General features: G+C 43.3%; 2 protein-coding genes and 1 pseudogene across 2 annotated transcripts; 2 read left to right on the top strand and 1 right to left on the bottom strand.

The window, feature by feature from the left end:
- The first annotated feature begins 12,175 nt into the window (after positions 1-12,175).
- LOC135509018 (transmembrane protein 263-like) lies at positions 12,176-56,297 on the top strand. Its single transcript, XM_064929306.1, has 3 exons — positions 12,176-12,405; positions 13,149-13,260; positions 52,373-56,297. Exons 1-3 carry the CDS (start codon positions 12,400-12,402, stop codon positions 52,651-52,653), a joined length of 399 nt encoding a protein of 132 aa, XP_064785378.1. The 5' UTR covers positions 12,176-12,399; the 3' UTR covers positions 52,654-56,297.
- On the top strand, positions 22,729-24,447 carry LOC135509746 (glyoxalase domain-containing protein 4-like; annotated as a pseudogene).
- A 9,854-nt stretch (positions 56,298-66,151) lies between the features above and the next one.
- On the bottom strand, positions 66,152-69,024 carry LOC135508637 (carbohydrate sulfotransferase 1-like). Its single transcript, XM_064928878.1, has 2 exons — positions 68,702-69,024; positions 66,152-67,477 (listed from the first exon to the last, which is right to left on the bottom strand). Exon 2 carries the CDS (start codon positions 67,442-67,444, stop codon positions 66,152-66,154), a length of 1,293 nt encoding a protein of 430 aa, XP_064784950.1. The 5' UTR covers positions 67,445-67,477; positions 68,702-69,024.
- Positions 69,025-72,089: the final 3,065 nt, after the last annotated feature.

Consider the following 72,089-nt stretch of genomic DNA (forward strand, 5'->3'; position numbering starts at 1 on the left):
TGTAGTGTGATTGTCACTAGCCTATATCAAATACCTTGTTATGGTTTCTGTAGTGTGATCGTCACTAGCTTATATCAAATACCTTGTTATGGCTTCTGAAGTGTGATTGTCACTAGCCTATATAGAATACCTTGAAATGGTTTCTGTAGTGTGATTGTCACTAGCCTATATCAAATACCTTGTAATGGCTTCTGAAGTGTGATTGTCACTAGCCTATATCAAATACCTTGTTATGGTTTCTGTAGTGTGATTGTCACTAGCCTATATCAAATACCTTGTTATGGCTTCTGAAGTGTGATTGTCACTAGCCTATATCAAATACCTTGTAATGGTTTCTGTAGTGTGATTGTCACTAGCCTATATCAAATACCTTGTTATGGTTTCTGAAGTGTGATTGTTACTAGCCTATATCAAATACCTTGTTATGGCTTCTGAAGTGTGATGATTATCAATAGCCTATATCGAATACCTTGTAATGGCTTCTGAAGTGTGATTGTTACTAGCCTATATCGAATACCTTGTTATGGCTTCTGAAGTGTGATTGTTACTAGCCTATATCGAATACCTTGTAATGGTTTCTGTAGTGTGATTGTCACTAGCCTATATCAAATACCTTGTTATGGTTTCTGAAGTGTGATTGTTACTAGCCTATATCAAATACCTTGTTATGGCTTCTGAAGTGTGATGATTATCAATAGCCTATATCGAATACCTTGTAATGGCTTCTGAAGTGTGATTGTTACTAGCCTATATCGAATACCTTGTTATGGCTTCTGAAGTGTGATTGTTACTAGCCTATATCGAATACCTTGTAATGGTTTCTGTAGTGTGATTGTCACTAGCCTATATCAAATACCTTGTAATGGCTTCTGAAGGGTGATTGTCACTAGCCTATATCAAATACCTTGTTATGGTTTCTGAAGTGTGATTGTCACTAGCCTATATCAAATACCTTGTTATGGTTTCTGTAGTGTGATTGTCACTAGCCTATATAGAATACCTTGTTATGGTTTCTGTAGTGTCATTGTCACTAGCCTATATCGAATACCTTGTTATGGTTTCTGTAGTGTGATTGTCACTAGCCTATATCGAATACCTTGTAATGGCTTCTGTAGTGTGATTGTCACTAGCCTATATTAAACACCTTTCTATGGTTTCTGTAATGTGATTGTCACTAGCCTATATAGAATACCTTGTTATGGTTTCTGTAGTGTGATTGTCACTAGCCTATATCGAATACCTTGTTATGGTTTCTGTAGTGTGATTGTCACTAGCCTATATCGAATACCTTGTAATGGCTTCTGTAGTGTGATTGTCACTAGCCTATATCAAACACCTTTCTATGGTTTCTGTAGTGTGATTGTCACTAGCCTATATAGAATACCTTGTTATGGTTTCTGTAGTGTGATTGTCACTAGCCTATATCAAATACCTTGTAATGGCTTCTGAAGTGTGATTGTCACTAGCCTATATCAAATACCTTGTTATGGTTTCTGAAGTGTGATTGTTACTAGCCTATATCGAATACCTTGTAATGGTTTCTGTAGTGTGATTGTCACTAGCCTATATCAAATACCTTGTAATGGCTTCTGAAGTGTGATTGTCACTAGCCTATATCAAATACCTTGTTATGGTTTCTGAAGTGTGATTGTCACTAGCCTATATCAAATACCTTGTTATGGTTTCTGTAGTGTGATTGTCACTAGCCTATATCAAATACCTTGTTATGGTTTCTGAAGTGTGATTGTCACTAGCCTATATCAAATACATTGTAATGGTTTCTGTAGTGTGATTGTCACTAACCTATATCAAATACCTTGTAATGGCTTCTGAAGTGTGATTGTCACTAACCTATATCAAATACCTTGTAATGGCTTCTGAAGTGTGATTGTCACTAGCCTATATCGAATACCTTGTAATGGTTTCTGTAGTGTGATTGTCACTAGCCTATATCAAATACCTTGTAATGGCTTCTGAAGTGTGATTGTCACTAGCCTATATCGAATACCTTGTTATGGCTTCTGTAGTGTGATTGTCACTAGCCTATATCAAATACCTTGTTATGGTTTCTGTAGTGTGATTGTCACTAGCTTATATCAAATACCTTGTTATGGCTTCTGAAGTGTGATTGTCACTAGCCTATATAGAATACCTTGAAATGGTTTCTGTAGTGTGATTGTCACTAGCCTATATCAAATACCTTGTAATGGCTTCTGAAGTGTGATTGTCACTAGCCTATATCAAATACCTTGTTATGGTTTCTGAAGTGTGATTGTTACTAGCCTATATCGAATACCTTGTAATGGTTTCTGTAGTGTGATTGTCACTAGCCTATATCAAATACCTTGTAATGGCTTCTGAAGTGTGATTGTCACTAGCCTATATCAAATACCTTGTTATGGTTTCTGAAGTGTGATTGTCACTAGCCTATATCAAATACCTTGTTATGGTTTCTGTAGTGTGATTGTCACTAGCCTATATCAAATACCTTGTTATGGTTTCTGAAGTGTGATTGTCACTAGCATATATCAAATACCTTGTAATGGTTTCTGTAGTGTGATTGTCACTAACCTATATCAAATACCTTGTAATGGCTTCTGAAGTGTGATTGTCACTAACCTATATCAAATACCTTGTAATGGCTTCTGAAGTGTGATTGTCACTAGCCTATATTAAATACCTTGTAATGGTTTCTGTAGTGTGATTGTCACTAGCCTATATCAAATACCTTGTAATGGCTTCTGAAGTGTGATTGTCACTAGCCTATATCGAATACCTTGTTATGGCTTCTGTAGTGTGATTGTCACTAGGCTATATCAAATACCTTGTTATGGTTTCTGTAGTGTGATTGTCACTAGCTTATATCAAATACCTTGTTATGGCTTCTGAAGTGTGATTGTCACTAGCCTATATAGAATACCTTGAAATGGTTTCTGTAGTGTGATTGTCACTAGCCTATATCAAATACCTTGTAATGGCTTCTGAAGTGTGATTGTCACTAGCCTATATCAAATACCTTGTTATGGTTTCTGTAGTGTGATTGTCACTAGCCTATATCAAATACCTTGTTATGGTTTCTGAAGTGTGATTGTCACTAGCCTATATCAAACACCTTTCTATGGTTTCTGTAGTGTGATTGTCACTAGCCTATATAGAATACCTTGTTATGGTTTCTGTAGTGTGATTGTCACTAGCCTATATCGAATACCTTGTTATGGTTTCTGTAGTGTGATTGTCACTAGCCTATATCGAATACCTTGTAATGGCTTCTGTAGTGTGATTGTCACTAGCCTATATCAAACACCTTTCTATGGTTTCTGTAGTGTGATTGTCACTAGCCTATATAGAATACCTTGTTATGGTTTCTGTAGTGTGATTGTCACTAGCCTATATCGAATACCTTGTTATGGTTTCTGTAGTGTGATTGTCACTAGCCTATATCGAATACCTTGTTATTGTTTCTGTAGTGTGATTGTCACTAACCTATATCAAATACCTTGTTATGGTTTCTGAAGCTTGATTGTTACTAGCCTATATCAAATACCTTGTTATGGTTTATGCCAGGTCAGGGTTGGTCCTTTTGGGATGTCCGACCCCAACTCTCGACAACCCAAGGCGGCCTACAGGTTCCCCCTCTTGGGTTCTCAGCTGATTGTAAGGACCACAGACAGCTCCATGTGAACTAAATCAAATCAAATAAAATTGTATTAGTGTGACGACCCTCCCACTCCGTCTGCTGTATTCTGTTTGTTCTTGTTTCCTTATTAGGATGCCGGTGGGCGGAGTTGGGGAGGGTCGTCAGCTACATGGGAAACACCTGGGCCAGGTGTGTCCCAGGATAAATAGACCTCCTCTACATTCATGGAGGAGACTCTCTCCATGCAGACACCATTGTAGATTGTGTTGTGGTTCTTGGTGGTCTTTTGTTTATTTGCTTTGGCACCTTTCAACAACCTGCATTATCACATTCATGCATGCAAAACACTCACTTACACTGCTGATTACTGATTACACACACCATTGTATATTATACTTAGTTACTTATTTAATAAATATATATATATTGCTACTCCTTATCTCCACGTTGTCTCCCTTTGTTACGGGCTTTGAGCCGGTTCGTGACAAGTGGGGGCTCATCCGGGATCTTTTGAACTATTGGTTTGGGAGGCCGTGGAGGTACGTGTTTGGTTTGCATATTTTGTTTGCGTGTGATAGGCCCAGTATTGGTTGCCTTTGTTATTTTGTTTGCGTGCTGTGTTGGAGAGAGTATAATGGTTAGTTTCCAGGCCCTGCTTAGCCTGAACTCTTGTTCTACTTTCTGTTGGGACGTCAGTCTGAGGTGAGTAATCGGCTGTGTACCTCAGTGGGAGATTTGGGTAGGGTAGTGGAACTTGCTACCTGGAGCTATAGCCTTTTTCCCCTGATAGGTTTAGCGACGTGTTTCATTTTTTGGAATATGTTGGGCATGGTTAATGTTTGTTATTTTTGTGTGGTGTCTGTGGACTGAGCAGTTGTCTCGGGGCACATCCGTGGCTTGGTGGAATTTACCAGCATGCTGGGGAGTTTTTCCTTGCCAGCGGGCTACAGTGCGTAAATTCCCACCGCAAATCTGCACGAAGACTAGGGTTGAGTTATTGTAGGTTTTGGGGAAGCTCCATATCTCATCTCTCTTCTGTGGTGCTCAGGGTGATTGTCAATTCTCGGGTTGTAGTCTGGTTTGCTCAGCAGAAGGGAAGAGCGTCATGGCGTCTTATGTAGATGAGTTCATTCGCTCTCCATCGGAGGGATTGTTAGATTTAGGTACTAAAGAACAGCTGTTGAAGGTCGCGGAACACTACAAGGTTGAGATTAGTGATAAACGTCTAAAAAATTCTATTAGGTTGATATTGAAGGCCAATCTGATGGAGAGTGGTATTCTTGAAGTTACCACTGGGCCAGCCTCTGCTGAGGATTGGTCGTCTCCCAGTAATGTTACAATGGCCATTCCATCGGTTAGTCCTAGTAGCCTTCTTTTTGAACAGCAGAAAGAACTGCTTCTGTTACAGCTGGAGCATGATCGTGAGAAGAGAGAGCATGATCGGCAGCATGATCGTGAGAAGCTAGAGCATGATCGTATAAAATATGAAAAGGAATTGGCATTTAAACAAGATATGGAGCGTGCAAAGCTCAAGTTGCAACAAGAACGTATAGAGTTGGTTAGGGAAGGAAAGATCTCAGGGGAGAGTTTGTTTTGGGAAGGTGACCCAGATTTACCTAGGGGTAGTTCCGTTTTTGGTCGTGCCCCAGAGACATTTGATATTGTTGGGAACTTACGGTTATTGCCTCAGTTTAATGAAAGGGACCCCGAGACATTCTTTTCGTTGTTTGAGCGGGTTGCTGACGCTAGGAGTTGGCCTGATTCTGACCGCACTTTAATGTTGCAGTGTGTGCTGACTGGTAAGGCGCAGGAAGCATATTCAGCTCTTAGTGTACATGACAGTGCCAGTTATGATAAAGTTAAAACAGCTGTGTTACAGATTTATGAATTGGTCCCTGAGGCTTACCGCCAACGATTTAGGACTTTAAAAAGGGATGATAAGCAGACTCATGTTGAGTTTGCGCGACAATTATCTTTACAGTTTAATCGCTGGTGTTCCGACTCTGCAGTTGTGACTTTCCAAGGGCTGTGTGATCTGATTATGTTAGAGCAATTTAAAGACACAATTCCTGATCGTATTGCCACGTATATTAACGAACAGAAAGTAAAGAATGTTGCTGAAGCTGCGGTTTTGGCGGACGAGTATGTGTTGACTCACAAAAGTGTCTTTGCAGAGCCCGGTATTCGGAAAGAGTGGGGGCGTTCGGATAGATTTGGGCTTCGCTCACCAAGATACTTTGGTTCACGGGCAGAGTTCTATCCAACTCGGGTTGAGCCTGACTCCCATGGTAAAGCTGACTTTGGGCAGGAGTGTCACTACTGTCAAGGTTCAGGTCATTGGAAAAACGAATGTCCACTTCTCAAGGCAAAGGGTGCTTACGCTAAATCTAAGCCTACCGCGTTAGCTGCACCTGTTCCACATCAGTTCACCCATGACTCATTTCCTCAGGCCCAAGAGAATGTGAAAGTCCATATTGATCCAGACTATTTACCTTTCATTACGGAAGGTTTTGTGTCTATGTTAGGAAGTAAAGACCTAGTGGCAGTGAAGATCCTGAGAGACACAGGAGCCTCTGAATCATTTGTGTTGGAGTCTGTGTTACCCTTTTCTGCTGAGACTGATTCAGGGAATAGTGTTCTAATTAGGGGAATAGGTTTGAACACTCTGTCAGTTCCATTGCATAAACTGATGTTGGATTGTGGGCTGGTGAAGGGTGAAGTTGTTATGGGGGTGCGTCCTTCGTTGCCTATTGAGGGTATCGACGTGATCCTTGGGAATAACTTGGCTGGTGAGCGTGTATGGCCTGTCGTGTTTCCATCTCTAGTGGTTTCCACTAAGCCGTCATTTGTTGGGATTCCTGATGAGAGTGTACAGAGTTTCCCAGAGGTGTTCTCTGCGTGTGCAGTGACACGTTCTATGGGTCGTGGCGAACTGGTCACTGCTCCGACTAATGATAATAATACAAAGTATGTCACTGTTTTCCCTGTTATCCCGTTATCTGTAACCCGCTCAGATCTAATCAATGCACAACGGAATGACCCCACGTTAGAAGAGTTGCGTGACCAAATTGTGCCTGTGGAACAGTTGGGAGATGTCGCCCATGGCTATTTTCTCCAAGAGGATGTCCTGATGAGAAAGTGGGTGTCTCATGATAGTAGTTTTCTAGGGGAGGCAATTAGTCAGGTTGTTGTACCAGTTAAGCTTCGTGAGTTGGTGTTGGAAACTTCTCACAGCGACGTTGCTGGACATATGGGGGTGAGGAAAACCTACAAACGCATATTAAGACATTTCTTTTGGCCTAGATTAAAGAGGGATGTTTCTGATTTTATCAAAACTTGTCACACCTGTCAATTAACTGGTAAGCCTAATCAAGCTATTAAACCAGTTCCATTGTTTCCTATTCCTGTACTTAGCCAACCTTTTGAGTATCTGATTATTGACTGTGTGGGTCCTCTGCCTCGTTCTAAAAAGGGTAGCAGTTACCTGTTCACTGTGATGTGTCAGACCACTAGGTTTCCTGCTGCCTATCCTCTTCGATCTATCACGACTAAATCTGTGTTAAAAGCTTTAACTCAGTTTCTCTCATTGTTTGGAATCCCTAAGGTCATTCAGAGTGATCAAGGCTCTAATTTCACCTCTAATCTGTTTAGTCAGGTTCTTCAACAGCTCCATATTAAACACAATTTGTCTAGCGCCTATCACGCGCAAAGTCAAGGAGCACTGGAACGTTTCCATCAAACTCTTAAGTCTTTGTTGAGAGCTTATTGTACTGAGATGGATAAGGATTGGGAGGAGGGGTTGCCTTGGTTACTGTTAGCTGCTAGGGAAGTTTCACAGGAGAGCACAGGTTTCAGTCCAAATGACCTTGTGTTTGGACATAGGGTGCGTGGACTTTTATCCGTTCTCCAGGATGACTGGAAGTCTCCCGAGCCTCCTCAGTCCCTATTATCGTATGTGTGTGATTTCCGGCGACGGCTGTACGCCGCTGGTGAAATGGCTAAAGAGAAGTTATCATCTGCACAGGAGAGGATGAAGGGCATATTTGATCGCCGAACTGAGCCTCGTCACTTTAGTCCAGGTGACCAGGTTCTTGCTCTGCTGCCAATTGTTGGTTCTCCTTTACAAGCTAAGTTTCAAGGTCCATATACAGTGGTGCGCCAGTACACTGAGCAAAATTATCTAGTTGCCACTCCAGAACGGAGGAAAGCACACCAGCTGTGCCATGTAAATCTGTTAAAACCCTATTATGCACGTTCCTCTGAGACTGAACAGTGGGATTCTACAGAGCACGGTAAACCTGTTCTTTTGGCTGATACAGTTGTTTCCTTGGGTTCTTGTCGTGCTAGATCTGGGCATGAGGAGGAAGATGTTCCTGGCCCTGACGATTGTATATTGCAGGGTAGATTAAAAAATTCAGAAACACTGGATATTTTAGACAGTCTTCTCACTCACCTACCTGATGATGGGCGTGAAGAGATGGTTGGTCTGATTCAGAGCTTTCCAGGTTTATTTTCAGATACACCTACACGTACAAACTTAATAGAACATGATATTGACATTGGAGGTGCTGACCCCATTCGTCAGCGGTTCTATAGAGTTTCTTCAGAGAAACTACGTTGTCTGGATGCTGAGGTCAAGTACATGCTGGAGAGTAAGATAGCAGAGCCTTCTTTCTCCAGTTGGGCTTCTCCCTGTATCTTGGTCAGTAAACCGGATGGAACAAACCGATTTTGTACGGACTACCGTAAGGTAAATAGTGTCACAAAGCCAGATTCATTTCCTCTTCCTCGAATGGAGGACTGTGTTGATCAAGTCGGTGCAGCTAAGTTTGTGAGCAAATTTGACCTGTTAAAAGGCTATTGGCAGGTGCCACTGACGAGTAGGGCACGTGAAATCTCTGCCTTTATTACACCCTTTGGTCTGTACTCGTATTCGGTTATGAGTTTCGGTTTGCGCAATGCACCTGCCACTTTTCAGCGACTTATGAACAGGGTTGTCGCCGGTCTGACCGGGTGCGCTGTTTATTTGGACGATGTAGTGATATATGCAGATACTTGGGAAGAACATCTGTCCCGTATTCAAGCCTTGTTCGAACGTCTGGCTGCGGGTCGCCTCACAATCAATCTGGCTAAATGTGAGTTTGCTCAGGCGACCGTTACATACCTTGGAAAAGTGGTTGGGCAGGGGGAAGTGCGTCCTGTTCGGGCTAAAGTGGTGGCTATTGATGCTTTTCCACCACCAACTACTAAAAAGGAACTAATGCGTTTCTTGGGCATGATTGGTTATTACCGTAGTTTTTGTAGTAACTTCTCCACTGTGGTCGCTCCCTTGACAGATCTGCTGAAAGCTAAGGCTGTTTATGTGTGGTCTACTCGTTGTCAACACGCTTTTGAAGATGTAAAGAGGTTGCTTACCTCAACTCCGGTGCTGGCTGCTCCTCGCATGGATTTGTCATTTACCTTGCAGGTGGATGCTAGTCATGTGGGGGCAGGTGCAGTTTTGCTGCAAGCAGATGTGTCTGGGATTGAGAGGCCTGTTTTTTTTCTAAAAAGTTTAACGATTATCAGTTGAATTATTCAGTTATTGAAAAGGAAGCGCTAGCACTCATTTGGGCGCTACAACACTTCGAAGTGTATGTCGGGTCGGGGGTAGTACCTATTGTGGTCTACACCGACCATAACCCCCTCACTTTTTTGAGGTCCATGATGTGTCCAAACCAGAGGATAATGAGATGGTGTTTATTTTTACAATCATTCCATCTCGATGTGCGCCACATCCGGGGAACTGAAAACGTGATTGCTGATGCTCTCTCTCGTGCGCCCTGTTCCTAAATGTTTACGTGACTGACCATTGTTACGTATTGTCATGTTCTCTCTGTCCTGTCTGCTCCCGCCTGGTCTTGTTTTCTTCTTTCCTCTTAAATGTTGCTTCCTGTGTGAAGGTTGCTGAGGTCTGTGGAGGAGGTTGGCTAGGGTGAACACATAGACCCTCATCAATTTGTGGTGCAGAAGCTGTGTCAATTTGGAACTTAGAGGCTGGTATTTTCTTCCGGGGTCCTTGTTGGTCCCCGGTTTTATGGGGGAATGTGACGACCCTCCCACTCCGTCTGCTGTATTCTGTTTGTTCTTGTTTCCTTATTAGGATGCCGGTGGGCGGAGTTGGGGAGGGTCGTCAGCTACATGGGAAACACCTGGGCCAGGTGTGTCCCAGGATAAATAGACCTCCTCTACATTCATGGAGGAGACTCTCTCCATGCAGACACCATTGTAGATTGTGTTGTGGTTCTTGGTGGTCTTTTGTTTATTTGCTTTGGCACCTTTCAACAACCTGCATTATCACATTCATGCATGCAAAACACTCACTTACACTGCTGATTACTGATTACACACACCATTGTATATTATACTTAGTTACTTATTTAATAAATATATATATATTGCTACTCCTTATCTCCACGTTGTCTCCCTTTGTTACGGGCTTTGAGCCGGTTCGTGACATTAGTCACATTGCGCCGAATACAACAGGTGTAGTCCTCACAGTAAAATGCTTACTTACGAGCCCTTAGTCAACAATGCAGTTTTAAAAAATACGAATAAGAATAAGAAATAAAAGTAACAAGTAATTAAAGAGCAGCAGTAAAATAACAATAGCGAGTCTATATACAGGGGGTACCAGTACAGAGTCATTGTGCAGGGGCACTGGTTAGTTGAGGTAATATGTACATGTAGGTAGAGTTATTAAAGTGACTATGCATAGATGATAACAACAGTGAGTAGCAGCGGTGTAAAAGATGGGGGGCAGTGTAAAAGTGCTCTGGTACCGCTTGCCGTGCAGTAGCAGAGCCTTCCTCTGACACCGCCTGGTATAGAGGTCCTGGATGGTAGGAAGCTTGGCCCCAGTGATGTACTGGGCTGTTCGCACTACCCTCTGTAGTGTCCTTGTGGTCGGATGCCAAGCAGTTGCCTTACCAGGCAGTGATGCAACCTGTCAGTATGCCCTCGATGGTGCAGCTGTAGAACATTTTAAGGATCTGAGGACCCATGTCAAATCTTTTCAGTCTCCTGAGGGGGAATAAGTTTTGGCGTGCCGTCTTCACGACTGTCTTGGTGTGCTTGGACCATGTTAGTTTGTTGTTAATGTGGATGCTCTCAACCTGCTCCACAGGAGCCCCATCGATGAGAATGGGGATGTGCTCGGTCCGCTTTTTCCTGTAGTCCACAATCATCTCCTTTGTATTGATCACGTTGAACTACAATCCAACACTGTTTTAGCATTTACTGTAGAAACGTTTTGGAAAAATAAAGCCCTCTACTTTCACATCACACAAACGCAAAATAAACAATTACTGTTTAAACGGTTTTAACACAAATTGCAGCAAACAGTATTTTTCAGTTACAACACTATGCTGGGGTCCTTCTTCAAGGGGTTAGGAGACGCTCCGATAGCCAATTAGATCACGTGGTCACCTCTGTCTTCTGTAAACATGTGCTGTTACATGGAAATATGGCCCTATGATAACCATAACCCTAAAAAGATGTGTAGTAATTTAACCTTACATTTTTTTGACGATGTGAAAGTTAAGTTCCAAATGTTTCTAAAACCGTATCTCAAGTGACGTGTATTGACATTTAGAGCTTTGGGACGGCATTGGTGCATTTGCCCAGGCGGCGGCCAGGTTCATGAATAGATGTGACGTGTTTAACATTACTGTCTATGAAGGCAAGTCTGACCCATACTCCCTTTTCAAGGAGAGCTGCTTTTGAGATAACATGGGCTTTATTTACAAAGGTACCCAATTCTGATATATTGCTCAAGTATTAACAAAATAGCTGATTTGATTGGCCAAAATACCAATTAGTGAATATGTTGAGGTGCCGTGGAACAATAAAGCTAGCTAAAACTGCTAATAATAAAGTTAGCTGTCATCTTTTGGTTTAAAAGGTTAAAGGTCAGTGGTGAAACGTAGTGCTTTCAAGACAACTGGGAACTCTGGAAACCAATGTGGTCAAATCATGACGTCAGTGATTTTCAGGTCTGAAAGTCAGAGCTCTAAGGTGTTGGAAGGGTGGCATCACTGCGCTCTTCAGTACAGGCCATTCTACTGCCATTGTTTGTCTATGGAGATTGCATGACTGTGTGCTCGATTTTATACACCTGTCAGCAGTGGGTGTGGTTGAAATAACCAAATCCACTCATTTGAAGGGGTGTCCACATACTTTTGGTGATATAGTGTATAGGCCAGTAGGCATTTTGCCTTTTGTGCTTGAGAGGAGTATTGCTAAATAACATTTGGCCAAGTAGGCCTACGTTAACATTCGTTTTTCAAGTATTTAACAATTATCCATTTTTGCCATTTCTTAGACACCACCTATTTTGCACCTGATACCGATTCCTCATTTATTTTTATTTATTTGCCTTTTCTCGTCAGTCAGCAAAAAGTGCATAAAGCTGAACCAATATGCTGCTGCTCCTCCTCCTCCTCCTCCTCGTTGAATCGTTTGACTCGATGATATCCCCTTCTGACTGAAAATCACCATTACAGCAGGTTACAGAAGAATTCCGTAAACATCCCAAGCGTCACTTCCGGTTACATTTTGACAGCAAAACACTGCACATTTTAGCTAAACGAAGCTCTGATCCTCGTTATATGTTTATTTTAACACGTTTTGTGTTTTATGCTCCACATTTATTAGCCAATTTTACTTGTGTGGCGGAATTGACAGTGTTCAGAAAGAGATCAGTCTTCTGCTTCTAGCAAAAGATGAAAGTGAGTATATGTTGGGATTTTGTTTTTGTTGAAATCGTACAGTTAGCTACGCTTTTGAAATGCAAGTCTTTGGTAGCAATCTCACATTTTCGCATTCAAGAAAAAGCAAAAGTGTTTTTATTGCAATTACATGACTGACGTTGCAGGTAGTGTACAATGCTGGTGTCATACAGGAAAATGAACACACCTCCCCCTTAATAGCCAGCCCACTGTGATGCTCTTTCAGGAAAAACAAGTTATTGTTTGTTTGCTACGTATGTAGCGACCTCACTGCTGCAGAACATGTTGCTGATTTCTTGTGTACGTGTGTTACAGACACGTGATACACAGCAGCCACTTTGACATGATACTGTAACAGTATTCTTGCTGTCTCTATTTTCGGGCCAATTATGAGTATGTCAATGTAATAGGATTACTATTTGCCTAGTGCCACATGATCACAGTTTATATTCTATTATTCTCAATTCTCTAGATCAAACATAACGTTTTCATTTTAAGCTTTTTATTTATTTTTGTATTTTTCTTTTAAACTTTCTTTATTCTCAGTGTATTTATTTGATCCTGGCGCTATTGATCAACATAGGCATACTACATGAGATTATTATTATGTTATCATGAATTATGTTCTCATTTAAACTGCGAAATGCAACTATATGAGATATAATATTATTTATTATTTATATGATATTATTTATTCAGTTAGGCCTATGTGGTTGCAGTTCTCACACTGACTTGTCCTGTAGGTTCCTAGTGATGAAAATGAGGTGGTGGAGGAAGCCAGTAGCAGTTCATCATCAGTAGACAACTCCAACAACGAAGAGATTCCTCCTTATCTACGTGAAGAACCTCCTGAAGGTACGATCAAGCTCTAATTAATCAGATATATCTGAGTTTTGATTCAAATTAACTACTGAAAAGGGCTTTAACATTGAAACATGTATTTTTGTGTGTTTGTGTCTGATGAGTCCATTGCAATGAACATTAATCAGCATGGGATATCATTTATATTCAACGTTCTCTGACGTGGATGTCTTGGTTTCCTTGCACCATGCTCTTATAGAAATGTTGCTTACGTGAATTAATGTCCACTCTGAAACCACTGAAACAGCAGTTTGTATTTGCTCTGAGAGGACGTGCATCTGTAGTTCAGAAATAGTCAAGTCATTCGCCTCATGATCACATCTGATGATGCAGGACATCTGATGATGCAGTACAGCCGTACGGCCTGCAGAGGGGCGTATTGGCCAACAGAAGGTTTTGATCATCTTTTAACTGTGCAGCAACATAGAGACAGTGGGTGATAGACCTAGGCTCTATCTGTGATTTGCTGTGCTTATACAGGCTAAAATGTAAGGTTATTGGTCATTACTTCAGAGTAAATGCTACATTTAATTCAACCAATTATTCTGCACTACAACCTTGTATGCCAATTCGCACAAGACGAGGCTGCGCTAAAATAAAATTATATGAGACGTTTGCTATCTGTCTGGTGGGGATAATGAGATAATTAATTTCTTCAAGACACAGGCTGAATCCCAAATGGAATCCTATTCCCTATATAGTGCACTACATTTGACCAGAGCCCTATGGGCCCCAGTCAAAAGTAGTGCACTATGTAGGGAATAGTGTTTTATTTGGGACAAACAGAACTGTATGTAAATTAGTGAAATCATGATCAACTAACTGCCTCATCATTATTCCAGATCTTCTGATACAGGCTATTGTTGGGTTCAAATACTATTTCAAATCAGAAACTATTCCATATCTTTTATCGTTGGCTTTAGTCTGCCTGGAGTGCCAGATGGGGTTTGCACTTTTTCAACTATTCTATTAGTTAAATTGCGCCAGGATAGCTCATTCAAGCAGGTGAAGTATTTTAAATAATCAAATAGTATTTGAACCCAGGTCTGCTGTTAAGATGAAGACATTCATACATCTGTCTTTCACGCTAATGCCTTCCACTTTCCACGCACTCCTCCCAACACATTACATTTATCAGGTCTAGGCCTAATTGCGCCTGTCAATATCCAACTTCAGGGGAAAGAAATGTAGGCCTAACTTACCTCATTTAAGTGTGTACGTCCTAGTCCCATGTGTAAAGAAAGCATCAAGTCAAATTTTATTTGTCACATGCGACAAATACAGTGACATGCTTACTTTACAAGCCCTTAACCGACAATGCAGTTTTAAGAAAATACCTATAAAAAAAGGTAAGCTGACAAATAATTGAAGAGCAGCAGTAAATAACAATAGCGGGGCTATATACAGGGGGTACCGGTACAGAGTCAATGTGGAGGCTATATACGGGGGGTACCGGTACAGAGTCAATGTGGAGGCTATATACGGGGGGTACCGGTACAGAGTCAATGTGGAGGCTATATACAGGGTATTACGGTACAGAGTCAATGTGGAGGCTATATACAGGGGGTACCGGTACAGAGTCAATGTGGAGGCTATATACGGGGGGTACCGGTACAGAGTCAATGTGGAGGCTATATACAGGGGGTACCGGTGTCGAGGTAATTGAGGTCTGTCAGTACATTTTTAGGAAACATGAAACGGAATACAGATATCAATTCTACCTTCATCTTCTCTTAGAGAAAACTATTTTTATGCCTCTCTTTTTTTAATGTAATTTGTGGACACTACAAAGCAATTCATTTATGGTAATTATCTTTCTGGAAACAAACAAACCCTATTTTTGGTCAAGGACTGGAATCTGATTCACCAAAGTATCACGGCTGTATATTTGAAACAATATGTTGCTGTAATTTACAGAGGCATTGCCATAATGTAAAGTTATTACAGTATATCTGGTGAACAGGCTATATTAGGGCATTGTGCTGCTCTTGGGCTTTTCATCCTACGTTGAAAGTATTGTATTGCATACCACTTAGTATGAGCTTGGTATGGTTATACTAATTGCGTGTATCTGATGTCTGGTACAATAACTAGGTTGCATTTCAACCCTATCCCAACAGGTTCCTCTCTGAATAGCCTCTATGTGAATATTAAGTGTTTTACATCCTATAAAATTCTGCTTTTGACAATTTCCCAGCACGGAGTCAGTTGTCGTTATCAGTCTACAAGAGTTTAAATTAATATATTTTTCATCACCATCATATCAGAGAGGTATGTGTAAGTCTTTCATAGGAGGAGAGGAATGAAAGTGATTTTCTAATTTAGTAGTTCTTCATTTTACCCAGCTGCAGTTAAGAGCTAGTCTAAGACCCAGTACAAATCTGTGTTCTCTGTAACCCAAACAAACAGGATTAAAACAGAAAATGGCCAACGGGATACTGCTGTGTTCACAGCATCAGCATCAGTCAGCCAGTGTACTGTGCCCCTGGAACCCATCTGTACTACTGGGCCATGCCTTCTATGCTTTCTTTTCAATCATAGAATGGCCTTCATAGTAGGTTTGATTAGTTACATAGCTACTTGAATCAGTCATTCTCATGACAGTCACATCCTCCGTAGAAACCACTACAACACAACCTTCACATCCCTTCCAAACCACTACAACACAACCTTCACATCCCTTCCAAACCACTACAACACGACCTTCACATCCCTTCCAAACCACTACAACACGACCTTCACATCCCTTCCAAACCACTATAACACGACCTTCACATCCCTTCCAAACCACTACAACACGACCTTCACATCCCTTCCAAACCACTACAACACAACCTTCACATCCCTTCCAAACCACTATAACACAACCTTCACATCCCTTCCAAACCACTATAACACGACCTTCACATCCCTTCCAAACCACTACAACACGACCTTCACATCCCTTCCAAACCACTACAACATGTCCTTCACATCCGTTCCAAACCACTACAACATGTCCTTCACATCCGTTCCAAACCACTATAACACGTCCTTCACATCCCTTCCAAACCACTACAACATGTCCTTCACATCCGTTCCAAACCACTATAACACGTCCTTCACATCCCTTCCAAACCACTACAACACGTCCTTCACATCCCTTCCAAACCACTACAACACGACCTTCACATCCCTTCCAAACCACTACAACATGTCCTTCACATCCCTTCCAAACCACTACAACACGACCTTCACATCCCTTCCAAACCACTACAACATGTCCTTCACATCCCTTCCAAACCACTACAACATGTCCTTCACATCCCTTCCAAACCACTACAACATGTCCTTCACATCCGTTCCAAACCACTACAACATGTCCTTCACATCCGTTCCAAACCACTACAACATGTCCTTCACATCCCTTCCAAACCACTACAACATGTCCTTCACATCCCTTCCAAACCACTACAACATGTCCTTCACATCCGTTCCAAACCACTACAACATGTCCTTCACATCCCTTCCAAACCACTACAACATGTCCTTCACATCCCTTCCAAACCACTACAACATGTCCTTCACATCCCTTCCAAACCACTACAACATGTCCTTCACATCCCTTCCAAACCACTACAACATGTCCTTCACATCCCTTCCAAACCACTACAACATGTCCTTCACATCCCTTCCAAACCACTACAACATGTCCTTCACATCCGTTCCAAACCACTACAACATGTCCTTCACATCCCTTCCAAACCACTACAACATGTCCTTCACATCCCTTCCAAACCACTACAACATGTCCTTCACATCCGTTCCAAACCACTACAACATGTCCTTCACATCCGTTCCAAACCACTACAACATGTCCTTCACATCCCTTCCAAACCACTACAACATGTCCTTCACATCCCTTCCAAACCACTACAACATCAGAACAGCCTAAAAGACAGGGCTTGTTTGTTTTTTGTCATAACTTCTTACCAAAGTTTCTCCAGTGGGTATCGGCTAGATTTCCATCTGTTGCGAGTTATTAATAGAACCAAATGAAGTTTGATCGACTTTTCCTCCCTGTTTGTCCTGTCGTGTTTTGTGGCGTGGTGTAGGCTGCTCCATCATACTGACAGGTCCAGTACACATCAGGGGAAGACGGTGATGTGCAGAGTAACTGTGATGAATGGACTATCACACAGCTGAACTCTCAGCCAGACAGTGTGTGTGTGTGTGTGTGTGTGTGTGTGTGTGTGTGTGTGTGTGTGTGTGTGTGTGTGTGTGTGTGTGTGTGTGTGTGTGTGTGTGTGTGTGTGTGTGTGTGTGTGTGTGTGTGTGTGTTGCGTGCTACTCCCCCCAAGTCCTATCCCAACAGCCTGTCCACCTGTGTCTCTGCCTAGCTTTTCATTAGAAGGAGAACACCTCCCAGCTCCAGTCTTCTGTGTGACCCGATCCCAGACATCACAGACTCATGTAAGACCTTAATTTGAGCTAGTTTGCTACAGCAGGAAAATAATCTTGCAGAAACAGGAAACGTGAATTATTATATAGATGATGATTATTAGGGGACATTTCTGTTGGGGTTGATACATCATGTCTGGAATTTCAAAGTGGAAATTACAAACTTCAGAAGCCTTTTTAAAACTGAAATATTCTACATTGCGGGAAAGTTATCCTGCTACAGGGTGATCAAATTGTGTGGCTCTGTGAGGTTACACCGAATTAATCTGGCAGCAGTGTGCTTTAAACGAGATCATGCTTTCCATGATTATCATTGGTATTTTTAAACGATAGAGCCATTAGAGTTTTATCACTGTGGCTTGTATTGGAGGGGCTATGGCTTATGTTGGTGCTCATACCTTACAGCCCTCTGGCTGCTGTAAATGTATCCATCTCCAACACTGTGAAGTGTGTGTGTGTGTGTGTGTGTGTGTGTGTGTGTGTGTGTGTGTGTGTGTGTGTGTGTGTGTGTGTGTGTGTGTGTGTGTGTGTGTGTGTGTGTGTGTGTGTGTGTGTGTGTGTGTGTGTGTGTGTGTGTGTGTGTGTGTGTGTGTGTGTGTGTGTGTGTGTGTGTTCGTCCATCTCCAGCACAGCCCTCCTGCGAGGAGTCGGGTGGAAGATGAGCCTTCTGTGTTTAATGAGCAGGAAACACACACACACCCTATTACCTACACTGTATGTAGGGCCTAGGTAGTGCCCTACATACAGTGTAGGGAATAGGGTGCCATTTCAAATTCAGCCCGTGTCTGCCTGCTTCCAGGAAGACCTCACTTCAAGTTTGTATCACCTCGATGCGTTGTCGGCTCAGTGGAAATGGTCATTTGTTCACAAAACGCACTGTGATTCTGAGTTGCCAAACTGTTGGTTGAGGCCAAAGCTCCACAGTCTTATCACAGTTCATCAGTCACGATCAACATCACTGGTCTGATTGAGAGAAAGCTCCACAGTCGTATCACAGTTCATCAGTCACGATCAACATCACTGGTCTGATTGAGAGAAAGCTCCACAGTCGTATCACAGTTCATCAGTCACGATCAACATCACTGGTCTGATTGAGAGAAAGCTACACAATCTATCACAGTTCATCAGTCACGATCAACATCACTGGTCTGATTGAGAGAAAGCTCCACAGTCACATCACAGTTCATCAGTCACGATCAACATCACTGGTCTGACTGGGAGTTTGATTTACGGGCTGCTCTGAGATCTGTCAGTAAAGCGATTCTTTCTTTTTGCTGATCTTCATAACCATAGGAAAGTGAGGAGAGAGGACCCAATGCACACAACACACACAAGGTCAACATTCTGTTTGGTCATCTGTCTTATCACTCACCCATTCAAGTGTGGATTACACCATTGGCATACACGCGTATATGGTAGGCCTACTAAAGATTTGAGGATATAGATAGTATTATCCCAGGGATGGAACGCAACTATGCCATGGTTTGTCATGAAACAGAAATACAGGAAAATATTTGATCACTGTTCACTGCGTTTATATCCCATTTGACTGCATAGATGTATCTTTATTAAAGACATTCCCTGAATGGTTGTTCACATCTCTGTGTTACTGTAAACTAAATCGTCCTCTGGGAGGCTTGCTAGAGGATGCATGCAGACAGGAGCAAGCGAAGAGGCGTTTGAACAAAATGATGAAAACAACATTTGCTTTCTCTTAGAGAGAGAGAGACAGAGAGAGAGAGAGAGAGACAGAGAGAGAGAGAGACAGAGAGAGAGAGAGAGAGAGACAGAGAGAGAGAGAGAGAGACAGAGAGAGAGACAGAGAGAGAGAGAGACAGAGAGAGAGAGAGAGACAGAGAGAGAGAGAGAGACAGAGAGAGAGAGAGAGAGACAGAGAGACAGAGAGAGAGAGAGAGACAGAGAGAGACAGAGATAGAGAGAGACAGGGAGAGAGACAGGGAGAGCGACAGGGAGAGAGAAAAAAAAATGTCTACTTGTCAAATATGAGCAATTTGGATGAAGAAAAGTGAGCTGTTTGTGTTGTGGATGTTCATATCCAATTATTTTCCACAGCGTGTTATTTTGTCTTATCAGCACGTTTCTGTCAGAAGGCATACATTGATAATGTGGTAGGGCTGACAGGTTGAGAGAACAACTCTACTTCCTCACTGCTGCTGTGTTCAAAGGACTGACATTCTCTCTATAGCAGACTTTCTGCAAGAACAATGAAAATCAGCAAGGTGCCAAGTCTGCCATCTGTGCTGGCAAATTATGACACTTCATTACTTTATTGGCCCATGTCTGTCCCATCTCTCTCCCACCTCTCTCCGATCTCTCTCTCTTGTCTCTTTCTCTCAACCTTATCTCTCTCTGAAACCCACAGTAGTTAGCCTACCTTTTGTAGCATAAGGAATCAGGTGTTAATCTAGCCAAATCTAGATGTAATATTTCCCTTCTGTTGCTGGTCTAACACAATGTTTATGATGATACGAGCATCTGCGAGTATTTCCTGTGTTGGGTGGAGAAATGACCGAAACTGGCCTAAATCTGCCAAACTCATCTGTCTTGTCCTAAGCTGGCTCAGCTACTCAGCAATTAAAGTCACATTCCTCGTGTGCCCCGGGTGCATGGATATTGAATAAATGAATTGATGGTTGCAGAGGAAAATGGAACTCAGAGCTTTGGCCCTCTTTGGTTGTCTGGGGACGCAAGGGGATGCTAGTCTTCAGAGATACTACAAGCATTACCACCAACCAATGTGTACCAAGTAACTGTTCTGTAGTTGACAGTGCCTTCACTTCTGAGTCCTGCTGTATCTCCTGCCATCTGGCCAGATCACAAGGACAACCTATGTAGGAGAGATAGCCTTGGCTGAGATGAGAACGGAGCACAGCTTTCACTTTGGTCCTCTTTGGTTTCCAGGGACACAAGGGTTTTTCAGAGAGACTCACTACAAACATAGTCATCAACCAACCTGTCAAAAGTTGATTTACTGCTTCACAGTTCACCTTTCCTTTTCAATAGTTCCTGTGTCTTCTGTTCTGCACGAGGACAGAGTAGATAGAGGATAGAGAACCTTGGCTCAGATTAAAGCACAGCTTTCTTTGTAAACTCCCAGGGCTCCAAGACAACCCAACACCACATGCCTTTGTGTGTTGAAGTATTGAAAATAATATTTACCTGTAACCTCTGACCTCTCACCTTCCCATTGAAACCTCCAGGTGTACCTTCCTGCATTATGCAGTGTGGTGCACGTAGTGATTACACTATTGATCATAATTACTTATTGATCAGTTAAATCACCAGATCAGCTTTCATCTCCGACATGATCAGAGGAAGCTGTCTGCCTACTATTGTATCATTTCTCTCTCTCTGTCTATCTCTCACTCTCTCTTTCTCTGTCTCTCTTTCTCTGTCTGTCTCTCACTCTCTCTTTCTCTGTCACTGGCATGAACATCATCATTGTTTTAATCTTCTCTTAACCTTACCACATTTCCCACACCAGTGACTGCAGTAACAAATTTCCTCAAGCGGAAACGCTTCTTCACACTCAACTGCTCTAACCCCACCATCTTCTGTAACACCATAGCTGACCTCACAAACATATCAACATTAAAAAAAAAATCTGCCAATTTGACCGATTTCCCAAAAGTCTGATCCAGGAACCCATTTACCTCCTCTAGATTGTAAATTGAGTCGTCACCAGATGCTATATCATATCAACAGAGACGTCCATATCCTTCTGATCCTCCTCAACTGAGGCCACAGACCCCTGACTCCCTCAGCCACATCACTCTCAACACTCCCCACTTGCACCCCATCACTCATACCGGGCATCTCCTCCACTACCTGGGAGGCTAGTCCCACCTGAACCCCCTCCTTTACCCCATCACTCATACCGGGCATCTCCTCCACTACCTGGGAGGCTAGTCCCACCTGAACCCCCTCCTGTACCCCATCACTCATACCGGGCATCTCCTCCACTACCTGGGAGGCTAGTCCCACCTGAACCCCCTCCTGTACCCCATCACTCATACCGGGCATCTCCTCCACTACCTGGGAGGCTAGTCCCACCTGAACCCCCTCCTGTACCCCATCACTCATACCGGGCATCTCCTCCACTACCTGGGAGGCTAGTCCCACCTGAACCCCCTCCTGTACCCCATCACTCATACCGGGCATCTCCTCCACTACCTGGGAGGCTAGTCCCACCTGAACCCCCTCCTGTACCCCATCACTCATACCGGGCATCTCCTCCACTACCTGGGAGGCTAGTCCCACCTGAACCCCCTCCTGTACCCCATCACTCATACCGGGCATCTCCTCCACTACCTGGGAGGCTAGTCCCACCTGAACCCCCTCCTGTACCCCATCACTCATACCGGGCATCTCCTCCACTACCTGGGAGGCTAGTCCCACCTGAACCCCCTCCTGTACCCCATCACTCATACCGGGCATCTCCTCCACTACCTGGGAGGCTAGTCCCACCTGAACCCCCTCCTGTACCCCATCACTCATACCGGGCATCTCCTCCACTACCTGGGAGGCTAGTCCCACCTGAATCCCCTCCTGTACCCCATCACTCATACCGGGCATCTCCTCCACTACCTGGGAGGCTAGTCCCACCTGAACCCCCTCCTGTACCCCATCACTCATACCGGGCATCTCCTCCACTACCTGGGAGGCTAGTCCCACCTGAACCCCTCCTTTACCCCATCACTCATACCGGGCATCTCCTCCACTACCTGGGAGGCTAGTCCCACCTGAACCCCCTCCTGTACCCCATCACTCATACCGGGCATCTCCTCCACTACCTGGGAGGCTAGTCCCACCTGAACCCCCTCCTGTACCCCATCACTCATACCGGGCATCTCCTCCACTACCTGGGAGGCTAGTCCCACCTGAACCCCCTCCTGTACCCCATCACTCGTGCTGCGCATCTACTCATTAGTCTGGGGAAGTGGCTCCCCAAATCCATCCTGAGCTCCTACAAGAATATTTTTCTTCTGCACATCAGACGCTATGTTCCCCTCTGGTACAATCTGCAACTCAGTACCCTCAACACGAACAACTTGTCCCTCAGCAACAGGTGCTGGTGGCTGCTCTACCACTGTCGGCCCACCTCTCCCTACATCAGTGGGCCCAGGCGTTACGAGGACCACCTACACCCCGCCCCTCCTTCCGCCTTCTACCTTTTCAGGCAAGCATGTCATTTATGGCCAACATCCCCACACTCAAAACACTGTTGACTACCTATACTATTTTAAGCCATATACAGTCTGTTGTCATACTTGAATTTAAATGATACCACCCAAGTATGCTCTGGAGTACAGAAACATAAAAACCTGTCGCCGAAACGACATAACCTGTTTCAACGTTGGGTGTTTGAAACGACATAACCTGTTTCAACGTTGGGTGTTTGAAACGACATAACCTGTTTCAACGTTGGGTGTTTGAAATGACATAACCTATTTCAACGTGGGGTGTTTGAAACGACATAACCTGTTTCAACGTTGGGTGTTTGAAATGACATAACCTATTTCAACACGGGGTGTTTGAAACGACATAACCTATTTCAACACGGGGTGTTTGAAACGACATAACCTGTTTCAACACGGGGTGTTTGAAACGACATAACCTATTTCAACACGGGGTGTTTGAAACGACATAACCTGTTTCAACGTTGGGTGTTTGAAACGACATAACCTGTTTCAACGTGGGGTGTTTGAAATGACATAACCTGTTTCAGAGCTGGGTGTTTGAAATGACATAACCTGTTTCAACGTGGGGTGTTTGAAATGACATAACCTATTTCAGAGCTGGGTGTTTGAAACGACATAACCTGTTTCAAAGCTGGGTGTTTGAAACGACATAACCTGTTTCAGAGCTGGGTGTTTGAAACGACATAACCTGTTTCAGAGCTGGGTGTTTGAAACGACTTGTTTTTTTTCTCTTTGTCTGGTTTTTCTGTTGTTTCTTCTGCTTTTCCTTTATCTTTTCTATATGGCAATCAATTTCAAGGATCCTCAATCAACTTAGACAAACTGAGTGTGATATATAATCGTATGGTACATAACAAACTCTCTTGGGTTATCATGGCCTTGAGGTGAGCCTTGCAAAGTGGGTGACCGAAGCAAAACAGGCACCTTTTACCGAGATGTGCTCGGCATGAAGATTTCAAAGAGTTTGAAGAGGGATGTAAAAGCAACTTGTAAGGGCCCTTATGATGGAAAATGGAGCAAGACAATGGTCAACTGGGCCAGAGGATGGTCGCTTTGTGGCTGAACTGACCTACAATTATGTAGTGGGACTGTCAGCAATGCTAAGCAGCTTGGTTGGCCCTTAGTTGGCCCCTGACTGAGGTTGGAAAGGTCATCTATCTGGATGAGGCCCCAGGAGGTTATCACTTCTACCTGGTGGACAAAGAACAGCCTCCCAATGATCCCGTACAGAAGGTGAGTCCGGCAGGGTCTGAACTGCAGGAATCAATACATTGCTGCTCCTCCCTTCTGGGGACGAAGGTGAAAGAGAGAAATGAGGCGATGAAGACTGCTGATGGGATTCACAGACACTCAGTGTAAACTAGAGCTTCACAACATTGTTGGGACAGTAGACCATGGGACAGCCTTTGGACGTATAGCATTCTCTTGTCCATGTGAGCAGTTGGCAGATCTTGAAGCACTGATGACAAAAGGAAACGATAAAACCCTTACTATCTTGGTTAGCCTGGACACCCCATGAGATCTGCGTTGTTGTTTGAGCCTTTATTGTGCTGTGGGTTTCCAGACCCAATAAAGGTTCTTTAAAACTCAAACTCTTTCTCTGTCTCTCTTTCTCTCTTTCTGTCTCGTCCCCTCTTTTACACACGCACTCTGCTACCATCCAAATGTTGCCATACATCCCATAAACAGACCCTGTCTGGCTGCCGTGGCTCAGGTGATGGATGGATGTCTCTGTTAGATCCTTCAAAGCACAAACACTGACACGAAATGGTGTGTGTGTGTGTGTGTGTGTGTGTGTGTGTGTGTGTGTGAGTGTGTGAGTGTGTGTGTGAGTGTGTGAGTGTGTGAATGTGTGAATGTGTGAGTGTGTGTGAGATGTAGGAGCTGAACAACTTTGATTTTCTTCCATAAATCCCAGCAGATGAGGGATTGGGTCCTGTCAGGGCCAGCAGAAATTCAGCCTTATTTCTCACCCAGCCTCCCAGTCAGAGTGGGCTGAGGGGAGAGTCTCGGAGAAAGGAGAGCTGGACCTAAAGTGGGCAGTCTGGGATTTGGGGAGCTGTTTAATGGTCATTTCAATGATTGATGTATACCCATTGATTCCTGAAGAATATAATGAGTTTAGCACCACTGTCTGTCTTTATTATGACCCAAAATATATGGTTTTATTACTCTGTTGTTTACAAACGACAAGAAGTTGAATCGCAGTCTGTACCTTTTTAAAGCAGGCAGTATGGATGTGGAAATTAAATCACATGGAAACACACCATACAGCAAGGGATATTACAAAAAGAAACAGGACGAATCACACATTTGATGTATCAATAAGATACTATGCTTAAAGGTTGCTGTTGACAAGATGTATTGCATGTTCAACCTTTTGTTCAACCTTTTTCTCATCATAAATCTGGAGGCTGCCCTGCAGAGTGGTCACTAGCTGGCACAGCTACAAAGTTCTAAAATCTGATTTTAAACATAACCCTAACCTTAATGCTTAACCATAATCTTAACCTTAACCTTAACCCTAACCTTAATGCTTAACCATAATCTTAACCCTAACCTAAACCACACTGCTGACCCTAATTCCAAACCCTAACCTAAACCACACTGCTGACTTTAATTCCTCACCTTAACCTAAACCACACTGCTGACCCTAATTCCTAACCCTAACCTTAAATTAAGACCCAAAAGCATATATTCAAGGCAGAGGGTGGCTATTTCAAGAATCTCAAATATAAAATATATTTTGATTTGTTTACTAAATGATTCCATATGTGTTTTGATGTCTTCACTGATGTCTTCGTGATTATTAGAAAATAGTCAAACATAAAGAAAACCCTGGAATGAGTAGGTGTTTTAAAACATTTGACCGGTAGTGTGTGTGTGTGTGTGTGTGTGTGTGTGTGTGTGTGTGTGTGTGTGTGTGTGTGTGTGTGTGTGTGTGTGTGTGTGTGTGTGTGTGTGTGTGTGTGTGTGTGTGTGTGTGTGTGTGTGTGTGTGTGTGATATATTTTTGTTTGTTTGTTTTTGTTTTTTTGCAGCTGGCCCATCTAGTGGAAATCGCTTTGCCTCAAGGACAAGATTCATGACTATAGGCTAGACTGTAGTTTCAGACCACTCAACAGAGTAGTTGACAGGAAGCATGGAAATGGCTTATTGTAGTTTCACACCACTCACTTGTATTTTCATCCATGCAATAGGACAAGTATTCCACTACATGTTAATGTTTTAAATGTATGTAAAGGAATTGCTTATATGACAATACTAGTTTTGTTTACCAGACCATGCTATTTCATATCAAGGAAATCATGTATTCTTTTCTTGAAAAGCTTCTGTGCTGTACAAACCTGGCCTGCTATATGTTGTATTGTATAGTGGTTCTATGGGTCTATTATTATCATACATTTCCTCAGGTCTTTTAACAGGCCCAATGGTGAGAATAGTTTTTTGTTGAGCAGTGTAGCTGGGCTAGGTTTACAGTGGGGCAAAAAAGTATTTAGTCAGCCACCAATTAGGCAAGTTCTCCCACTTAAAAAGATGATAGAGGCCTGTAATTTTCATCATAGGTACACTTCAACTATGACAGACAAAATGAAGAAAAAAATCCAGAAAATCACATTGTAGGATTTTTAATGAATTTATTTGCAAATTATGGTGGGAAATAAGTATTTGGTCACCTACAAACAAGCAAGATTTCTGTCTCTCTGTCCTCCACTCATTACCTGTATTAATGGCACCTGGTTGAACTTGTTATCAGTATAAAAGACACCTGTCCACAACCTCAAACAGTCACACTCCAAACTCCACTATGGCCAAGACCAAAGAGCTGTCAAAGGACACCAGAAACAAAATTGTAGACCTGCACCAGGCTGGGAAGACTGAATCTGCAATAGGTAAGCAGCTTGGTTTGAAGAAATCAACTGTGGGAGCAATTATTAGGACATGGAAGACATACAAGACCACTGATAATCTCCCTCGATCTGGGGCTCCACGCAAGATTTCACCCCGTGGGGTCAAAATGATCACAAGAACGGTGAACAAAAATCCCAGAACCACACGGGGGGACCTAGTGAATGACCTGCAGAGAGCTGGGACCAAAGTAACAAAGCCTACCGTCACACTACACACTACGCCGCCAGGGACTCAAATCCTGCAGTGCCAGACATGTCCCCCTGCTTAAGCCAGTACATGTCTAGGCCCGTCTGAAGCTTGCTAGAGAGCATTTGGATGATCCAGAAGAAGATTGGGAGAATGTCATATGGTCAGATGAAACCAAAATATAACTTTTTGGTAAAAACTCAACTCGTCGTGTTTGGAGGACAAAGAATGCTGAGTTGCATCCAAAGAACACCATACCTACTGTTAAGCATGGGGGTGTAAACATCATGCTTTGGAGCTGTTGTAATGCAAAGGGACCAGGACGACTGATCCGTGTAAAGGAAAGAATGAATGGGGCCATGTATTGTGAGATTTTGAGTGAAAACTTCCTTCCATCAGCAAGGGCATTGAAGATGAAACGTGGCTGGGTCTTTCAGCATGACAATGATCCCAAACACACTGCTCGGGCAACGAAGGAGTGGCTTCGTAAGAAGCATTTCAAGGTCCTGGAGTGGCCTCGCCAGTCTCCAGAACTCAACCCCATAGAAAATCTTTGGAGGGAGTTGAAAGTCCGTGTTGCCCAACAACAGCCCCAAAACATCACTGCTCTAGAGGAGATATGCATGGAGGAATGGGCCAAAATACCAGCAACAGTGTTTGAAAACCTTGTGAAGACTTACAGAAAACATTTGACCTCTGTCATTGCCAACAAAGTGTATATAACAAAGTATTGAGATAAACTTTTGTTATTGACCAAATACTTATTTTCCACCATAATTTGCAAATAAATTCATGAAACATCCTACAATGTGATTTCCTGGATTTTCTTTCTCATTTTGTCTGTCATAGTTGAAGTGTACCTATGATGAAAATTACAGGCCTCTCATCTTTTTTAAGTGGGATAACTTGCACAATTGGTGGCTGACTAAATACTTTTTTGCCCCACTGTATATGTAGAAGTATTTTCACCAGCAAACTGAATCCTTTCTGCCTTCTCAGCCACTACTAAACGTTGAGTGCTTGGGACGGGACATGTTTTATGTCTATTATCTGACTTGGAATCTGTTAATTGTTCGTCAAGCTGTTTTTAGAAGCATTATAGTTATTTTTCTTTACAGGAGCTTACAACCATTCATCATCAGGGACATGGTTCCTATCGTCCTACTGTTGAACAAGCCTTGTACTACGCTGTATTATATTCTCTCAGTGTAGGCTAGTTTTCATTCCCACCACGTTTGGTTTCAGCATGACCATGCCTACTATACGAGCACAATGGTTTATTCCTGTCTTCTCTCCTCTTTCTGAAACTTTTTTAAGTCATATTTTTCCCCCATTAGGACAATTTTTGTTTGAGTATGCAGTTGTGCTGATGATATATCCCAGTAAGATATGATATACCCCAGTCAAAGCTGATGACCCCAGAGTCAGACCGGATGATGTACCCCAGAGTCATAGAGGATGATATACCCCAGAGTCAGACCGGATGATGTACCCCAGAGTCATAGAGGATGATATACCCCAGAGTCAGACCGGATGATGTACCCCAGAGTCAGACCGGATGATGTACCCCAGAGTCAGACCGGATGATGTACCCCAGAGTCAGACCGGATGATATACCCCAGAGTCAGACCGGATGATGTACCCCAGAGTCAGACCGGATGATGTACCCCAGAGTCAGACCGGATGATGTACCCCAGAGTCAGACCGGATGATATACCCCAGAGTCAGACCGGATGATATACCCCAGAGTCAGAGAGGATGATATACCCCAGAGTCAGACCGGATGATGTACCCCAGAGTCAGACCGGATGATGTACCCCAGAGTCAGACCGGATGATGTACCCCAGAGTCAGACCGGATGATGTACCCCAGAGTCAGACCGGATGATGTACCCCAGAGTCAGACCGGATGATGTACCCCAGAGTCAGACCGGATGATGTACCCCAGAGTCAGACCGGATGATGTACCCCAGAGTCAGACCGGATGATGTACCCCAGAGTCAGACCGGATGATGTACCCCAGAGTCAGACCGGATGATGTACCCCAGAGTCAGACCGGATGATGTACCCCAGAGTCAGATCGGATGATATACCCCAGAGTCAGAGAGGATGATATACCCCAGAGTCAGACCGGATGATGTACCCCAGAGTCAGACCGGATGATGTACCCCAGAGTCAGACCGGATGATGTACCCCAGAGTCAGACCGGATGATGTACCCCAGAGTCAGACCGGATGATGTACCCCAGAGTCAGACCGGATGATATACCCCAGAGTCAGACCGGATGATATACCCCAGAGTCAGAGAGGATGATATACCCCAGAGTCAGAGAGGATGATATACCCCAGAGTCAGAGAGGATGATATACCCCAGAGTCAGACCGGATGATATACCCCAGAGTCAGACCGGATGATATACCCCAGAGTCAGAGAGGATGATGTACCCCAGAGTCAGAGAGGATGATGTACCCCAGAGTCAGAGAGGATGATGTACCCCAGAGTCAGAGAGGATGATATACCCCAGAGTCAGAGAGGATGATGTACCCCAGAGTCAGAGAGGATGATATACCCCAGAGTCAGAGAGGATGATATACCCCAGAGTCAGAGAGGATGATATACCCCAGAGTCAGAGAGGATGATATACCCCAGAGTCAGAGAGGATGATATACCCCAGAGTCAGACCGGATGATGTACCCCAGAGTCAGAGAGGATGATATACCCCAGAGTCAGAGAGGATGATATACCCCAGAGTCAGAGAGGATGATATACCCCAGAGTCAGACCGGATGATGTACCCCAGAGTCAGAGAGGATGATATACCCCAGAGTCAGAGAGGATGATATACCCCAGAGTCAGAGAGGATGATATACCCCAGAGTCAGAGAGGATGATATACCCCAGAGTCAGAGAGGATGATATACCCCAGAGTCAGAGAGGATGATATACCCCAGAGTCAGAGAGGATGATCTACCCCAGAGTCAGAGAGGATGATATACCCCAGAGTCAGAGAGGATGATGTACCCCAGAGTCAGACCGGATGATGTACCCCAGAGTCAGACCGGATGATGTACCCCAGAGTCAGAGAGGATGATATACCCCAGAGTCATAGAGGATGATATACCCCAGAGTCATAGAGGATGATATACCCCAGAGTCATAGAGGATGATATACCCCAGAGTCATAGAGGATGATATACCCCAGAGTCAGACCGGATGATGTACCCCAGAGTCAGACCGGATGATGTACCCCAGAGTCAGACCGGATGATGTACCCCAGAGTCAGACCGGATGATGTACCCCAGAGTCAGACCGGATGATGTACCCCAGAGTCAGAGAGGATGATATACCCCAGAGTCAGAGAGGATGATATACCCCAGAGTCAGAGAGGATGATATACCCCAGAGTCAGAGAGGATGATATACCCCAGAGTCAGAGATGATGATGTACCCCAGAGTCAGAGAGGATGATGTACCCCAGAGTCAGAGAGGATGATGTACCCCAGAGTCAGAGCTCATGATGTACCCCAGAGTCAGAGAGGATGATATATCCCAGAGTCAGAGAGGATGATATACCCCAGAGTCAGAGAGGATGATATACCCCAGAGTCAGAGCTCATGATATACCCCAGAGTCAGAGAGGATGATATACCCCAGAGTCAGAGAGGATGATATACCCCAGAGTCAGAGAGGATGATATACCCCAGAGTCAGAGAGGATGATATACCCCAGAGTCAGAGAGGATGATATACCCCAGAGTCAGAGAGGATGATATTCCCCAGAGTCAGACCGGATGATGTACCCCAGAGTCAGACCGGATGATGTACCCCAGAGTCAGACCGGATGATGTACCCCAGAGTCAGACCGGATGATGTACCCCAGAGTCAGACCGGATGATGTACCCCAGAGTCAGAGAGGATGATGTACCCCAGAGTCAGAGAGGATGATGTACCCCAGAGTCAGAGAGGATGATGTACCCCAGAGTCAGAGAGGATGATGTACCCCAGAGTCAGAGAGGATGATGTACCCCAGAGTCAGAGAGGATGATATACCCCAGAGTCAGAGAGGATGATATACCCCAGAGTCAGAGAGGATGATATACCCCAGAGTCAGAGAGGATGATATACCCCAGAGTCAGACCGGATGATGTACCCCAGAGTCAGAGAGGATGATATACCCCAGAGTCAGAGAGGATGATATACCCCAGAGTCAGAGAGGATGATATACCCCAGAGTCAGACCGGATGATGTACCCCAGAGTCAGAGAGGATGATATACCCCAGAGTCAGAGAGGATGATATACCCCAGAGTCAGAGAGGATGATATACCCCAGAGTCAGACCGGATGATGTACCCCAGAGTCAGACCGGATGATGTACCCCAGAGTCAGAGAGGATGATATACCCCAGAGTCATAGAGGATGATATACCCCAGAGTCATAGAGGATGATATACCCCAGAGTCAGACCGGATGATGTACCCCAGAGTCAGACCGGATGATGTACCCCAGAGTCAGACCGGATGATGTACCCCAGAGTCAGACCGGATGATGTACCCCAGAGTCAGACCGGATGATGTACCCCAGAGTCAGACCGGATGATGTACCCCAGAGTCAGAGAGGATGATATACCCCAGAGTCAGAGAGGATGATATACCCCAGAGTCAGAGAGGATGATATACCCCAGAGTCAGAGAGGATGATATACCCCAGAGTCAGAGAGGATGATGTACCCCAGAGTCAGAGAGGATGATGTACCCCAGAGTCAGAGAGGATGATGTACCCCAGAGTCAGAGCTCATGATGTACCCCAGAGTCAGAGAGGATGATATATCCCAGAGTCAGAGAGGATGATATACCCCAGAGTCAGAGAGGATGATATACCCCAGAGTCAGAGCTCATGATATACCCCAGAGTCAGAGAGGATGATATACCCCAGAGTCAGAGAGGATGATATACCCCAGAGTCAGAGAGGATGATATACCCCAGAGTCAGAGAGGATGATATACCCCAGAGTCAGAGAGGATGATATACCCCAGAGTCAGAGAGGATGATATTCCCCAGAGTCAGACCGGATGATGTACCCCAGAGTCAGAGAGGATGATGTACCCCAGAGTCAGACCGGATGATGTACCCCAGAGTCAGACCGGATGATGTACCCCAGAGTCAGACCGGATGATGTACCCCAGAGTCAGACCGGATGATATACCCCAGAGTCAGAGAGGATGATGTACCCCAGAGTCAGAGAGGATGATGTACCCCAGAGTCAGAGAGGATGATGTACCCCAGAGTCAGAGAGGATGATGTACCCCAGAGTCAGAGAGGATGATGTACCCCAGAGTCAGAGCTCATGATATACCCCAGAGTCAGAGCTCATGATATACCCCAGAGTCAGAGCTCATGATATACCCCAGAGTCAGAGAGGATGATATACCCCAGAGTCAGAGAGGATGATGTACCCCAGAGTCAGAGCTCATGATATACCCCAGAGTCAGAGAGGATGATATACCCCAGAGTCAGAGAGGATGATATACCCCAGAGTCAGAGCTCATGATATACCCCAGAGTCAGAGAGGATGATATACCCCAGAGTCAGAGAGGATGATATACCCCAGAGTCAGAGCTGCTGCTGCATCTGGCAGCGATAGATGATGATATATTCCATCAGGTCAGAGAGAGAGAAGACACTATTGGATGTAATGATGGAAGTAAATTATGCCTATATATGGTAATTTACTCTGTTCAGGCGAGTTTGTGTCTCAAATAGCACCCTATTCTCTATTCCAATTACATTCAGCCGCGGGGAGATTTTTTTCTTGAGCGGATGGTCGGGGGACCAGAACAAAGTTATAAATCATTTTTCCGAATTTTACTTTGGGGACCGATGATATGGGATCTTTTTCTGGGTGAAAATAGTTTTAACACAGTTTACTGTGTAACTTAGTTACTCATTCAGGCTTTTGTTATTTCACCAGCCATTAGGCTACATGTTGTTTACACACACACACACACACACACACACACACACACACACACACACACACACACACACACACACACACACACACACACACACACACACACACACACACACACACACACACACACACACACACCACAACAGTACAATCGACCAGGCTACTAAGGTGCAGAAATTTGCAATAGAAACATGCTAAAACGAGAAAATAACTATTATGCTCTTAGTATCAGTGATTGAGAACTACTTACACTCATTGGAAGTACCCCCCCCCCCCTCCCTCCTGGTCCCTAGAAAGAGGAATATCTTAATTGAACCTTTTTGGCAGACCCTTGAAATGTCATAGTTCTGTATCAAAAGACAAAGTGACATTTTATTCATGACTGTGGAATTGGATTGATCTTTAGCACTCTTGTTGGAAAGTACAAAGAGCTATTTTCCCAGAAGAGGGTGAGAGGAAATGGAGAGAGGAGCGAAAGTATTATTACTTTTCGTTTTCTTCACAGGATGACAAACGGAAGGTTTCTTTGAGGTTTTGGCTGAAGAGAAAAACTCATTCTGACTTTCAGACTTGAATAAGAGGAAAATAACACAGACAGTATCATTTTAAGTCTTGCATCTTCTGAAAAATGAATGGAAATTTAGCGATGGAACGAGTGATGTTTTGTTGTTGTTTTTTGACACAAGTGGTAGTTGCCTGGTAACGGGGCGATGAAGTGTTGGTCGACGTGATATTTGAAGAAATAAGGTGCTGCATGAAATCAACAACCCACAAGACCAATACTGATTCAGATGCCTCACACACACACACACACACACACACACACACACACACACACACACACACACACACACACACACACACACACATATTTGTGAACTGATTTACCATTGAGCACAGGCAATCTGTTTTGTGACAGACTGATCTATTGTTTAACTGCCTGCCTGGTTTCCCCACTGCTAGAGCCTGCTAATTGTTCAACAGAACTCTGTCTTAGACACTTACTTTTACCCAACAACAGCAACTAACAGTGTAATGACAAATTCCTAGAAGGAACATATGATAACAGACAGTCTGACAGGTGGGAGATGGGAGGGAAAGGGTGGTCAGGTCATATATAGCCAGAAGCTGTGTAGATCATAGTGATATTATTCTAGGGACGGTTGTGTTGTTGGGAGTTAGGTTGAGTTATGCAGCCTTGAGGAGAGGAATGTGTGGGAGGATAATCAGCATTAGTCAATGGGTCGTATGCAGAGTCATGAGGGAAAATACAAAGCTGAGACATGATTTGTTTGCCTGATGTTTGTACATGTCTCATCACCCTGCACTGGTTATCCTTAGGACTGACTGGCCTTTACTGGCCCAGCTGTCTGTAGGGACCATGTTCATGTGTTGCCAGTGTAGGCACGGACACCGCCTGTCAGCGACGCTACTTGAAGAGCCTCTGCCTGTAGATATTGCAGTTGACTTATGGACCTGTGTATGTTTGTTCGTCCGTGTGTGTTTGCGTGACTAACTGTACTTGTATGAAGGCTATGTGACGTGTGTATAATGTCTTAGTGCTGGGTAGCTGGGAGAGGTCTGTATTTCACTATCTTACTTAAGGAGCCTACGACCTCAAACCTATTGCTCAGCCTATGACGAGAGTTTGTTTTTATAATACTGAGTGTGCTGGTAGCAAGTCAAATTTGACTGAAGTATAAATAAATAATGCAATCCGATATAAACACCGCCAGTATCAGAAATACAGGATCTGGCCTTGCTGCGAACATCTGAGTCGAGATGATTCAGTGTCCTATTGGAGACCACTGTAGGAAGGTCAAAGGTCGGTTTTAATGTTTTAGACTGCTTCTCATATGGCTCCCTATTCCGTTTGAAGTGCACTACTTTTGACCAGGGCCCATAGGATGCAGACTTAACGTGTTAATTGAGGGACAAAGACATAATAGCCAGTCGTCAGGTCTAGATAGGTGCGGCTGTCTTTTAATTGCATTGCAGATATGTGTGCTGTGCTGTGGGGGAGGTTTTAGTTGACTGAGACTTGAGTCATCATCACTTCAGTTAACAGCACTGCTGAGCTCAGCATCGCCTTGCCTTGTCTTCCTGGAGACAACACTAGTTAAGAAGCACTAAGACAGAAGCTGAGACTGAGGCTGAGTGAGAGACAGGCTGTTAGGGTGAATTATTTTCTTACTCTAATGTGGGGTGACGTGGAGGAGGCTGCATGGTGTCAAAAACAGTCGGTAAACAGACATTTTATTTTCAGGTAGTTGAGGAACAGTGTGAAATCAGTCTACAATGTGTGACCAAATGTGTAATTTGGGGTGTAAAATGCCCAGACCCTGTGAATCAAACTCTGTCTGAGATGTAAATAACAGGGTTATTTATTGTCACATTTTGCCACCATTGCATTTAGATGAGGTCAATAGTTAAATAAAAGTCATCCTTAAAAGTAATCATTTTTTCCACAACAGTTATCTTACATATCATTCAATCTGGATACCTGTTGGCTATCTAAATGATTGTGTTTGGTGTATACTTACCAACTACAGTGCCTTGCGAAAGTATTCGGCCCCCTTAACTTTGCGACCTTTTGCCACATTTCAGGCTTCAAACATAAAGATATAAAGTGAAGAATCAACAACAAGTGGGACACAATCATGAAGTGGAACGACATTTATTGGATATTTCAAACTTTTTTAACAAATCAAAAACTGAAAAATTGGGCGTGCAAAATTATTCAGCCCCCTTAAGTTAATACTTTGTTGCGCCACCTTTTGCTGCGATTACAGCTGTAAGTCGCTTGGGGTATGTCTCTATCAGTTTTGCACATCGAGAGACTGAAATTTTTTCCCATTCCTCCTTGCAAAACAGCTCGAGCTCAGTGAGGTTGGATGGAGAGCATTTGTGAACAGCAGTTTTCAGTTCTTTCCACAGATTCTCGATTGGATTCAGGTCTGGACTTTGACTTGGCCATTCTAACACCTGGATATGTTTATTTTTGAACCATTCCATTGTAGATTTTGCTTTATGTTTTGGATCATTGTCTTGTTGGAAGACAAATCTCCGTTCCAGTCTCAGGTCTTTTGCAGACTCCATCAGGTTTTCTTCCAGAATGGTCCTGTATTTGGCTCCACCCATCTTCCCATCAATTTTAACCATCTTCCCTGTCCCTGCTGAAGAAAAGCAGGCCCAAACCATGTTGCTGCCACCACCATGTTTGACAGTGGGTATGGTGTGTTCAGGGTGATGAGCTGTGTTGCTTTTACGCCAAACATAACGTTTTGCATTGTTGCCAAAAAGTTCAATTTTGGTTTCATCTGACCAGAGCACCTTCTTCCACATGTTTGGTGTGTCTCCCAGGTGGCTTGTGGCAAACTTTAAACGACACTTTTTATGGATATCTTTAAGAAATGGCTTTCTTCTTGCCACTCTTCCATAAAGGCCAGATTTGTGCAATATACGACTGATTGTTGTCCTATGGACAGAGTCTCCCACCTCAGCTGTAGATCTCTGCAGTTCATCCAGAGTGATCATGGGCCTCTTGGCTGCATCTCTGATCAGTCTTCAATATTATCGCTTGCACAGTGCTCCTTGGGATGTTTAAAGCTTGGGAAATCTTTTTGTATCCAAATCTGGCTTTAAACTTCTTCACAACAGTATCTCAGACCTGCCTGGTGTGTTCCTTGTTCTTCATGATGCTCTCTGCGCTTTTAACGGACCTCTGGGACTATCACAGTGCAGGTGCATTTATACGGAGACTTGATTACACACAGGTGGATTGTATTTATCCTCATTAGTCATTTAGGTCAACATTGGATCATTCAGAGGTCCTCACTGAACTTCTGGAGAGAGTTTGCTGCACTCAAAGTAAAGGGGCTGAATAATTTTGCACGCCCAATTTTTCAGTTTTTGATTTGTTAAAAAGTTTGAAATATCCGATAAATGTCGTTCCACTTCATGATTGTGTCCCACTTGTTGTTGATTCTTCACAAAAAAATACAGTTTTATATCTTTATGTTTGAAGCCTGAAATGTGGCAAAAGGTCTCAAAGTTCAAGGGGGCCGAAATACTTTCGCAAGGCACTGTATTTCCAAGGTCTGAACAATAACGGGCGATTCCACAACATGGCCCAAAAATATTTTTGATTTCTCAGATTATTCTGTCAATTCTCTCATAGAAACTTCAACGCTTTTTGAATTTTTATCAGACATGTTTTTTAATGAAAGTGCTCATTTTAGGCCCTTTTTAGACTTCCATGTGTATATGTCTTTTGTAAGACCCTATGATCCGTGAACAACACATGATACATACAGTATTTTGGTGTCATTGTACTCCGTATAGTGTGCTCTAAAATATGGAGTGTCCATTAATTGATTAAATATTAAAACTTTTAATATGAATACCTAAAAACGACCCTTTTCAATGTTCCAAAAACATATTGTTTGGAAGAATATATTCAGTGGGTTTTCTGCTAATTTTGAAGACATTACCCATTTTATACACAGCTTGAAATTAAACTTGACTGGGGTGAATTAGAAGCGTGTAATATCTGAAAATGTAGCTAGCTAACGCTAGACTATCTTACCCTTATACATCATCATGCATGATGGATGTGTCTCCCTGTCATGGATCCATACCACAAATAATAATGAATAATGAAATGAAAATGGCGCCAGAAGAAATGGAGGCGGTTTTAACGGGCGCCCAACCAATTCTGCTATTATGTGGTGGGGTTTCTCGTTATTTGTAACTAATTTTGTACATAATTTTTCTGCAACCCATTTTACGATAAAAAAAGAGCTTCTGGATATCAGGACAGTGATCACTCACCTCGGATTAGACAAAGAGCTTCTGGATATCAGGACAGTGATCACTCACCTCGGATTAGACAAAGAGCTCCTGGATATCAGGACAGCGATCACTCACCTCGGATTAGACAAAGAGCTTCTGGATATCAGGACAGCAATCACTCACCTCGGATTAGACAAAGAGATTCTGGATATCAGGACAGTGATCACTCACCTTGGATTAGACAAAGAGCTCCTGGATATCAGGACAGCGATCACTCACCTCGGATTAGACAAAGAGCTCCTGGATATCAGGACAGCGATCACTCACCTCGGATTAGACAAAGAGCTCCTGGATATCAGGACAGCGATCACTCACCTCGGAATAGACAAAGAGCTTCTGGATATCAGGACAGTGATCACTCACCTCGGATTAGACAAAGAGCTTCTGGATATCAGGACAGTGATCACTCACCTCGGATTAGACAAAGAGCTTCTGGATATCAGGACAGCGATCACTCACCTCGGATTAGACAAAGAGCTTCTGGATATAAGGACAGCGATCACTCACCTCGGATTAGGCAAAGAGCTCCTGGATATCAGGACAGCGATCACTCACCTCGGAATAGACAAAGAGCTTCTGGATATCAGGACAGTGATCACTCACCTCGGATTAGACAAAGAGCTTCTGGATATCAGGACAGTGATCACTCACCTCGGATTAGACAAAGAGCTTCTGGATATCAGGACAGCGATCACTCACCTCGGATTAGACAAAGAGCTTCTGGATATCAGGACAGCGATCACTCACCTCGGATTAGACAAAGAGCTTCTGGATATCAGGACAGTGATCACTCACCTCGGATTAGACAAAGAGCTTCTGGATATCAGGACAGAGATCACTCACCTCGGATTAGACAAAGAGCTTCTGGATATCAGGACAGCGATCACTCACCTCGGATTAGACAAAGAGCTTCTGGATATAAGGACAGCGATCACTCACCTCGGATTAGACAAAGGTTTTTTCTTCAACAAGCAGATCGAACAGGACATTCTCCTAACACCCGCCAAGGCCAACAACCCAGTTATTTGCAAGAGGAGGAAGGATCAGTAGAAGGCGTCAATATTACTCGCCAACCTGCAATCATTGGACAATAAATTAGACGAGGTACGATCACAAATATCCTACCAACGGGACATCAAAAACTGTAATATCCTGTTTCACGGAATCGTGGCTGAATGACGACATGGATATTCAGCTAGAGGGATATACGCTGCACCGGCAAGATAGAACAGCACACTCCAGTAAGACGAGGGGGGCGGTCTGTGCATATTTGTAAACAAAAGCTGGTGCACGAAATCTAAGGAAGTCTCTAGATTTTGCTCGCCTGAAGTAGAGTATATTGTGATACATTGCAGGCCACACTACTTGCCTAGAAAGTTTTCAGCTATACTTTTCGTGGCTGTTTATTTACCACCACAGACAGATGCTGGCACTAAGACCGCACTCAGTCAGCTGTATAAGAAAAGTGGCGCTCCAAGTGGCCGGAGACTTTAATGCAGGGAAACGTAAATCAGTTCTACCAAATCTCTATCAACATGTTAAATGTGCAACCAGACGGAAATAAATTCTAGATCAACTGTACTCCACACACAGAGACACGTACAAAGCTCTCCTTCGCCCTCCATTTGGTAAATCCGACCACAACTCCATCCTCCTGATTCCTGCTTACAAGCAAAAATTAAAGCATCTAGCACCAGTGACTAGGTCTATAAAAAAGTGGTCAGATGAAGCAGATGCTAAACTACAGGACCGTTTTGCTATCACAGACTGGAACATGTTCCGCAATTCTCTGATGGCATTGAGGAGTACACCACATCAGTCACTGGCTTTATTTAATAAGTGCATCGAGGACGTCGTCCCCACAGTGGCTGTACGCACATACCCCAACCAGAAGCCATGGATTACAGGCAACATTCGCACTGAGCTAAATGGTAGAGCTGCCACTTTCAAGGTGTGGGACTCTAACCTTGAAGCTTATAAGAAATCCTGCTATGCCCTGCAACGAACCATCAAACAGGCAAACTGTCAATACAGGGCTAAGATTGAATCATACTACATCGGCTCCGACGCTCGTCTTATGTGGCAGGGCTTGCAAACTATTACAGACTACAAAGGGAAGCACAGCCGAGAGCTGCCAAGTGACACTAGCCTACCAGACGAGCTAAATCACTTCTATGCTCGCTTCAAGGCAAGCAACACTGAGGCATGCATGAGAGCATCAGCTGTTCCGGACGACTGTGTAATCACACTCTCCGTAGCCAACGTGAGTAAGATCTTTAAACAGATCAACATTCACAAGGCTGCGGGGCCAGACGGATTACCAGGATGTGTGCTCTGGGCATGTGCTCACCAACTGGCAGGTGTCTTCACTGACATTTTCAACATGTCCCTGATTGAGTCTGTAATCCCAACATGTTTCAAGCAGACCACCATAGTCCCTGTGCCCAAGAACACAGCACTTACCTCCGTAGCCATAAAGTGCTTTGGAAGGCAGGTAATGGCTCACATCAACGCCATTATCCCAGAAACCCTAGACCCACTCCAATTTGCATACTGCCCAAACAGATCCACAGATGATGCCATCTCTATTGCACTCCACACTACCCTTTCCCACCTGGACAAAAGGAACACCTATGTGAGAATGCTATTCATTGACTACAGCACAGCGTTCAACACCATAGTACCCTCAAAGCTCATCACTAAGCTAAGGATCCTGGAACTAAACATCTCCCTCTGCAACTAGATCCTGGACTTCCTGATGGGCCGTCCCCAGGTGGTGATGGGAGATAGCAACACATCTGCCACGCTGATCCTCAACACTGGAGCTTCCCAGGGGAGTGTGCTCATTCCCCTCCTTTACTCCCTGTTCACCCATGACTGAATGGCCAGGCACGACTCAAACACCATCATTAAGTTTGCAGACGACGCAACAGTGGTAGGCCGGATCACCGACAACAACAAGACAGCCTATAGGGAGGAGGTCAGAGACCTGGCCGGGTGGTGCCAGAATAACAACCTATCCCTCAACGTAACCAAGACTAAGGAGATGATTGTGGACTACAGGAAAAGGAGGACCGAGCATGTGCACGCCCCCATTCTCACCGACGGGGCTGTAGTGGAACAGGTTGAGAGCTTCAAGTTCCTTGGTGTCCATATCACCAACAAACTTGAATGGTCCAAACACAGCAAGACAGTCGTGAAGGGGGCACGACAAAGCCTATTCCCCCTCAGGAAACTATAAAGACTTGGCATGGGTCCTGAGATCCTCAAAACGTTCTACAGCTGCAGCATCGAGAGCATCCTGACGGGTTGCATCACTGCCTGGTATGGCAATTGCTCGGCCTCCGACCGCAAGGCACTACAGAGCGTAGTGCGTGTGGCCCAGTACATCACTGGGGCAAACCTGCCTGCCATCCAGGACCTCTACACCAGGGTGTGTCAGAGGAAGGCCCTAAAAATTGTCAAAGAAGTTTTTACCCCCAAGCCATAAGACTCCTGAACAGGTAATCAAATGGCTACCCTACTCAAATCGCTACTGCTACTCTCTGTTCATCATATATGCATAGTCACTTTAACCATATCTACATGTATATACTACGTCAATCTGCCCAACGAACCGGTGTCTGTATGTAGCCTCTCTACTTTTATAGCCTCTCTACTTTTATAGCCTCACCACTGTAATTTTTCACTGTCTTTTTACTGTTGTTTTTATTTCTGTACTTACCTATTGTTCACCTAATACCTTTTTTTGCACTATTGGTTAAAGCCTGTAAGCATTTCACTGTAAGGTCTACCTGCACCTGTTGTATTCGGCGCACGTAACAAATAAACTTGATTTGAAATGCCCTTCGTTTGAAGATGTGATAAGGGATTAGGTGTTTTCCCATCTCTTTAGGTATCATACTCTAATTCCACTGATTTCAAAACTTGATCCCCCAGAAAGTGGAGAGCAACACTTATGCAGCTCCAATACACAATACATTTTTTTTAAATCAGAGTTCGACAGGATTACCAACACAGACTGACCAGCTCATATAGACAGAAGCCTTCTATATGGCAGACCAATCCGAACTCATCTCTCGGCATGCCCAGCCCACTCATTATCTCAGCCAATCATGGCTAGTGGGAAGGTTGCTGTCTTTTCATGTGGCTTAACGAACAAGGCTAGCAATTTAATAATTTTATTCATATTTATAGATGGTATAGAAATTTGTTATTAAGGCACATGCAAGTTCACATGTTCTTTAGGTTCAAACTGCTCTCCTGTGATGTCGTGACTTGTGACATATGCCTAGCTTCCTGAATCGGGTCAGGGGTCTTACAGGAGGCATGTATACGTCTAAAAATGGCCTAAAATGGCCACCTTCATGATTTTCTCAAAAATTGTTTGTGATACAAATGTAAAGAGCATATCAAATGTCCTTCCTCTCAATTAGCTTTCTATGTGAGAATTGCCAGAACAAATACCAAAAATATTTTCAGGCTTCGCTATATCAGATGGCATGTTGTTTATCTTTGTTTCCTGTTTTCTCCCTCCACTAAGACACTGAGGTTGTGGTGGTAGTCTCGACTGCTCTCCTTGTTTATATAGACCTGTGGTTTGTCTTTACCCTGAGACCTTCCTGCCTGTCTCCATTCAATCTAAGGGAGAGGTTCAGCTCTTATTCCCCTCTTTGCACCTTGTCCCAAATACTCTGAGGTATTGATTGAGAGAACAGTATGGTATTGATATCATTCTCTAGTTCCCAACCTGTGTGCAATGCAGAATAGTTTGATCACTAATCTGTGTTGAAGAAATAGGAAAAATCTAATCTACCAAAATACTTTATTGTGTGTGTGTGCGTGCATGCGTGCGTGAGTGCGTGTGCGTGCGTGGAGGACTCTGGCCGATCTGATGATTTTATTATGGACCGGTCAAGTGTGAAGTCACACTTTCCTAAAGACAAGGATATTAAAGGTTTAGAGAGGCTAGCCGTATTTCACACAAAGCTCTCAAATAAATAAACACAGAAAAGTCCTGGTTAAATGTAGAATCCTTAGTTGAAACAATAACAAAGAGGACAACCTGCCCCTGTTTAGGTAAAAATCTGAGGGATGAGCCTGGAGAAATTCAACCACTATCAAATTCATAAACTATGGATGCGAGGACTGACCTTCCGCGATATCCAAATTATAGTTGTAATCATGTTTTGAGGCTCTGCCGTTATTGTTTATATTGACATTGTTTACAAACAAGTAAAATATTCTTATATTTGGGGTTCTGTTGAACTAAGCTCATGAGGCATTTATAAGTTATATTCATCAACAATCAATGGGTATATATCATTAAGTCCCAAAAAATATATGTATTAACTAAGGATTCTAGCTGTATTTAACTTGTTAAGCAACAATGCAGGCCGAGGATGAATACCATCTGCTGTCGGTATATAGGCAAAAACACAAGTTGGCAAGACGACACGAGAGATCTGCTAGAGAAATGTTACAGTAGGTAGATTTGATTTTGATTTGATTAGGATCTCTTTTAGTCCCCATTTGGACTAATCTTCCAAGAGTCCTTAACATTAAAATACAATTTATAATACAAACACACTTTCACATATAACACACTATTACAAACATACATAATACACTAGCATAATGACCCAATAAATACTCAATCTAAAAAAATATTGATTCTTCATCTACTATAGTCCCACAACATTTCCATATACTATATTTAAATTGTTTAAACTTATATATTGAAAGGTTTCTAGTTTGCTCAGTTAATTTATTCCATTTCTTTATTGCTCTAAATCGAAATGTTCTTTTGCCCATTTCTTTTTTCTGTCTGGATAACGCATAGATGGTGGACAATCTATTCCTAGTATTTGTCTGTTATAGCAGCGTGGAGCTCTTGGTTGTGTAATCAGTATTCCCATTAAGATGTTATGAGGTAGTTACTATGCAGGAGGAGAAGGAATGGTCTGAGTGAGAATCTGTATATTGTACAGGAGAGGTATCCTGGGTTTCTGATTCACCAGGGTCCACTGTAAAACACATAGACGCATGCAGACACACACAGAGTAGAGGAGAGAGATGATGCCATGGCAGCAGAAGCAGCAGCTCCCAGCTGCAGTTCACATTAAAGCTAGTCTCTAATTGTCTAGTGTGTGTGTGTGTGTGTTTGCGTGTGTGTGTGTGTTTGCGTGTGTGTGTGTGTTTGCGTGTGTGTGTGTGTGTGTTTGCGTGTGTGTGTGTGTTTGCGTGTGTGTGTGTGTGTTTGCGTGTGTGTGTGTGTTTGTGTGTGTGTGTGTTTGCGTGTGTGTGTTTGTGTGTGCGTGTCAGTCTCTAATAGACCGTCTGGACTCGGTGAGTCGCCACACTGCAGTATCTGGATTCTCTTCCTCTTTGGGCCGCATCCCAAATGGTACCCTATTTTCTATATAGTGGACTACTTTTGAGCAGAGCCTATGAGGACTATGGTCAATATTAGCACACTGTAATTGGGAATAGGGTTTCATTTGGGACGTAACCTCATCCCCTCAAACTCAGCAGAGGCTGAATTAGCCTGCAGGCTGCTAAAGCTTCCTCCCCTGGTAGAATTGAACTAGCCTACCATACAGGTATGATACCCTCAACAGGTTGATTGGCTGGTCCCTAATATCAGGAAATTCCCTATGTAGTGCACTACTTTTGAGTAGAGCACTGGTCAAAAGCAGTGCACTACATAGGGAATAGGGTGTGATTTTGGACACAGGCATTATCTTTGTTTTATGGGATTATTATTTATGGCAAGCATTACGGCAGGCATACCTTACCTCTGCAATTTACTGGCCTCCTGAGAGAGATTCCTCATAAGAAGAGACAAGGTTTTCATCCCAAATGGCACCTTATTCCCTATATAGTGCACTACCTTAGACAATAGTACATTAAATAGGGAATAGAGAATAATTTGGGACGCAGACAAGGATGGTTTTAAAGGTTGTTCCAGAACACAGACGGTGAGGGACTATTTGGCTCCATCAGAATCTGGGTTTATTATCGGCCCCTGACATTAGTTTGTATGGACCAATCAGAAGCAGAGAACATGGTGTATATGGTGTTTTACATGCTCACTGCAGAGGATGCAAACAAAGGCTGCTGTTTAGAGACTAAATGAATGTCAAAAGGTAGATTTCTTTACCCAATGTAATTTATACATTTACATATCATTAATCATTCGATTGTTTTCTACATTATTATAGCCTTAATAGACTTGTACTTGACAGTGTTGATGAAATAAGAATGTTCATTTGCTGTGACCGTAAAGGCCTGAATAGTGGAGTGCTGCAGAAATGGTTTTCCTTCTGGAAGGTTCTCCATCTCCACAGAGGAACTCTAGAGCTCTGTCAGAGTGACCGTCGGGTTCTTGGTCACCTCCCTGGCCAAGGCCCTTCTCCCCCGATTGCTCAGTTTAGCCGGCGGGCCAGCTCTAGGAAGAGTCTTGGTGGTGCCACACTCTTCCATTTAAGAATGATGGAGGCCACTGTGTTCTTGGGGACCTTCAATGCTGCAGACATTTGTTGGTACCCTTCCCCAGATCTGTGCCTCGACAGTCCTGTCTCTGAGCTCTACGGACAATTCCTTCGACCTTGTGGCTTTGTTTTTGCTCTGACATGCACTGTCAACTGTGGGACCTTATATAGACAGGTGTGTACCTTTGCAAATCTTGTCCAATCAATTAAATTTACCACAGGTGAACTCCAAGTTGCAGAAACATCTCAAGGATGATCAATGGAAACAGGATTTACCTGAACTCAACTTCGAGTCTCATAGCAAAGGGTCTGAATACTTATGTAGATAAGGTATTTCTGTTTTGTTTTTTTAATACATTTCCAAAAATTCAAAAAAACTGTTTTCGCATTGTCATTATTGGGCATTAGGTGTAGATGGCTGAGGATTTTTTCATTTTTTAAATCCATTTTAGAATAAGGCTGTAACGTAACAAAATGTGGAAAAAGTCAAGGTATCTGAATACTGCCTTCTTAAAACCTTTAGGTCCCAAACCACTGATGCGTGTTCCTACAGACCAACATCAGGCTAATGTTTTGGGAGTTTGTTCCTACTTCCTACAGACCAAAATCAGGCTAATGTTTTGGGAGTTTGTTCCCAACAATGCTTTGGGAGGTTGTCGTACATACGAAGACGTTCCAGAATGTATAATATGTGTTGTCTGAAGCCCTGTTTAGTGCCATAGTCATATTAGATATTAATAGACATGACACCAGCAGTGTATTAATGTTTTGTGTTTGATGGCAATATGATGTACGTCTCCAGAGGATTCATACAGAATTCCTTGTACTCTGTAGATGTAGCACGGTATGGTGTTGCTTAGGAGGTGTAAGGTTGTGACATTCTACTATTTGTATTTGTATTTATTATAGATCCAAGGCAGCAGCAACTCTTCTTGGGGTTTATTATGGATCCCCATTAGTTCCTGCCAAGGCAGCAGCTACTCTTCTTGGGGTTTATTATGGATCCCCATTTGTTCCTGCCAAGGTTGCAGCAACTCTTCTTGGGGTTTATTATGGATCCCCATTAGTTCCTGCCAAGGCAGCAGCAACTCTTCTTGGGGTTTATTATGGATCCCCATTAGTTCCTGCCAAGGCAGCAGCAACTCTTCTTTAGGTTTATTATGGATCCCCATTAGTTCCTGCCAAGGCAGCAGCAACTCTTCTTGGGGTTTATTATGGATCCCCATTAGTTCCTGCCAAGGCAGCAGCAACTCTTCTTGGGGTTTATTATGGATCCCCATTAGTTCCTGCCAAGGCAGCAGCAACTCTTCTTGGGGTTTATTATGGATCCCCATTATTTCCTGCCAAGGCTGCAGCAACTCTTCTTGGGGTTTATTATGGATCCTCATTAGTTCCTGCCAAGGCAGCAGCTACTCTTCCTGGGGTTTATTATGGATCCCCATTAGTTCCTGCCAAGGCAGCAGCTACTCTTCCTGGGGTTTATTATGGATCCCCATTAGTTCCTGCCAAGGCAGCAGCAACTCTTCTTGGGGTTTATTATGGATCCCCATTAGTTCCTGCCAAGGCAGCAGTTATACTTCCCGGGGTCCAGAAACATTAAGGCAGTTATATACAATTTAACTTATTACATTTCATAACACTTTGTGTTCCCTCAGGCCACTACTCTACTACCACGTATCTGCAATGCAAAATCCATGTGTATGTGTGTGTGTGTATGCGTGTGTCTGTGCCTGAGTGTGTGTGTGTGTCTCTTCACGGTCCCCGCTGTTCCATAAGGTGTATTTTGATCAGTTCTTCCTATATACACTATAGCTCACAGCTCAGGGATGAGATGGTACTGAGTGTTAGTGACAGTTGGTGTTGGTGTCTTGTCCTCCAGCATTGTTCATGAGAAGCGTCTGTTTGAGGGTTGACAGCAAAAAAGAGACCTAGGGCACACTTCCCAAATGGCACCCTATTTCCTATAATGTGTGCTACTTTTAACCAGGTCCCTTTGCGGTGCAGACCTACCCTCTGCTGTGGCTATGAATACAGGTCTACTACAGATCTACTACCATTCAGAGCCGCAGGTTGACGTGTGTAGGAGGTGCTGTATGGATGTGCTTCTTTCAGCCACAGATAAAGATGTCTAAAATAGCATAATGGTAACAGCCCTGCCAACACACTTGTATTTGTTTATTTGTATTATTATTTTTACCTTGACAGGGAGTCATACTGAGACCAAGGTCTCTTTTATAGATGAGCCCTGTATCAAACATACACATAAATATACACTATATGGGTGGCATGTGGCCTAGTGGTTAAGAGAGTTGGGCCAGTAACCGAAAGCTCACTGGTTCGAATCCCAGAGCCGGCAAGTTGGAACACTCTGCCATTCTGCCCTTAAGCAAGGCAGTTAACCCCAGAACAACAACTGCTCCCCGGGCGCCGATACTGTGGACGTGGATTAAGGCAGCCCCCTGCACCTCTCTGATAAACAGGTTAATTGCGGAAGACACATTTCAGTTGAATGTGTTCAGTTGTGCAACTGACTCCCTTCCCTACACACATCAATTCACAATTCAATATACACAGACACATCAATACACGAAAAGCAAAACAATCATAGAAAACAGACACATTCTTTAGTAAAAAGGTCCTCAATCAGCCGTCTGAATTGCCCTAGAGGCACCAACTCTTCCAATTTTAGAGAACTTTGGAGATTATTCCACAAGTAATGTGCAAAAAAACTAAAATCAGATTTAACTAACTCAGTGGAGATCGAAGGAAAACCGAGTCTGGTAGCTCATACATCTTGCAGGTTAACAATGAAGTAAGGTATTGTGGAAGTGTACTGTGTGCTGGAAAGATTTATAAACAAAAAGAGTGCAATGCAGCGATCTAGGAGCCTTCACGGAGGGATGAACCTATCACCCGTAGAGGACCTATCACCCGTAGAATAATTCTGCACGCCCAATTTTTCAGTTTTTGATTTGTTAAGAAAGTTTGAAATATCCAATAAATGTCGTTCCACTTCATGATTGTGTCCCACTTGTTGTTGATTCTTCACAAAAAATACAGTTTTATATCTTTATGTTTGAAGCCTGAAATGTGGCAAAAGGTCGCAAAGTTCAAGGGGGCCGAATACTTTCTCAAGGCACTGTATCACCCGTAGAGAACCTATCACCCGTAATAAAACGCTGTGTGCTATGATAAACTGCGTCCAGTGGCTCAATACAGTGGCACCTGTATTCATATAAACAATTTCACCATAGTCAATAACCGTAATGAATGTTTACTGAAGGATTTGTTTTCTGCTGTTTCACAATAGGCCCTATTCCTATAAAGGAAGCCCATTTCATTCTTAACTAACTCATCAATATGTTTTCTGAAAGATAGCTTATCTTCAATCCAGACACCCATATATTGAAAGAGACAGAATTTGTTGTCGTGCCTACAAATTAATACGCAGCTGGTTTTATATATTTTTAAATGTAACCTTTATTTAAATGGGCAAGTCAGATAAGAACAAATTCTTGGCCTACCCCGGCCAAACCCTGACCTGGATGACGCTGGGCCAATTGTGCGCCGCCCTATGAGACTCCCAATCCCGGCCGGTTGTGATACAACCTGGAATCGAACCAGGGTCTGTAGTGGCGCCTCTAGCACTGAGATGCAGTGCCTTAGACCGCTGCTCCACTCAGGAGCTGTCACGACTTCTGCCAAAGTCGGTTCCTCTCCTTGTTCGGGCGGTGCCTGGCGTCGCCGGTCTTCTAGCCATCATCGATCCACTTTTCATTTTCCATTTGTTTTGTCTTGTCTTGTCACACACCTGGTCTCAATTTTCCTCATTACATGTTGTGTTTTTAACCCTCTGTTCCCCCCATGTCTTTGTGCGGAAGTGTTTATTTTAAGTGCATGTGCACGTTTTGTCTCGTGCGCAACGGGTTTTGTACCCATTTGTTTATTGTTCCGGTGGTTTTATGAATAAAACTGCTCCGTTGATCACCCAGTTTTGCTCTCCTGCACCTGACTTCCCTGCCACCAGTTACGCACTCCTTTACAGGAGCCCATTATAGCTGTACTTCATGTGGATAGGAAGCTATTGAACATTTGGCCTATATTCTATTGTAGTAGGCTTATTCCAGGTGGCTATTGAATAGGAGGCCTACTGAATATTATTTGTTAAGGAGGGAGGGGGAGGAGCAGGTGGGAGGAGGAGCAGGGGGGAGGAGGAGCAGAAGGAGCAAGATCTTAAGTTTTTTTTATAAAGACATTGTCAGTGTAAAAAGGGATGACATGAACAGCTCACTCTGGGTTGAGTGTCTCTCTCCCACTCACCCCTCACTAGTTACCACAGTACATTAGTTAATGCATGTTTTGTCAGCCAAAAGGGGGTGGGAGGGGAAATGGAGCTGGAAGACATGCAAAACTGTCACCTCAATGTTCTGCTTGGATTGAGAGGGGGAAATAAACAGAACTGTGTCAAATCATGCAAAGATGTGACAGGGACTATTTTATCTGCTAGGGTGGAGTAGTATATGATTTTTGGGCTATGGGGAGATTGGGTAATGTGGCCGTAAAGGCCTTTTTACTGCACAGTGCAGTCAATGGACTAGATTCACCCAAAAATGACAATGCATTAATCAGGGAGTGATAATGACTTCACTAGACATTTATTAGTGTGGTACACTTTGGAGAGTACCATTACAAGTTCAAGGACCTCTCTCTCGCTCTCGCTCTCTCTCTCTCTCTCGCTCTCTCTCTCGCTCTCTGTAACTCTCTCATAAAGTTTATTTTAAAAACTTTTTCAGTCCATATTTTATGCCACATTTTAAAGCCTTGGCCTATGACTCAGACAACCACTTTAGTGCCATTCACTTTGAAAGTGTGTCAGCTGTAAGCAGTGAAAACAGCCATGGACATGCATTGTGGTTCACTCCAGCCACACGCCATACATAGACCAGAAACACCATAACCCATTTTATAGGTGCCTTTATTTCCCCCAAGCCGTAGAGCGAAGTTTCCACTAATAAGCTTTTTATTTAAACAGGCTTGTATTCCACTGTGAAGGAAAACTGTCCCTATTATTAGTGACCAGGTAAACCCTAGCAATTATATTGTGACTTAAATAGAAGATGCTAACGGAATGAGAGATAATAATGTGAACTCTTGAGTCATCAGCCAGGTCATGTAGACCTGAGGCTTTAGAGCAGACAAGAACGTTCTCCTCCATCCCTAGGTACATTCAACATTTGAGTAATTTACCAGAAGCTCTTATGCAGAGCGACTTACAGGAGCAATTAGGGTTGCGTGCCTTGCTCAAGGGTACATCAACAGATTTTTCACTTAGCCAGCTCTGGGATTTGAAACAGCAACCTTTCGGTTACTGCCCCAATTCTCTAACCGCTGAGCTACATGCAGATATAAATATCAGATATGTGACATTGATCTTCGTATTGAGATGTTGTACTTTAGGGAGGACCACTGACTACAAAAGCTCCAATACATCAATCTTACATTTCCCAGCGTCCCTTTGCATCCCAAATGGCACCCTATTCCCTACATAGTGCACTACTTTTGACCAGAGCCTAATTAGGCCCAGGTCAACAGTTGTCCACTATGTAGGGAATGAAGTGCCATTTGGGATTGATGGATTGGCGTTAATGTAGTCAGTGATCCTGTTTGTTCCTCTGAGGGACTGGAATGTTAATGTACCGCTATAAACACCATTGAGAAAACTCATGGAAAGCTTTCATCTGGAACTTTCTTTCAGGCACCTAGACACAAATGATTCATCTATAAATTGTTTTTTTTTTACACTCTCTTTGTCTTTCTCTTGATCTCTTTCTCTCTCTCTCTCTCTCCCTTTCCCTGCCTCTCTCTTTCTCTCTCTATCTATATATATATCTATCTCTCTTTCTCCCTCTCCCTGTCTCTCTATTTCTCTCTCTATCTATATATATATCTCTCTCCCTTTCCCTGCCTCTCTCTTTCTCTCTCTATCTATCTCTCTTTCTCCCTCTCCCTGCCTCTCTCTTTCTCTATCTATATATCTATCTATCTCTCTTTCTCTCCCTTTCCCTGCCTCTGTCTTTCTCTCTCTATCTATATATCTCTCTTTCTCCCTCTCCCTCTCCCTTTCCCTGCCTCTGTCTTTCTCTATCTATCTATATATCTATCTATCTCTCTCTTTCTCCCTCTCCCTTTCCCTGCCTCTGTCTTTCTCTCTCTATCTATATATCTCTCTTTCTCCCTCTCCCTTTCCCTGCCTCTGTCTTTCTCTATCTATCTATCTATCTATCTATCTATCTATCTATCTATCTATCTATCTATCTATCTATCTCTCTTTCTCCCTCTCCCTTTCCCTGCCTCTGTCTTTCTCTCTCTATCTATCTATCTATCTATCTCTCTTTCTCCCTCTCCCTTTCCTGCCTCTCTCTTTCTCTCTCTATCTATATATCTATCTATCTCTCTTTCTCCCTCTCCCTTCCTCTCTCTTTCTCTCTCTATCTATATATATCTATCTCTCTTTCTCCCTCTCCCTTTCCTGCCTCTCTCTTTCTCTCTCTATCTATATATATATATCTATCTCTCTTTCTCCCTCTCCCTTCCTCTCTCTTTCTCTCTCTATCTATATATCTATCTATCTCTCTTTCTCCCTTCCTCTCTCTTTCTCTCTCTATCTATATATCTATCTATCTCTTGTTCTCCCTCTCCCTTCCTCTCTCTTTCTCGCTCTATCTATATATATATATATATCTATCTCTCTTTCTCCCTCTCCCTCTCCCTGTCTCTCTTTCTCTCTCTATCTATATATATATATCTCTCTCTCCCTTTCCCTGCCTCTCTCTTTCTCTCTCTATCTATATATCTCTCTTTCTCCCTCTCCCTTTCCCTGCCTCTGTCTTTCTCTCTCTCTCTCTATCTATCTATCTATCTATCTATCTATCTATCTATCTATCTATCTATCTATCTATCTATCTTTCTCCCTCTCCCTGCCTCTCTCTTTCTCTCTCTCCCTGCCTCTCTCTTTCTCTCTGCCACCATTCACCCTGCAGATGGAGAGAAGGACCACCCTAAGACCGAGGCGGGGGTCATCTGGAGGGTGACCGGAGGTCTCTTCAACATGACCAAAGGGGCGGTCGGAGCGACATGGGGAGGCGTGGCCTGGGTGGGCTGTAAGAGCTATGACATCACCAAGACGGTGGTGACCAGCGTGCCGGCCGCCGGCGTGGGATTGGTCAAGGGCAGCGTTTCCATGGTGACAGGGGGAGTGGGGGCGGTAGGGTCTGCTGTAGCCAGTAAAGTCACACCAAAGAAAAAGGACAAGTCTGATTAGACCTAGACCCAACTACCACCCCATTGCTACAGTATAGTTTATAAATGTCTCCCTGTCTCTCTGCTGTGTTTAGGTTCCATCTGGTTACTATGGGGAACCATTCAGAGTTGAAAAAGGCACAAGTAACTCGGATTTGCATGTAAATCATTCGTTGACGTCAATGGGCAATTTGCACGGAAATCTGAGTTAAGGTTGCGGATCTCAAGTCAGAATACTGTCCTAAGGAAGCATTACAGAGGGGGATTATGGGAATGTTGATTTGTTAGGATATAGGAATTGACCAGAATGTTGAATTTACTGCCGAGGTACTCTTGAGAGGGATCTCATGTCTTTTTGGTTAATCTGGGTCTGGGTGGTGAAGGGCATGATAATATGAAGACAATCCACAATCCACAACAATTTGGTAGCGATTCAGAAAGGACACATCTACTCATTTCTCAAAAGCTGGAGGTTATTTACATTCTTCCAGTTTTACTGTGAAAAGGTATCTTTACATTGACAAGTATTAAAACAAAGTGAAAGGTACTTCACATAACTGCATTTCATCAGTTTGACATCAGTGATTGGGGAATACACACCAAACAATGTGTGTATGTGAATATGCTACAGCATTAACCATGTCTACACTGTATTTCTGATCAATTTGATGTTATTTTAATGGAGAAAAAATGTGCTTTTCTTTCAAAAACAAGGACATTTCTAAGTGACCCCAAACTTTTAAACGGTAGTGTTATAAAATATATATGTGAAAAATAGGCATATGATTCCTATTGATGCAGACAAAGAAGGTTAGAGGAACCTTGCAGTAAATATTTACATTGTAATGCAGGTGTTTTTAGATCAATTCTTGATGAGTTGGACATGTGGTCAACAAAGCGTGTTATTGCATAGAAACGGACAGAAGAAGTCATGGAAATGACATTTTTACGTACATGTTACATATACCAGCAGATGTCCTGAGCTGTTTAAATAAATAAAGCACCATTTCACCAACAAAGAAACACACACATTTAAAAATATATATATTTAACCTGGCAATTCAGTTAAGAACAAATTGTTATTTACAATGACAGCCTACCCCAGCCCAACCCAGACGACGCTGGGCCAATTGTGTGCCGCCCTATGGTACTCCCATTCACGGCCGGTTGTGATACTGCCTGGAACCGAACCAGGGTCTGTAGTGACGCCTTAAACCGCTGAGCCACTCGGGAGGCCTTAAAGTTAAGAGATCTCTGAGTTATTGATAAATCAGGAAATCCGTGTCCATTTAAATATTTTATAAACCTGCTCCACAATGGCCTATCAAAGACATTACTACGATGAACCTTGTTAAGTTTCAAGCATCATAGTTCATGCCTACGTCTCAAATGGCACCCTATTCCCTTTATAGTGCACTACATTTGACCAGCACCCATAAGGCTGTAATCCAAAGTAGTGCACTGTACAGTATAGGGAGTAGTGTGCTATTTGGGACATAACCCATTTCATTCACTTATGTGTACTTTACTCAAATGTATGTTTATGTTCCTTCATTTGCATTAGATCAGGGACCGCGGCCCATTCATTTCCAAAAACGGAAAAATTAATAAATAATAACGCATTTAAAAAATGTGAACTCCTTTGGGGTCTCAACTGACTGTTGAGAGTAAGAATAGTAGAATACACATGGTGCATTTTTTACATTTGGTTGTGCATCAGCAGTTTTTGTCTTAGGTCAGTCACTGACAGTCACTGAATTAGCCCGTGTCAATTTACATTTTTTAGATTTGTAAATTTAGTCTATCCAGCTATCTAAACTTGTAGTAATCATGGTCAAATTACAGACTGAAGGTGCCCATGGATATTAACCAAATGTGTAGAATTGCAGGAAATTAGCTTAAAAACTGCAAATCTTTCTCTCCGCCCCACAGCAAAATTAGTAGAATTGCATGGAATTAGTTATAAAATTGCAAAATGTTCTCTACTCCACATGGCAAGAAGTAGAATTGCATCAAACTTATTTTAAAAGTACAACATTTTCTCTATATATTGTATAATTGCAGGAAATTAACAATAAAAAAGATATATATAGATTATCTCCACTGTCAAGAGGGGGCCACTAACAACAAAAATGTAGCTCTGACTACATGTGTGGGTATGAATATGGGTACGCAGACCCGCTAGCCACTGCAGCTTTCAGATTTGTTGTGGCCCCCACCCCCATCAGAGGTGCCCATCTCTGCATTACATGTATAAATACTGATAGATAGTTGACAGCGACATTCCCAGAGTAGGAGGGACAGTTGAAAACAAACATGCTTTTTCTTTCTATGCTTTCCAATCACTTCTAGCCTGGGTCCCAGTCTGTTTGAGGTCACAAGATGATATAAACACATCTGGGACTAGTTAATGCACTTCCACATTGTTACGTGTAATCCTGAATTACTGTCCATTCTGATCAGAGAATAAAAGTAGATGACCAATTTCTTCCCACTGGACAAATACTGGTTGAATCAACGTTGTTTCCACATTTCAACCAAATAGCTCAATGTGATGACGTTATCAACATAGAAAACTGATTGGATTTGAAAAAAGTCATCAACGTTTGTTTTGACCTTTATTTAACTAGGCAAGTCAGTTAAGAACAAATTCTTATTTTCAATGACGGCCTGGGAACAGTGGGTTAACTGCCTGTTCAGGGGCAGAACAACAGATTTGTACCTTATCAGCTCGGGGGTTTGAACTTGCAACCTTTGCGGTTACTAGTCCAATGCTCTAACCACTAGGCTACCCTGCCTCCCCGTAAGGTCATTTTGTATTTTTTTCCCCCACCCGACTTTTAACCTAAATCAAATGACATTGTGAAATGTTTTGTTAATTTCACGTTGAATTCACATTATTTGACAACTTGACCACATGTAAATCGAAGCTAGACGTCTGTTCCCAGTGTGCTGTTTGTTCTCCTTTTCGGTTTGCTTTCTTACATTTTTATTTGAACAGTCACTGTGAGGACATTTTTATTTGAACATAAATAAAGAGAAAACAACTTGGCATGCTATTTCCCCACCCTCACATTATGCATCACATGTTTCAACAGGTCGGTTTTCCTTCTTCCTGAACACAATATGCTGTTTATTGTTATGACAAGTCTCACCTATTTTATTTTCATGCTGTTTCATCTTGTCCTGTCTTTACTGTTTTCATCGGGACACTTCTGCTAGTTAATATATGTCTTGGAGACTCTGTTACTATAAACTGGGATGGGGCCCTGGTCAAATGTAGTGCACTATACACCAAGTGTACAAAACATTAAGAACACCTGCCTGATTTTGAGTTGTGACTTTTGTCACCCTCTGAATGGCACAGATAAACAATCCATGTCTCAGTTGTCTCAAGGCTTAAAACTCCTTCTTTAATCTGTCTCCTCCTCTTCATCTATACTGATTGAAGTGGATTTAACAGGTGACATCAATAAGGGATCATAGCTTTCACCTGGATTCACCTGGACAGTCTATGTCATGGAAAGAGCAGGTGTTCCTAATGCTTTATACACTCAGTGTATATTGAATAGTGTGTCATTGGGGTCACAGTTTTTTGTCTATGATAGAACTATTTTTGCAAAAACTGATGCTGTATTCTATAAATAAAGCTACTCTGTATTTTAATTGCAATTTGTTGCATTTTATTCGGTCGCTTAAAAAGTGAATACTGCTTTATGTTTCAGTCATTTAGCAGATGCTCTTATCCAGAGTGGTTACATTTCTGTACTTTATCTCCATGCTGGTCCCTCGTGGGAATCTAACCCACAACCCTGGCGTTGCAAGTGCCATGCTCTGCCAACTGAGCCACACGAGACCCCTCTGCTCTCTCTCTACCCTCACCCTCAGAGGAAGTTATGTGTCCAGCTGATGGGAAGGTCATTCATGGTATCATGTATTGTGAAAACAGGACACGTGTGAGAATATTCCAATATTAGTCTGCTTTTGCATTATGTGATAATAGTAATGCTGGTGATGCTGCCTCCTTGACTTCTCCCTCTACTCACCTACCTTCTCCTGTGGAGTCAGTTTGTGGTGTCGGTTTGCTGTGGTGTCGGTTTGCTGTGGTGTCAGTCTGCTGTGGTGTCGGTCTGCTGTGGTGTCAGTCTGCTGTGGTGTCTGTCTGTCTGCTGTGGTGTCTATCTGTCTGCTGTGGTGTCTGTCTGTCTGCTGTGGTGTCTGTCTGTCTGCTGTGGTGTCTGTCTGTCTGCTGTGGTGTCTGTCTGACTGCTGTGGTGTCCGTCTACTAAGGTGTCTGTCTGCTGTGGTGTCTGTCTGTCTGCTGTGGTGTCTGTCTGTCTGCTGTGGTGTCTGTCTGTCTGCTGTGGTGTCTGTCTGTCTGCTGTGGTGTCTGTCTGTCTGCTGTGGTGTCTGTATGTCTGCTGTGGTGGGGTGTCTGTCTGCTGTGGTGGGGTGTCTATCTACTGTGGTGGGGTGTCTGTCTGCTGTGGTGGGGTGTCTATCTACTGTGGTGGGGTGTCTGTCTGCTGTGGCGGGGTGTCTGTCTGCTGTGGCGGGGTGTCTGTCTGCTGTGGTGGGGTGTCTGTCTGCTGTGGTGGCTGTCTGTCTGCTGTGGTGGGGTGAGGTGTCTGTCTGCTGTGGTGGGGTGGGGTGTCTGTCTGCTGTGGTGGCTGTCTGCTGTGGTGGCTGTCTGCTGTGGTGTCTGTCTTCTGTGGTGGGGTGTCTGTCTGCTGTGGTGGGGTGTCTGTCTGCTGTGGTGGGGTGAGGCGTCTGTCTGCTGTGGTGGGGTGTCTGTCTGCTGTGGTGGCTGTCTGCTGTGGTGGCTGTCTGTCTGCTGTGGTGGGGTGAGGTGTCTGTCTGCTGTGGTGGGGTGGGGTGTCTGTCTGCTGTGGTGGCTGTCTCCTGTGGTGGCTGTCTCCTTTGGTGTCTGTCTGCTGTGGTGGGGTGTCTGCTGTGGTGGCTGTCTCCTTTGGTGGCTGTCTGCTGTGGTGTCTGTCTGCTGTGGTGTCTGTCTGCTGTGGTGTCTGTCTGCTGTGGTGTCTGTCTGCTGTGGTGGCTGTCTGCTGTGGTGGCTGTCTGCTGTGGTGGCTGTCTGCTGTGGTGGCTGTCTGCTGTGGTGGCTGTCTCCTTTGGTGGCTGTCTGCTGTGGTGGCTGTCTCCTGTGGTGGCTGTCTCCTTTGGTGGCTGTCTGCTGTGGTGGCTGTCTCCTTTGGTGGCTGTCTGCTGTGTACTAAGAAGAGTGATAGTAGAGGAGATGCGAATAGAGGTTCAGGGTGGGTTGTTTTCAACTACTCCAATGGGGTGAAATAATGTACTTCCCAGTTTCTATTCCATCCGGCTGTGGATGTGTGGTTGACTTCAGCTTCGGTCAGGCCTCTATGATCTGTTCAGTGGCATATTGCAACACAGTCAGCACCACACCTTCTATCACAGAGGATGAAACCCAGGTGGCACCCTATTACCTATGGCGCCCTATTACCTATGGTGCCCTATTACCTATACAAAGGCCCTATTACCTATGGCGCCCTATTACCTATACAAAGGCCCTATTACCTATGGTGCCCTATTACCTATGGTGCCCTATTACCTATGGTGCCCTATTACCTATACAAAGGCCCTATTACCTATACAAAGGCCCTATTACCTATGGTGCCCTATTACCTATACAAAGGCCCTATTACCTATGGCGCCCTATTACCTATACATTTACATTTAAGTCATTTAGCAGACGCTCTTATCAAAGGCCCTATTACCTATGGTGCCCTATTACCTATACAAAGGCCCTATTACCTATACAAAGGCCCTATTACCTATGGTGCCCTATTACCTATACAAAGGCCCTATTACCTATGGTGCCCTATTACCTATACCCTATTACCTATACAAAGGCCCTATTACCTATGGTGCCCTATTACCTATACAAAGGCCCTATTACCTATGGCGCCCTATTACCTATACAAAGGCCCTATTACCTATTACCTATACAAAGGCCCTATTACCCTATACCTATACAAAGGCCCTATTACCTATGGCCCTATTACCTATACAAAGGCCCTATTACCTATGGTGCCCTATTACCTATACAAAGGCCCTATTACCTATGGTGCCCTATTACCTATACAAAGGCCCTATTACCTATGGCGCCCTATTACCTATACAGAGGCCTTGTTAACTATTACCTTATTGCCCTATTACCTATGACCCAATGGCATCCTATTACCTATGGCATCCTATTACCTATACAGAGGCCCTATTACCTATTGCCCTATTACCTATATACCTATGGCCCTATTACTATACAGAGGGCCTATTACCTATGGCACCCTATCACCTAAGGTGTCCTATTACCTATGCAAAGGCCCTATTACCTATGTTGCCCTATTACCTATCACGCCCTATTACCTATACAAAGGCCCTATTACCTATGGTGCCCTATTACCTATACAAAGGCCCTATTACCTATGGCACCCTATTACTTACACAGAGGCCTTATTTCCTATGGCACCTTATTACCTATGGCACCTATTACCTATGGTACCCTATTACCTATACAAAGGCCCTATTACCTATGGTGCCCTATTACCTATACAAAGGCCCTATTACCTATGGTGCCCTATTACCTATGGTTCCCTATTACCTATACAAAGGCCCTATTACCTATGGTTCCCTATTACCTATACAAAGGCCCTATTACCTATGGTGCCCTATTACCTATGGCACTCTATTACTTACACAGAGGCCTTATTTCCTATGGCACCTTATTACCTATGGCACCTATTACCTACCTACATAAGGCCCCATTACCTATGGTGCCCTATTACCTATGGCGCCCTATTACCTATACAGAGGCCTTGTTACCCCCTTATTACCTACTATTGCGACCTATGACCCATGGCATCCTATTATATATGGCATCCTATTACCTATACAGAGGCCCTATTACCTATGCGCCCTGCCCTATTACCTATGCACCCTATTGCCTATACAGAGCCCTATTACCTATGGTGCCCTATTACCTATACAAAGGCCCTATTACCTATGGTGCCCTATTACCTATGGTGCCCTATTACCTATACAAAGGCCTATTACCTATGGTGCCCTATTACCTATGGTGCCCTATTACCTATACAAAGGCCTTATTTCCTATGGCACCTTATTACCTATGGCACCTATTACCTATGGTACCCTATTACCTATACAAAGGCCCTATTACCTAGGGTGCCCTATTACCTATACAAAGGCCCCATTACCTATGGTGCCCTATTACCTATACAAAGGCCCTATTACCTATGGTTCCCTATTACCTATACAAAGGCCCTATTACCTATGGTTCCCTATTACCTATACAAAGGCCCTATTACCTATGGTGCCCTATTACCTATGGCACCCTATTACTTACACAGAGGCCTTATTTCCTATGGCACCTTATTACCTATGGCACCTATTACCTATGGTACCCTATTACCTATACAAAGGCCCCATTACCTATGGTGCCCTATTACCTATACAGAGGCCTTGTTACCTATGGCACCTTATTACCTACAGTATTGCGACCTATGACCCATGGCATCCTATTATATATGGCATCCTATTACCTATACAGAGGCCCTATTACCTATTGCGCCCTGTTACCTATCACGCCCTATTACCTATGGCACCCTATTGCCTATACAGAGGGCCTATTACCTATGGCACCCTATCACCTACGGTGTCCTATTACCTATATGGAGGCCCTATTACCTATGGTGCCCTATTACCTATCACGCCCTATTGCCTATGGCACCATATCATCTATGGCACTCTATTACCTATACAGAGGCCCTATTACATCTTGCATCTTATTACCTATTTCACCCTATTACCTATGCCCCCTGTTGCCTATGACATCCTATTACCTATGGCACCTACCATATTGCCCTATTACCTATGGCGCCATATTACCTATACAGAGACCTTATTACCTATGGCACCTTATTACCTATGGCACCTTATTACCTATGGCACCCCTATTACCTATGGCACCCTATTTCCTATGGCGCCCTATTACCTATGGTGCCATATTACCTATACAGAGACCTTATTACCTATGGCATCTATTACCTATGGCACCCTATTACCTATGCGGAGGCCATATTTCCTGTGGTACCATATTACCTATGGCGCCATATTGCCTGTGGCACCCTTTTATGTATGGAACTCTATTACTTATGGCGCCCTATTACCTATGGCGCCCTAATACCTATGGCGCCTTATTACCTATGGAAACCTATTACCTATGGCTCCCTATTACCTATGGCACTCCTATTGTCTATGGCACCCTTTTACTTATGGAGCCCTATTACTTATGGCACCCTATTACCTATGGTGCCCTATTACCTATGGAGCCTTATTACCTTTGGCGCCCTATTACCTATGGCACCCTATTACCTATGGGACCCTATTGCCTATGGAATCATATTACATATGGCATCTTATTACCTATACAGAGGCCCTATTTCCTATGGCACCCTATTACCTATACAGAGGCCCTATGGGCTCTGGTCAAAAATAGGGCGCTCTAAAGGGAATAGGGTGTCATTTGGGACTCTGCCTGAATGTGAATTTCTCCAGCATCTCCCTCCTCTCTCCTGTGTTGTGCTGTGCACTGTACCAAATCACCACGTCAGCCAGACGACAGGTTGAGTTGGATCTCCTGGTGTTACTGTCAGCCCTCGTCTAACAGCTGTGTCTCTTGCTGACATGGTTTCCATTCCTGTCCGTAGTGACGTACTCGTTATGGGATATCCCTTGTAATGGACAACATGAAATGGGCATAATCGGATCCTGCAGATATGCATACAGAACCACACTATTCAATGCTTGCTGTCGCCCCCTCACAGCCAATCACATTGACTTGATAGGTCTTATCAGTGCAGAAGCATTGCATAAGGTCACACTTTATCCCTATAGGTGTCAATTATGCCAATTTATAAAATGAGTGGGTCTAATCCTGATTGCTGATTGGTTATTTATAAATAGGGAAGTGTAAGTAAACCTTGGTTTGAGATCAGTGTGTAAAAGACCAGTGTTACTCTATACACTAGCGTTTGTTGACGTATCAGACGTCCTTGACAATGACTTCTGTACCAGCTTGGTATGATAGGCTCCTTCTGGGCATCTCCTTTTCCTTAGGAGTCTAACAGTGACACAAAACTAAGAACTGTAGTCCTGTACCTAACAACTGTACCTCTGCCAACCTACAAAGAACTGTAATAAAATCATTGTGAGAAAAGATTGTTCTCCTCCATTCATATTGTAGTACAGTTCTCTCGCTCTCTCCCTCTCTCTCACTCGCTCTCCCTCTCCCCCTCTCTCTGCCGCTCTCTCTCACTCGCTCTCCCTCTCACCCTCTCTCTGCCGCTCTCTCTCCCTCTCTCCCCCTCTCTCTCGGTCTCTCCCTCTCTCTGTCGCTCTCTCCCTCACTCTCCCTCTCGCTGTCTCTCTCCCTCTCCTCCTCACTCTCTTTGCCTCTTTCTCTGCCTCTCTCTCGCCCTCTCTCTCTACCTGTCTCTTTCTCTCCCCCCTCTCTCTCTCCGCCACTCTCTCTCTCCCTGCATCTCTCTCTCTCTCTACCTGTCTCTTTCTCTGTCTCCTCACCTCTCTATCTGCTGTCTCTCTCTGCCTATTAGTCATCTTGAGGAGTGGGTTTTGGTGTTTTGGCAGGAATATACACAGATAATTAGAGACCTGCCTCGTTTTGTATCACATTCCAATGATAAATCTGGGGGGGACAAAAATGCCATTTCAGAATGTGGGGGGACATGTCCCCGTCCCCAGTGGAAGCCCCTGCTCAGTATTCATATCCCAAAATAAATAAATGATCTCACAACAATACATGTTCATAGAAAGTTATCAAAAATAGATAAGATCTTGGAAAATACCTGTCTATTTGTGAAAGAATCGCCCTGATTATCTCTTTATCCACGTCCCAGTTTGCCTATGTTCTTCTGGCCTTGCCTGCACCTAGCGACTTGTTTTTAACTTGCACGAGCAAAACATATTACAATTTATTTGGAAAGCTAACTCAGACAAAATTAAACAGTCTTATTTATATAATTAATATGAATTCAGAGGGCAGAAATTATTAAATATTAAAGCATTGGACCTCTCACTAAAGGCTTCAGTCATACAAAAGTTATACTTAAATCCGAACTGGTTCTCTAGCAGATTATTAATAATGTCTGACCCCATGTTCAAGAACAGCCTTTTTCCCTTTATTCAGATTACAACCGCTCACTTTCATTTTTTTAATGATATCAACTCAAAAATATTGCTATTTTTAAAACAAACCACAAAGTCGGTTGCAATTTCACTTTAATCCACCAGAAAAGACAGAACAAATATTACAACAACAAATATTATGGGTAAACCCAAATATACTAATTGATAATAAAATAAAAATTGTATAATCTTTGTAAATTATATCAAAAATAGGACTGGTGGAGTTATGTCACACATGCAGTTGCAAAACTAAATGGGATTGTCTGCCCTATCCAAAATTACAACTAACTAATTCTAGCATTACCACAAAAATGGAAAGGGAGAGCGTAAAGAACTTGTCTGTCGGCATTAAAGACCAAAATTGGTTCTAGATAATTGTGATGAATAAAAAACGCATACCACAAATGACAGCTGTGCCGTGTAGATTGCAAAATAGTTGGGAAGAGATTTTCTATGTACCGATTCCATGGCACATGGTTTATGAACTGATACACAGAACGAGGCTGGATTCAAAACGTTTTCATTTAAATGATTATACAAAATTATTGCAACCAACAGAATGTTATATATATGGGGGATACAACCATCCCAGCTCTGCAGAATTTGCTGTGAAGAGACAGAATCATTAGATCATTTGTTTTGGTACTGCCCATATGTAGCTTTGGTTGCAGGTTCAGGAATGGCTGAAGAATTGCAACGTTTACCTGGAGCTAAATCTGCAAAGAGCACTGCTGGGTGATTTAAAAAGTCAGAGTCAATCGATCAATAATATAATAATACTCTTGGCAAAAAAAATGTAGCTTTAATTTACAATCTGTAGAAACATGAGAATAGAAAAGTTCAGAACTTTTGTGAAACATCACAGCTCAGTGGGATATACATGTATATGGCAGCTAGAAATGAAAACTGGATGGGGTTAAGAGATAGATGGGAGGGGTTGAGTGGAGCTGAAGGGTGGGACTAATAACAACAAGATAACTAATGTAAAATATACTGTGTCCGTAAAATGTACGCTACCGTTCAAAAGTTTGGGGTCACTCAGAAATGTCCTTGTTTTTGAAAGAAAATCACATTTTTTGTCCATATAAATAACATCAAATTGATCAGAGATACCGTGTAGACATTGGTAATGTTGTAAATGACTATTGGAGCTGGAAATGGCTGATTTTGAATGGAATATCTACATAGGCGAACAGAGGCCCACTATCAACAACCATCCCTCCAACCATCACTCCTTGTTTTTGAATAGAAGGAGCAGTGGGAGGCCCCGGTCCACAACTGAGCAAGAGGACAAGTACATTAGAGTGTCTAGTTTGAGAAACAGACACCCCAAGTCCTCAACTGGCAGCTTCATTAAATAGTACTCGCAAAACACCAGTCTGAACGTCAACAGTGAAGAGGCAACTCCAGGATGCTGGCCTTCAAGGTACAAATGCTGATGCTCCAGATACTCAACTAGTCTTAAGATGGACAGTTTTATTGCTTCTTTAATCAATCAGCACAACAGTTTTCAGCTGTGCAAACATAATTGCAAAAGGGTTTTCTAATGATCAATTAGTCTTTTGAAATTATAAACTTGGATTAGCTAACACAACGTGCCATTGGAACACAGGAGGGATGGTTGCTGATAATGGGCCTCTGTTCGCCTGTGTAGATAATCCTTTAAAAATCAGCCGTTTCCAGCTGCAATAGTCATTTACAACATTAACAATGTCTACACTGTATTTCTGATCAATATGATGTTATTTTAATGGACAAGAAAATATGATTTTCTTTCACCAACAAGGAGATTTCTAAGTGACCCCAAACTTTTGGAAGTTAGTGTATATAGGTTCAGAACTTTTGTGAAACAGCACAGTTGAAAAATATATGGCAAATAGAAATTAAAACTGGATGGTCTTCAGAGATAGATGGGAGGGGTTGAGGGTAGCTGAAGGATGGGACAAAAAAAAATAGATAACTATTGTAATATATTGTGTCTGTAAGATGTACATAGTATGTATAAGCGAGAAGTAGAAGGCTAAGTGTTGTTGTCCATGAATTTACTCCAATAAGGGCAGGGACAATAGGGTTTAGGGAAAATACATTTTAAAACAGTGTCTTTGAGGAGTAAAGAACTCAACTTTATGAACATCACCTCCTCAATATTTCAGAGGAGTCCAAGGGGATTGGGTAAGGCCATTTCCCAGCCTGTCACTGTTTCGTGTCAGTTATTTTAGTACATGTTTGTAAAGTAATAACTCAAAATAAATAAATAAATAGATAATAACAAAGGCCTTCCTCACTTATTGTGACAGCATAATGGTCAGTTTCTGTTGACAAATGGAACATAAAATACTGTATTCTATTCAGTTCAATTCTATTCCTTCCAGAGATTGAAAACTCCACTACCCTGATAATGTTGTGAAGACCAGAGCTAGCTTACCTGTATAAGACTAATCAGCCACTGCAGCTGTCTCCGATTGCTTGCCTGCTCCACATCGTCAGTAGTTGGCCGGGAAGTCAAACTAAACATTTCCAACACCTCGCTGACACTTGGATGATCAGGGTAAACTATGCTTGCATCTGCAATGGCACCCTATTCCCTACACAGTGCACTATTTTTGACCAAAACCCTATGGGCCCTGACCAAAAGTAGTGCATTAGATAGGGAATAGGGTGCCATTTGGGATGAAGCCTCTGTAAAATCACTGTTGTCCGGCACTCATTACCCTTAAGTGAGGTTGGATTTGTCAACCCTCAGTTAAGCTATTTCAACACAATTAAAGCGCCACCCATTAATTGTTACCCTCGGTAACATTTAAACAACACCATTTAAATTGACTGCAACATTCAAATGTTTCTTGCATGGTTTTATCATAGGCCTACACCTCAGCATTTATCAGTTAAGGTATGATTAGGTACATTCCCTAACAATATTGTACAGCAGGTCTAGTTTTCTTGCTGTACAAATATCAACATTCACGTTTGTCAATGCAACTGTCAGCATTCAGGGATCTTAAGTAGGATGGTGCTTCACTGTAGGTTGTTCATGTCAATTAACCTGACATAAGTGTCCCTTCAATATCGATTAAACATTGATACTGAAATCTCTAAAACAGCATTCCCAAATCATTTTTTCTTGTGCTGTTCTGAATGTCTTAAATATTACCACAGCAGTCATCAAGGTTTCTGAGGTTTAGTGCAAATCTGAGAGGAAATGAAGGCATCAATGTAAATATAACAAAAATATTTGTGCGTTGTGATTGGCCCTTGCTTTTCTACAAAAAAGGTACAAAAATTTTGTCCTCGATGAGAGTGAGAGACAGATTTTTCAGCTCCTCGGGCGAACTGACAGTCTTATAACCCAGCTCCTGTAGAACTTGCTGACACACAGTCTGTGTGTAATCAACCATGTCATAAGACAATTTGAGCCTCCAGCTTTCTGCGTTGGCCGCTGAGTCCCGAACAGTGCCGTATTTATGCTTGGCTGACAGATCATTGCTTCCCCTAGTGTTGTTCTGGATCCAGTCTCCTACGTTCTTGTCCATGACCAGACCCAGGTAATCATAGATCTTCTTGGTCTTCTGGAGAGGGTTCTTGGCCAGGTCCTCATACCTGACCAGCATATACCTCCCTTTGAGCCATGGGGGCTTGCTGAGCCCAGTGGTTACAGATCCCAGGAAGTCCTCACAGACCATGGAAAGCTGGGTGAGGTCCAGGTTGTAGGGCCTCCTCCCAGTGGCCCTCCAGATCCTCCAGAGGCGGTAGGTGTCCCTGAAGGTCTCAATGCGTGAGGCCAGGATCCCTCGGGGGTCCCTAACCAGCTGGATCACCTTGAGGTTGAGCCTAGGGTCCTCCACCAGAGCCCTGAGGTCACTCACCTCCGGTATCCGTACGGTCTTGATGGCCACATGGCGCCGCTCCCGGCAAGCGTCTGACGCCAGAGTCACGTTGAGAACCCCACACCTCTTGACGCACTCTCCTTCATCGATGTTCAACTCTCCAGGACTGAAGGCGTCGCAGACGGGCAGGGAGCACAGAGCCTTGCTGGCTCCCCTCCGGAACAGCTTGTCTGTACTGTGATTGGCCGGCTGTGGTTTGATGTAGCTCTCCAGGAAGTAAAGGTCACAGTCGTAGAGGCTCCGGAGCAGGTCCCTGCTTGCCCCCAGCATCACCCTGGTGTCGCCTGCCGTCCTGCTGCGGGACAGGCGGGGGAGCAGGGTGGTCTGGACATGGTAGAGCGGCTCAAACAGATAAAACACATCCTGGTGCTGGTTGAACAGCTGACCCACGAAGGAGCTGCCGCTGCGGGTCGTGGCCAGGATCAGAACATGGGTCTTCCTGGAGACATTGGAGGAGAAGTAAAGAAAGTCGTCACAGATCCGCTTGTCAAAAGAAAAGTCCACCACATCCTGCCCCAGCATGCCACAGTTCAGAGGGTTGGAGATTGTCACTGGACACATCTGGAATGGCTTGGCTGTGAACGTCCTGATGGCTGTGTACTGGATCGCTATGGACGCTAAGGCTAGCAGAATCACAGCCTTCCAGGAACATTGCATGGCTGAATTCATTCATTTAGATAGATGATACAGTCTGTTCAGATCCTGGTGGAGCAAAACAAATCAAAATAATTGGGATACACTCATGCTGTATAGAATCCACAAACACAGACAGAAAGCAGCAGCAAAACAGTTTATACAGCAGTCTCACTATGAAACAAAAAAGTTAGTGTTTTGAATCCCAAACTTTTTCTTCCTAGATAGTTACTTTGTTGATCTTACAATTGGTTTTATTACTGTTGTTTTATTGAACTGTAATAAAGGCCTTACCCTCATATAATACTGTCAAATACAATAAACCAGACCCAGTTTGGATGTTTAGTTGTTATTGTTTTTTCTGGTCCATAGCATTTCTGTATTATGAGCTGTAGGCAACCCCAAATTACAGAAAGCAATTACATACTACATCAAAGACTATAGGATTCCTAGGACCGAAGATTCCATAATGTAGATTCTAATGTCGATAATGGATATATTTATGTAGATACCACTAATATAAAATAGCTTCACCATGTTCAGATCTCCAGTGGCAGTAATACAATCAATAAAACATAATTGGTTAAAATACTATCAATTGTTTATGTCAAGGATACTTTTGAGCCTATGTTTTACATCTATATACTTCCACTGTATGGTATTCTCTATTCGACTAATATTATCTATACTTCACAGATTAGATAAATGGCTTTCAAGTTAAAAATGTTTGGATCTAAAACACAAATAAACGTAACTAGCAGTTGTTCGTCAATACTGGTGGCTTTCTTCTGATGAGAATATAAAATACACAACACCTAAAATGTGTCCAAAATAAACATTTTATGCTACTTTGTAAATGTTTGGTGGTATTTTATTTTCCCCTTGAATAAAAACTAAGGAATTCAGTGATTGAAATCAGACTAATGCAAAAACCTGTCTGAATTTCCTTCAGTCACTCATCGTGACAAAAGGCTGGCGGCACCTGTAGAAACGCGTCTTGTAATTTCTCTGGCAACGCTACATCTGGCAAGGGATAGATGTGACAACGAACAATTGACGACAGACAGCGCGATGAGATCTGTGATTTACCGCAGTGCAACAGAATACGCTTTCATTCGAAGATGATTAGTCTTCACAAATGGGCTAGACGTCTTGGCATAGCCTCAATAACACTTTTCATATTTGAAATGACCAAATAACGGCCATTGATATTCTTCTTAATACACACAAAACACATTTTAAGCATAAATAAAATGCATAAACCCCAAATAATCCAATAAACTACTTTCTTACCACATAAATTCATAGTGGGTAAATAAAAGGTGTCCGTGAAAAACAATAGAAAAGCAATGTAACGGTTCAAAACATGTCGTCACAAAAATCTGATATTTTCGGACTAAATATTATCGAACGGCAGCTGTCCCGTCTTCTTCCCTCATGCGTCTGAATAGCAAAACGACAGAAACTGCTCCCACATGTAGAATAATCAGAATCAGTCCGTGTTTTACAAGGATGAGATCGTGATAAAATAAATAAGTCAAAGTTGCAAGGCAGAAGAACATGAAACTCCAAGACACAGGGTAGAAGAGATTAGAGAATGATGCCGCAACCTTCGCAAAACCCGCCGCCACCGCACCGACGTGTAGGCTATTCCAGATTGCCTTGACTAATGCGCATGTTGTAGTTTAGGCTATAGGTTGGTGGTTTGGCTGTGTGTGAGGTGTGCCAATAAGTGCCCGCGCGTTCTGGACCACCCTAAACCTCCTCTACATCCTTCTATCAACCCTCCCACACACAGCCCCTGACAAGCACATGTTGCAGTCTGAGATGCTTACAGTCACATGGATTAAGTGAGCAGACCTGGGTTCAAATACATGCCTATTTAAGTATTTGTATATTCTTCAAATATATTTTGAGTATTTTCTATAAATGCTAGGCTATTTGAAACTTCTCTAATACATTTGTAAAATACTGAGAGTTACAATCTCTATGAAGACAGGTATTTTATGCAAGGCATTTGTAAGGTCTAATGAGAGAGAGAAATAAATTAAATTACTATCCTATATAGCAGATACGAAAGGGACAGAAGAAGAATTCATTTTCCGTCTAAATCTCCAGTCAGCTGGATTTGAATTCATATTCTGTTCTTCTGGCTGCCTTTCTGTACAAAAAAATGAACATCTGATTGATATTTGCTCTGCAAAGAATGTTTGTGCTTTAGTGATAACTGAGTGAATACCACAAGGTATAAATACAAGATCTTCTGTAACCTCTGCCTTTCCTCTCTCTCTCTCTCTCTCTCTCTCTCTCTCTCTCTCTCTCTCTCCCCTCTCTCTCTCTCTCTCTCTCTCTCTCTCTCTCTCTCTCTCTCTCTCTTTTTTTTCTCTCTCTTACACACTGTTGCTCTTCTTTCTCTTGCTCGCTCTCTCTCAATAACAAACAACGAAGCAAAACTGAAACTTAGTATGCCTATGTAATTATTGGATTAGATGAGCATGGTCTGGCTGGCAACATCATTGAGCTAATGCAGCCTGAAAGAGAAGAGATATTATCAGCATCACTCCATCAGTCTGGCTACATTAAAAAAAATGAGAGATGTCAACATTTGTCCCTACAGTTGAGGTTAGATCTGATCTCAGAGCTCAATGTGTCCTAAATGGCACCCTATTCCTTAAATAGTGCACTACATAAGGCATGTGGTGCCATTTAGGATGCAGTCTTAGACTGCAGCTGAATGGCTGCGAGCCAGAACAGACAGACAGTTCAGCTAATAAATGTATAGCTAATAATAAATGTATAGCTAATAAATGTGTATGCTCATAGCTCATAAAACTCATAGTTCGAACTCAAAACTCATAGTTCAAACTCAAAACTCATAGCTCAAAACTCAAAACGCATAGCTCAAAGCTCATAGGTCAAAACTCATAGCTCATAAAACTCATAGTTCAAACTCATAGCTCAAAACTCAAAGCTCAAACTCAAAACGCATAGCTCAAAACTAAAAACTCATAGCTCAAAATCAATACCTCTCTACATGTACCTCTCTACCTGTACCTCTCTACCTGTACCTCTCAACCTGTACCTCTCTACGTGTACCTCTCTACATGTACCTCTCTACCTGTACCTCTCTACGTGTACCTCTCTACATGTACCTCTCTACCTGTACCTCTCTACGTGTACCTCTCTACATGTACCTCTCTACCTGTACCTCTCAACCTGTACCTCTCTACGTGTACCTCTCTACATGTACCTCTCTACCTGTACCTCTCTACGTGTACCTCTCTACATGTACCTCTCTACTTGTACCTCTCTAGCTGTACCTCTCTACATGTACCTCTCTACCTGTACCTCTCTACACATACCTCTCTACTTGTATACCGCTCTATCTGTACCTCTCTACCTGTACCTCTCTACCTGCACCTCTCTACACGTACCTCTCTATCTGTACCTCTCTACCTGTACCTCTCAACCTGTACCTCTCTACCTGTACCTCTCTACATGTACCTCTCTACCTGTAGCTCTCTACATGTACCTCTCTACCTGTACCTTTTTCCTATTCTCATCCCCCTCTTCTCTCTCCTCTCCTCCCCCTTTCCTCTCTCCTCTCATCCCCTCTCCTCTCATCCCCCTCTTCTCTCTCCTCTCCTCCCCCTTTCCTCTCTCCTCTCATCCCCTCTCCTCTCAGTCCCCCAGTCTCAACGTTTCTGTTTTTTCTCTCTTCCTCAATTTGCTTGAACCCAGACTTCTGTATTTGAAATAGGATTTTCTCTCACTCGCCCCCTCCAAGCAATTTCATCCGAACTCCTATACTGCCAAAAGTGAGATTATGGTTGGCTTTAGCTAAATCAGTTTCATCTTTGTGTGTTCAACGCAACTTCGGTTTCAATCAGCATGTGTGCTCAAGCATTGGAAAATGTCTGCGGGGTGAGTGTGTGGTTGAGCGGAGATGGGCCTGTGCTCTAATCCACCCTGGTGAGCATTAGTAATAAGCTCTCCATATGTGTCGAGGAGACACACATACAGGACTGTCCAGTCTCCTCTATGCTAAATCACTCTTTGTCTTCAGTAATGCAGAGCGACTCCACAACTGACTATTTCTGAAATTGACTGGCTAAGCCGAGGAACCTGAGAAGTGCCTTGGCTCAGCTATATGCAAAGACTACAAATTATTAAGCAGAGATAGACAAAAACACCATGTCTTCGTCCATGGCACCCTATTCCCTACACAGTGCACTACATTTGACCATTGGCCCATACGGTGCACTTTGGGAGGCAGCCCAAGGCTAAAGATCCGTTTTCAATCCAGCCAGGTTGAGAGGGAGGCTTACTGATAGCCCAAGGTATGACATTGAGTATAAACATTTAACATCTGCACAAGCGTGCCAATTCACATTTTAGTAGACAGTGTTATCTAGAGCGACATACAGGAGCAATTAGAGTTAAGGGCCTTGCTCAAGGGCACATCAAAATAATTTTCACCTCGTCAACTCAGGGATTTGAACCAGCAACCATTTGGTTAACCACGCAATGCTCTTGACTGCTAGGCTACTTGCTGCCCTGTGAAAGACTGAATCATTAAACAGAAGCCTAGGCAGTAGGCATTGCTGCACATACCGTCTAGCTGTTTCATAATTGAATGTAAACACAAGTTCTAGCTACAATAACATGCGGGGGAAAACAT

Source organism: Oncorhynchus masou, chromosome 22 (assembly GCF_036934945.1).
Source record: "Oncorhynchus masou masou isolate Uvic2021 chromosome 22, UVic_Omas_1.1, whole genome shotgun sequence".
NCBI classification, from domain to species: domain Eukaryota; kingdom Metazoa; phylum Chordata; class Actinopteri; order Salmoniformes; family Salmonidae; genus Oncorhynchus; species Oncorhynchus masou.

Coding starts and splice junctions, on each gene's coding strand:
- LOC135509018 (XM_064929306.1), top strand. Junction 13,261..52,372: donor ACGTGAAGAACCTCCTGAAG/GTACGATCAAGC, acceptor TTCACCCTGCAG/ATGGAGAGAAGGACCACCCT.
- LOC135508637 (XM_064928878.1), bottom strand. CDS start 67,444: ATGAATTCAGCCATGCAATGTTCCTGGAAGGCTGTGATTCTGCTAGCC.